The following is a 68,803-nucleotide window of genomic DNA, read 5'->3' on the forward strand; positions in this document are numbered from 1 at the left end:
AATGTTTCAGTTAGTACTGATTAATTCACTTTTTTTCTTTTCAACATGCTTGTGCTTAAAGGAAGGGTGTGGTATGCATTTGCCAACTCTTTTTTTTAATTGTAGAAATTGCATATGGTGCCATTTAAACTCTTTATAAACACTGTAATGAAAAAAAAAAAAAAGGGCTTTAACTATGCACTTTCCTTGATTATAAATAAAAATGAATAACACATTTTCTGACTGCTGTATTTGTCAATTTATTTCCAGAAGACTACTCAAAACCTGTTAGCAGATTGAGATGTATTGAATTTAAAACATTTTAACTTTGGTGTTGCATAATGGTTTTATTAATTGTCTTACAAAATCATGACTGAATTAAATATAACACAAAGAGAACAGAACTGGGCAGATCTAAAAAATAATATCCATATTTAATACTTATTACGGCTGGATGGATGAAAAACTTAATCCCAGAGGGATATTCTACTGGACTGGAGCAGCATACGTAATGCAACATACGCTTACACACAAATGATGTACAGTATGTATGTACATACAGTGATGAAACATAAATAGGCAGGAAAGTTAATAAGTATATAAATAAGCATGCATATCTATACAAAGCGAGGGCAGGGTAAAGTAATGTTTTTTTCAAGATGTAGTCAGATGGCACGGTCCAGAGGTCACTCCCTGGGCAGCGTGAGGACTCATTGACCCTGTTGGCTGCTAGTAGAAAAACCTTCGAAAGCGCTCCTTGGAACACCACAACTGGACCAGCCTGTTCTTGAAAGTGCCGCTGTGTTTGACTAAAGTGGAGCGCAGAAGATGGGGATCATTCCTGATGTATCAATATTTGTTATATGTGCTTTTCTGTCTGACTTCCGCCAGGGAGTTGAGTCTCGCTCCTAGGACGGAGCCAGCTTGCCAGTACCCAACTGCAGAGAAGACTGCACCGGCAACAACCGACTGGTAGGACATCCGTGAACGTGAGCCATGTATTCCAAAGGAGCTGAGCCTATGCAGGAAGCGAAGGCCACGTCATCTCTCCTTGTAGAAGGTCCGCTCCAGCCCGTTGTCCAGGTGCACCCTCAGGTACTGGTTATGTCCCAGTACCACCACTCCACTCCATCAATTCTCACTTAGTACAAAACTCCTGAACCTCTTGTTGAAATTCAATCAATGATGGAACAATTATGAATTAGTTGCTTGTGATATAATAAACTGATAAAGTTTAGAGCAACCCATCAAAAAATTTGATTGTAAAATAATGCTAAACATCTGAATGAAATAATACTATAAAACAAAATAATACCAAAAATACTACTATAAAATAAAATAAAATAAATTACCAAACATTTATTACATATTAAATACTCTGCACTGACTGACCTTAAGCGGCTCATTATTCAAAGTTTTTCTTTAATTATACAAAACACTGAGTAAAATAATATGTAATAATTGTAAATTTAATTCTCGGAGAGCTTTCACGAATTATATACTGTACTGTATGATACAGCGACAATTCAACGGGGCACATCGCTCACACACCGCCGAGGCCTTTTTCTGCTTCCTGTTTCGTCACACCGGTGTGGTCAGCGTAAGGCTGCCGTGATTGGTTGATGTCACAGGTCGCTGTGACGTAAACGGAAGTGTTCGCGCAGTTCTGCTTTCCAACGTGTTCACTCGACGTGAAAAAAAATATTAACCCCTGTTAGTGGTGCGAAAGGCAGTTTTCGACCACATTAAAACGGTTAAACAGCCAAGCACACGGATATCTGGTCATCCTCTTAAGAAGGGCGCATTTCAGGAGCAGCGCTTCCCAGCTACCGTTACTGAAGGTACTAGTAGTAGTGACTTAAGTTGGAGGGCTTGGTTACTCACTTATTAAACTTATGGTTATCATGCTAATCTGGTTAGCAAGCTGCTAGCTGGCATTGATTTATTTTCGACTTTTGTGAGATAACACGATGGCTTTTGCTACAGAAAATTAGTTTAGCTGTCATACATGTTTGTGATAGTTTGGCTTTGACCATTTTTGTTAAAGCTTTAGATTTTGATGGTGACAACCGCCTGGCTCAACCACGTCACAATGAAAGCTGCTGATGGTTATTCCATACTAGTCTGTGTGGGGTGTATTTATCTACGTTTACCCCATGTCATGTGTATGCATCATTTAGTATTAGTTTGTGCCTCTGAAACCAAAGTGCTGTAACCTTCTGACATAACAGTTTAGCTGTAAGCCAGTTAAACTCATGATTGAAGCTGTCAAAACTTTTGAGTGACATTGATTGATTTCTTTTCATGTTCCAGTTCCAGATGTTTCAGATCAAGAAAATTTGCTGCATAGGTGCTGGCTATGTGGGAGGTCCAACGTGCAGCGTTATTGCGCACATGTGTCCGGAGATCAGAGTCACTGTGGTCGATGTCAATGAGTCTAGAATAAAGGCGTGGAACTCAGATACACTACCCATTTATGAGGTACTTTTCTCTTTCTTGTGCAACTTGAATTCCCCATTCTTCTATGAAGATCCATGTGTATACAAGTGATAAGCGGAAAAATGTGGAGAAAACAATGGTGACAACAGGCCGAATTATGGATTTTAAAATCTTCTTTCGCAAGGAAATCTTCGTTTCTATACAATGCCTTTTTTTTGGACCAGATATAAACCATTGTTCTTCATTTGATTTTTCCCATTAAACTTTTCTGAAGTCTTTGAAGGAGATTGTCGGACATTTTCTATGTTTTAATGGCACTTTGTGTTTTCTCTACCAGCCAGGTCTGAAGGAGGTTGTTGAGTCTTGTCGAGGGAAGAATCTTTTTTTCTCCACAGATATAGACTCAGCAATTAAAGAGGCTGACCTTGTGTTTATTTCTGTGAGTATATTGTTAATCAGTACATGAGTAAATGTATGAAATAAGTAGACAGTACATTGCCGTTCATTCCTTGTTCCGCCCCGTGTGTTCAGGTAAACACCCCTACAAAGACATATGGTATGGGGAAGGGGCGTGCCGCCGACCTGAAGTTCATTGAGGCATGTGCCCGGCGGATCGTGGAGGTGTCTGACGGTTACAAAATTGTGACAGAGAAAAGCACAGTGCCAGTCAGGGCTGCTGAGAGCATCCGTCGGATTTTTGATGCCAACACAAAGCCCAGTCTCAACCTCCAGGTATGCTGCGAGGCGGTGATATTATTCCAGGAGTAAGAATAGGTGGGATTGGTTATTTCATGTTTTTTTTTTTTGTTTTGGTCATTTTTCAGCAGTTCTGCATCAATGTGACATTACCATTACAAAGGCCAGATGAGGTCCAGCTGTAAGTGAAATAAGAAGTTTGCACTTCTGTAAACATGTCAGGTCAGAAGGTTGGCAAGAAGCTGGTCTGTTGGCAAATGTCCGTACAGGGATGTGACTACACCATGTACCTACTTGCATTAATGTATCTCATCCTTCCCACACCAGGAGGGCATGTCAAAATGAGTCATTTACTTTGTGAAAACAAAAAGGAGCACAGAAAAGACACCATAGGATCAAAAAATTTAACAGAGTACCATCAGAGGTTCTGGTTCTGCCTGCTTTTTTAGGTGCTGTCCAACCCAGAGTTCCTGGCGGAGGGCACAGCGGTACGCGACCTGAAGCAGCCTGATCGCGTTCTGATTGGAGGGGATGAGACGCCTGAGGGTCAGCGTGCAATCCAGTCTCTGTGTGCAGTGTACGAGCACTGGGTCCCCAAGTCTCGCATCATCACTACTAACACATGGTCCTCTGAGCTCTCCAAACTGGTCAGTTTGACTTTGTTGTTCTCTGTGGTTTCAGCTGGTCCTCCCATTAGGTGCCTCGTCCGATTTCCTGGTTCACTCAAGCTTGGTGTTGTCTGTTGCCCAACAATTCCTCCAGGCGGCCAATGCATTCCTGGCCCAGCGGATCAGCAGTATTAACTCCATCAGTGCCTTGTGTGAGGCCACAGGGGCTGATGTAGAAGAGGTTGCCCGAGCCATTGGCATGGACCAGCGCATCGGCAGCAAATTCCTCAAGGCTAGCGTGGGTGAGTGCTTGCTGGGTTTTCATGGCTACTTTAGGCTTTCGTATATCATTTTGTGGTCCTTGGTTTGCTCATGAGATTCATCTGTGTTTCAGGTTTTGGAGGAAGCTGCTTCCAGAAAGATGTTCTGAACCTGGTGTACCTCTGCGAGGCCCTCAACCTTCCAGAGGTGGCCTCTTACTGGCAGCAGGTACCACGGATGTTCTCGTTAATCTCTTGTCGTTGTCATAATGGCCATTCTACAAATTATTTGCAACTAAACTCTTTTCACCAGCAAATCTATTATATTTTTACAAATGGGATGTTACTGCTGTGTTTTAGAGGCGTGTTTCCTGCCACGATTTTCCATGTCCCTCCCAGGTGATTGATATGAACGAGTACCAAAGACGCCGGTTTGCCTGCCGCATCATCGACTGCCTGTTCAACACAGTAACGGGGAAGAAGATCGCTCTCCTGGGCTTTTCCTTCAAGAAGGACACAGGTGACACCCGGTATGCCCAACCTGGCCGCCTTACCTACGTTCACTCCCCGTCACACTCCTGCCGTTTTATTTCATTCATCCTTGTGCCAGTTGATTCTGCCACACAAACACAAGTGTACAGCTCTTAGTGTTAAAGGTTGCGCGCCTGTTAATCAGAAACTTTTTAGATTGATGATAGTGGATGACTTTGCTCTCCTGTGGACTATTTGTGTTTGCTCACCTTTCCTCCACACCGTATTTCAGTAGCTCTTTTTTTTTTCTTGCTGCCAGCATGACATTGCTGGGTGGTGTATACAAAAAAAAAAAAGTCCAATACTGAACACACTGCCTGCTAACACAGGGACTAAATACAAAGGTCAAGCTGGTAGTTTCACAAACAAAAAGTAGTCAAATGTCCAGCCTTTTGAAATATTATAGCGGGAATAATAATATAGAGCCAGCAGGCGGCATACTGGTTGGAGCTGCTACTTTCAGATCTGAAGGTTGCTGGTGCCAATCCCATCTACTGCTGAAATGCCCTTAAGCAAGGTATTTTCCCTACATTACTTCAGTAAAAATTACCCAGCTGTAGAAATGGGGTAACTTTGTAGGGGGGCAGCTGGTAATGCAGTGGTTAGAGGTGCTGCCTTTGGACCCAAAGGTTGTATGTTCAAGTCTCCTGTCCAGCCGTAATACCCTTGAACAAGGTAATTACCCTAAAATTGCTCCAGTAAAAAAAAAAAAAAAAAAAGCTATGTAAATAATTGTAAGTAGCTTAACACTGTAAGTTGCCTTAGAGAAAAGTTAAATGAATATAAATACAATGAACACAAAAAAGTCTGGATTTCAGCCCACTTTTCTGATGTTACATTTGGAACCATTATACTTATGAAATGAACAAATCCCCTCTTTACCGATGCAGTAGCAGTACTCAGAAAAATGCCTTCTGATAAACATAATCAGCAGAGTACACGTGCTTTGTGGAACTCTGCTCCAGGGAATCATCCAGCATCTACATCTCCAAGTACCTGATGGACGAGGGGGCCAAACTGTACATCTACGATCCCAAGGTGCTGAAGGAGCAAATCATCCAGGACTTGTCACAGCCCAGCATATCTGAGAATGACCCAGAAAGAGGTCTGTGGTCAGGGCAACACTACCAGTTGGGCAGCCAGGGAAACTTCTTTTTCTAGTGATTCTGGGACAGAATTGGGTTTATTGTGATCTCTGTAGTTGTTTGTGTGGAGTTTTGTAGTTTGTAAGGTTGAAACTGGCCTCCTAATGGTCCCTTGTCCGGTGCAGTGTCAGACTTGGTGACGGTCACCAATGACCCGTATGAGACTTGCAAAGGAGCCCATGCTCTGGTCATCTGCACAGAATGGGACATGTTTAAGGTACTGGTTGTCCTAGAAATAAAATTGTTTAAAAAATATATCTATTTCTTACATGTCTCTGCCTTCTGCCATTTTAGTAACACTTTGGTTTTGAATTTTTAATCTGTGAAGAATCTGAACTATGAAAAGATCTACTGCGAAATGCTGAAGCCAGCCTTCATCTTTGACGGTAGGCGCGTCCTGGACCATCTCCATCCCAAACTTCAGAACATAGGTTTCCAGGTATGTGTTCCTGTAGTGAAACATACTTCTGAGGAAGTGTACAGTAATAGTCCAAAGTAAATAATGTCAACAGAGGGACTCGTTTTACTGGTTATAAGTTGCCTTTGCAATCTGTAAACCCAAGAATGCCTGTGTGTAGGAGCCCTAAAAATGAATGGACATGTTTGAAAGTGTAGGTAGGGGTGGACAAGGTTTGGAATTCCACTGAAGTGTTTGTCATCGGTGTTGTTTCACTCCCCCCTCAGATTGAGACTATTGGCAAGAAGGTGACCACTCCACGAATTCCCTTCACACCTGCAGCTGGAGTTCCCAAAATCATCCTCACAGAACCACCAGCTAAGAAGGCCAAAGTCTGAGTGACCCCATCAATGGGCAGAACCTGCATCCATCTTATTTCACTCTCCAGTACTGATGAGACTGTGTGTCTCGCTCGCTCTTAAGTCTCCGTATCACGTCTGTCTGGTTTCCAACATGGGGGATGGAGCCCTCAAGAGCATCTCAGGGTGTTCACGTCTGTCCTCCTCTTCCTCATGTTGGCTCCGATCGTCCTCCCAGACAAGCTTCCTCACCACCTCCTCCCTCCAAACAGCTCCTTCTGGAGCCTGGAAGTGGGCCATCGTGTGGGAGCGCTTACGTCCACATACGTTCCTCGTAATTTTCTGTATCTCTACGCATCATCGCCTTCCTTGAATTGCAGACCTTGAACTGAGAATCAAGTACGATTTTTGTTTAGACAAACGATAGACTGTGCATGACCAGTATCGCTTTGTGACGTCCAGTACGAATTATATTTAAATTAATTTTATAGCCAATTAGGGTAGTTTTAAAAGTATCCTACTCCTGTTGTACAGGATTTGAGAATTTGAATACAAGACCACTGATTTCAGTTTCTTGTAAGGTAAATAAACTGGGCCAAACCAATTGAAAACATTTGCAATTTGTTCAGTTTTAACCTCAGAAACCTTTTTTTTTTTCCAGAACATGAGTAAATTAGTTGCTTCTTTGTTTTGCATCTTTCATTAGTGCATCTTCATGTCAGAAGTACTGTGTACTAACAGTTAAAACAATTTACTTATATCCTTATCTATGGTTTTAATACTCAAGTTCATGAAAGGTGGGGAAAGAATTTGTAATTTTTTTTTTTTAATTATTAAACATGAACCATTGGTTACTAGCTTTGTCCAGAACAATTTACAATTGGAATCAATTCTACACTAACTCAAGTTTACATAATGGGATATTTTAACTATCAATTCAGGGTGAGTACAGTGATCGGGGGTACTATGGCAGAAGTGATGATTCAAATTGGTGATATTCAGTTTGCCCTACCCACTCTTACCTGTTGCCACATTCCATTGTGCAGCTTCACTTTAAACTATTATATTCTGCAGATGGAAGAAGGCAGCACAGTGGTGCAGCAGGTAGTGCTACTCCCTCACAGCACTTGGGCTGTATAGCTGTAGATTTGAGTCCAGCTCAGTGTATGTGGAGTTTGCGTGTTCTCCCAGTGTCTATATGTATGGATCCCACCCTTCACAGATGTGTTTCTGATTAACTGGGGACTAACCTCCCTGTAGTGTGTGGGTCCTATGCAGTAGACTGGTGTCCTATCCTGGCTGTACCCATAGCCTTGAACCCAGTGATTCCAGAGTAGGATCTGCTACAATTCCAGCTCTAATACCCTTGAGTAAGGTACTCACCTTGTTTCAGTTGTTCAGGAAAAAAAAAAAAAAAAAAAAAACCTAGCTGTATAAAGGGATGAATAGGTTGAATAACTAAGCTATTTTGGATTTAAGTATCAGCTAAATACACAGATGTACAATCTGTATAATGTAAATTATGGTTTGTGCAGCATTTAATAACAGCACATGAAAGAAGGTGGAGCAGGCTCCCCGAAATACACAGGAGAGTCTATGCCTTGAGGTTTCAGCAGGAAAAGCAGGACAAGACAGTAAAGGAAGGGTCCGCACTAATCTGACGTGGTCTTCCTTTCCCTAATCAGATTCTTCAAGAAGAACTCGCCTGGGGGTGGGGGTGGGGGTGAGGAAGCACAGTAAGAGTCAGAGCAACACTCTCGGCAGCCCACCAGCAATTAGTTTCCTAACTGTTAGCACACTTTTAGAAAACCATCTGTGCTGCTCTTCACCGTCCCATCCTCATCTGAGGAGTGCAGCATGACGGTCAGAGGACACCCACCTGCTTTGTAGGATGACCGCACCAATGGGCCGCTGGCTGTGTATACAAATCCCATCTCAGTGCCCACCTTCTCCCAGTGTGCAAACTTCTCTGGGGTCACGTACTCCTCCACCTGGGCCACACAGTCAACGACACAGACTTGCTAAGCAAACGGTAATGTTCTTCTAGTTTTCCAAAGACAAAAGTATCCTTTGAGGCTTGTTTATAGTGTTACACCCTATTAGTTACAGTAGATCTTTGGGGGGGAGAGTCTCTCAAGACCCCCCCATAACCCTTGTGGCGAGAAAAGGAGAACCTCACCTTGAGGTGGCGTTTGGTAGGCTGCATGTACTGCCCCAGGGTCAGACAGTCGACACCTGACTCTCTCAGCTCTGATCAGACAAAGCAATGACAAACAGAGATAAGAACATCAGGGAGAGCTGGTAACGTAGTGGTTAGAGCTGCTGCCTTTGGACCTGAAGGTCATAGGTTTGAATCTCACCTCCAGCTATAGTACCTTTGAGCAAGGTACTTAACCTAAATTGCTCCAGATAAAAATTAGCTAGCTGTATAAAAGGGTAAATAATTTTAAATAGATTAATGTTTTAAGTCACTTGGGTGGGGGCAGGGTGGTGCAGTGGGTTTGGCCAGGTCCTGCTCTCTGGCAGGTCTGGAGTTTGAGTCCTGCTTGAGGTGCCTTGCGATGGACTGGAGTCTCGTCCTAGGTGTGTCCCCTCCCCCTCCAGCCTTGCACCCTGTGTTGCCCGGTTAGGCTCCTGTTCGCCGCGACCCGCTGGGGACAAGCGGTTTCATACAGTGCGTAAGTCGCTTTGGAGAAAAGTGTCAGCTAAATGAATAAATGTAAATGAGAAGTGGGCAAAGTCAGGTAAAATGATCTTACTGAGCACAGTAAGGACATAAGAATTGTACACAGAATTTCTATTAAAACAGCAAGACACTTGAGTGCAGGACACATGGAAGCCCCCCAGAGCACGAGTACCAGTCATGGCGGTGTAAATCTGAGCATCCGTCTCCCCCAGCCCTAGCATGATGGACGTCTTGGTGAGGACCGAGGGCTTCGCAACCTTGGCGTGGCGCAGGACGCGTAGAGACTGGTCAAAGTTGGCCCGAGGGTCACGTACGTGCCTGCGGTCAGCCAGAAATCACCACAAATGGGCGCTGAATTCATCAAAGTTCACCCGTGAAGGGATCTGCTGTCATTAGACACTCACAGCACTACATAAATACAGCAGCAAAGTGGCTCCTTCCTCCATCTGCTGGACGGGTCTGGTACTACAGCCAACAGACAAAGGCAATATTTTGGAGCCCCTCCCCTTCATTTTTTCTGGAAGTTTCACTTTTCCCTTCTGTTTCACATTCTCCCCGCAGAGTCGTGCGCTAGCGCCCCCTACCGGGTACCTCTCCAAAGTGAACGTGTTCAAAAATAAGTGACCTCAATTTTGGATCTACTACAGTACATTGAGGAGGGGGTGCGGTGGCGCAGTGGGTTGGACCACAGTCCTGCTCTCCAGTGGGTCTGGGGTTCGAGTCCCGCTTGGGTGCCTTGTGACGGACTGGCGTCCCGTCCTGGGTGTGTCCCCTCCCCCTCCGGCCTTATGCCCTGTGTTGCCGGGTAGGCTCCGGTTCCCCGTGACCCTGTATGGGACAAGCGGTTCTGAAAGTGTGTGTGTGTATGTACAGTACATTGTACATATATTATATATATACACTCTTTGTTCTGCTGGAGTCTCTTTGAGGGGGACAAAAAAGTAATTCTCTCCATTACATAACAGGGGGGTACAGTGCCACTCTAGTGAGTCTGGGGTTCGAGTCCTTCTTGGGGTGCTTTGCAATGGAGTGGTGTCCCATCCTGGGTGTTTCCCTTCCCCCTCCGGCCTTGCACCCTGTGTTGCCGGGTTAGGCTCCGGTTCACTGCAACCCTGCTTGGGACAAGCGGTTTCAGTGAGTGTGTGTGTGTGTATATTATATATATATAATGGGGGAAGTTAGACTTTTTTTGACCCCCTCAAAGAGCAAAGAAAGGAATGGATGAGCTGTAAAAGTCTCAAGAAAGTGGCTTACATTTGGAATAAAAAATGTTGTGGAAAAACACATGCTCCTTGCTCTACAAAATGTCTGACATGAACATTAGATATAATTATGTGTTTTTCTTTATGGGGCATTAGGGGAAGGAAAAAAAAAAAAAAAAGACTTGATTTAAAATATGTTTGAAAAGGAAACCTACAATCTGTAAACATATCAGTGAATTTGCTCCCTTCTGGCACTGTTGTCTTTGATGCTTCTGTGACATCTTTTGAAAACACCGTAAAGTATATATAGTTTATGTACTAAAAAAAAAACAAGGCTCAATATTTATTGAAGCTTCCCCCCCCCTCCCCGCATAGACATCAAATTTATCAGGGATAAATTTTTACCTCTTCCAACTATGCTCATAGAAGATCTCATTAATAACTACTGCTCAACAAGACCACAACTGAAAAATGGGAGGGAGAAAAAAAAATTCTTCACAAACAGCTGAATACTGTACAGCTTTCTCAGCCATGATACAAATACAAAGGCCAGCTATTGTCTAAAGAAAGGTCCAGAAGGTGAGGGAAGGCGGGGTACCTCTGTAACTCCCGCACCGTCTCCACATTGTGAGCGTACACATCCAGCCCTGAGAGCGCGAGCTTCTCCACCGCATCCAAGTCTCCCCGGAAGTCTGGTGTCAAGCACTCGACCAGGATCTTGGGGTTCCTGATCAGCAGGAACATCGTCCATATTTTAACAGCAGTGCTCTAATCTAGTCACATCAACCCGAGCACATGAGCATCTCTCTCTCTCTCACACACACACACACACACACACACACACACACACACACCTCACTTAAACCCTCGGACCCTGACACCTTCCTTGAAATGTTTACAACACCCACACACCTCGTTGGCCAGCAGACCACACCCAAGCACCTCACCTTTCCTTGAGGTAGGACACTGTCTTGGCAAAGTGCTCCGCTCCTCCATCGGCAAGATCTGTCCCAGCAACCCAAAGGGATCACATTATAATAGAACACCTGAATGTCCAGGCCTAGTCCATAACACTAAAACTACAGAGAAGTTTGTTGTTTTTAGCATTCAGATGATATTAATCTACACTCAAGTGTTTTATTTTCATCATCTCACACACCGTCTCTGTCCACAGATGTGAGCACCACGTAATCCAGTCCCCACTGTGCGATGGCCTTGGCTGTGTTGTAGGGCTCATCGGGGTCGAGGGGGGGTGGCTTGCGCGCAGTCTTCACCGAGCAGAAGCGACACCCCCTGGTACATGTGTCTCCCATCAGCTGGAACAGAGAAGGGAGGTGTTGTCACGGTAACTGTTCAGAAGGCCCAGGCAAGATGACCATGAAAATTTAAGGATTCCTTCAGTAATACCTAATAATTTCTTCAATAAATTTAAGGATTCCTTCAATAATACGCTTAAAACTCACATTGTATTTTTACTTGTCTATTCAATACTTTCCACAACTCAAGAGTTACCAAAATTACCATCAGCTTTTTTTTTTTTTTTTTTTAATGAGTTCATGTTTTGTTTACATGGCAGAAACTTTACTTTTTTAATGTAGTTTCTCCCAATCCAAGTGTGCCTGGCTTCATTAGGCTAACAGATGTGCACCACCCACTTTCTCAAGCCCGTCCATAAAACATCCTGGACCCACCCCTGCCTCAGAGTCCATTCAAGCATTGAAAAGTCAAGAACAATGACACAAACCATGATGGTGGCGGTGGCAGTGGCAAACTCCCCACCTCCCCAGCACTCTCCGATGTTGGGACACCTGGCCTCTTCACACACCTGCAGAGCACGAATGAGGACATTTACCAAACCAAATGCAATAATTTAGTTTTCAATATCTATATTATGTCATTATCTCCAGACTCCTTTCACCCTCCCATCCCCGCATGAAACCCGTTCCACCTCTGGCTGCCTACTCTCAGTACCTTCTCCCGAGACACACCACAGAGGGTTACTCGGTCTCTCTCCTTGGGGATCCTCCTCAGATCATTGTGAAATTTGCTCCTCTCAACATCACACCTTCTCATCTCCAGGCCCCTGCTGATGACCCAACTCTTCTCCCAAACATCTTGGGATTATTGATGATGTGTTCCTCAGCAACCTTTACCCAGCATTGATTTCACTGCAACCTTCTCCATAGTTCAGCATTATAATAACTGGATTTTGTTACTCTGGTCTTTTTAATTTTGTTTGTTTGTAGGCTGCTTGTACTGACTCTAAGATCAAACTTCATCTAGATCAGAGGTTCTTGAACTTTTCTGGACCCCAGATCCCTTTATGAGTCTGGAAGAGGCTAAGGATGACCTCCTAGAAAAATATCTTTCAAACACATTCAGAATAAATGATTCCGCACGCAAATTTTGTCACAGATTTAAAAAAAAAATATATATATATATCTCTGCTTCTTCTATTTCTAACGTACTTCATTAGACGGTGTTATTTTCAAGAGACACCTACACTTCACAGACCCATGACATAACACCTGATCTAGAAGATGTCATTAGAAGTCATTCTATAATAGCTACCCTGTGCTGTACTCTTAAAAACAACTGTGACATTGTAAAGTACCTTGAACAAAGACGTTAAGAAAATAAATAAAAAGAATGATATATACATGAAGATATAAAATATTAGGGGGGCACGATGGCACAGTGGGTTGGACCAGGTCCTGCTCTCTGCTGGGTCTGGGGTTCGAGTCCCGCTTCAGGTGCCTTGCGACGGACTGGCATCCCGTCCTGGGTGTGTCTCCTTCCCCTCCGGCCTTACGCCCTGTGTTGCCGGGTTAGGCTCTGGCTCCCCGCGACCCCATATGGGACAAGCGGTTCAGACGATATAAAATATTTCAATAGTAACTTTTTAATTCTATAGCCTGTGGGTGGAGCACTTGACTCACTGTATGCAGGTTAAGGTCACGCAGAGTGTTCTTCAGCTTGTTGTAGTTCTTCCCTATGGGAATCTCTGTCTTCAGCCACGGAGGCAGCCTGAGTCTGGGACAAGAAAAGGCACAGGCATTGCTACAGATTTTGGTGTTCGCAGTAAGACTTCTACATTCACAAAAACCTTCACATAGTTCCACACATAGCACTTGTGTCTGAGGGCACTAAAAAAAATTTTCAGTTTACATATAGTGATTTAGCTGACACTTTTCTAGAAAAGCAACATAAAATGGCAGTGGTTTACCCATTTATAAAGCTGGATACTTTTTACAAATTAGGGCAAGTACCTTGATCAATGAAACTGCAGCAGGAGATGACATTGGAAACTGAGTCCTTCAAGCGCAAGGCAGCTGCTCAAACCTCTTTAAGGACCAGCAGGTACGCTGTGTCATCAGGAAACTATGTTTAGTAGTTAAAGTCAGTCATCAATGTATTTATATAAGGGATTTAACTCTAGTCTGAAGGAGGCTTTACACTTACTACACCTGGAAACACAAAGTAAGGGTGTATCATTTCCAAAAAATAGCTTGGAAGCAAAAATTCAGAAAGTGAGGTACAATAAAGAACTGAACATTGTGTAGCTTTTTAAAAATAGCCACTCTGGGCCAAACTTTATACTAAACAGTTGCAACTATTCAACTTATCATCAAGCATCAACCTTGCAAACGTAATGGTCTAAAGGCATTTTAAAAAGTATCTGGACATTGGTTTTACGTACATTTGGTAGTGCAGTAGTTAGAGCTACTGCCTTTGGACCCAAAGGTCGCTGGTTTGATCCCCACATCTGGTTGGAGTACCCTTGAGCAAGATACTTATAAAACTGACTGAAATCGCGTGTCCCAAACGGGGTTGTGACGAGCCGGAGCCTAACCCAGCAACACAAGGCGCAAGGCTGGAGGGGGAGGGGACACACCTAGGACGGGGCGCCAGTCCGTCGCAAGGCACCCCAAGTGGGACTCGAACCCCAGACCCACCAGAGAGTAGGCACAGGCCAAACCCGCTACACCACCGCGCCCCCCTATAGAAAAGCATCAGCTAACTGAAAAAATGTAATATATATTAACCTCAAACAATTATAGGTAGATGCGTTCCATTGCAATTTGTACCTATAAGCATATTTTAAGGAACTTTAAGTTTACTCAGTGAAAACACTAAACCTAACCAGTTAGACAGTGTAAGTCCAACATAGTTATGTACTGAAACACAAACCCTATTTCAACACCAAAGCCAATACACTCACTCATATCTATAGCCAACAAAGCGATTCAGCTAAAACAGCTGAAATCATGTTATGACAGAAGATAATCCAAAGTTGATCTGTTAAAAGAAAAAAAAAACCTCATACTGTTAACCTATAAACAGACTGGGGTCACAGATAACAGCTGATCAGCTCAAGGCAGTTCTGTGAAGCAGAGACTTTACCTCTCTCCTTTCTGTCGCTTCAGATTTCCCCTGTACTCCTCCCACTGGCTTTTCTCTGACAATTCCCCAGAGATGAAGTCCTGTAAATCAGGTCCATCCTGAGACAACAGTTCCCTCTTCTTCTTCCCCACAGTTGATGCTGGTGATGGTGGTGATAATGTGGATACAGAGGTCACGCCATTCATACAAACCTGAAGTCACAGAGGATAGAGCCAACATACATGGCATGATCATTTACAATTAATTGCCAGTGGGTATTGTGTTCCTTGTTGATTTATAAATATTACAAAATATATGAGGCACAGGTGGTGAACCGACAGTGTGACTGACAGCCAGGCCTCAATCCATGGCATGAGCGCCTAAAACACTAGTTATGTACAAAACCGATCTAAAAAGCATGGAAATCAGTACACAGAAGCACTTACATACAATCTGTCGCACAACCTGTGTTGCAACAACAAGTTACTGTTGGAGAAACGACCAACAAGGCCACAACTGCGTTTCACCAGCGCCATGACGAGACGCCACCTCGTCTTTGACAACTATCACACTTTCCGTTATCGACTACTTTTGACTCTCTGCTTGCAGCTCCTCCAGGTGTAGCGTAGTATCAGCGGCTAAGGTGATATATGTGTTCCTTGTCTAATAACACAATTTATGTTAACCTTTAAATTGTTATTTTGTCTTCAATACATTCCATAGCAATGCTTTTAATTATCAATTATATTAGCTGGTTTATCGTTCATCGTTTAGTCGCGCCTGAAACTTAGGTGGCAAGAATTGATGACGTAAGATACCAGCGGCCTAGAATTGCGGAATTACGTAGTTTGTTCTTCCTTTCCTCTACAACAAGCGAGGTAGGGAGATTCAGCTCCTTGATCTGGAAGAGTTCATCTAATGTAATCCGCATTGTTAAATATTCCAGTGCCTTTAAACGAAAAAACATGTGATTAAATAAATTCCCTTGGTCACAAAACTGTGTGTATTAGGGAGGAAAATTTCCGATTAAATGTGAATGTTTATCTTGGTCCCAGCGTTGGGCCTTGTTCCACGCAGAGCCAGTTTGTGCCCTTCGCTTGTTTCGGTAACCAGTTCTTGAAGTCATTAGTCAGAAAGGAACACATAACTTTTTTTTATTGATATAGATGAAATTTTGACAGGTAATTGCTGTAGCTCGTTGTTAAAATTATGCAAAGCCATGCTAAGCGAGCTAATGTAATGGTCTAATAGCGCACATTAGCTTGATGCTAATAGTGTTTGTTTAAATAGTTTTTAATCTGGGAGAAACCTAGCTGTAACAATTTTTAGAGCAGTTTTCCTACTGCTTTCGTTGATACTTTGCTACCAGCCATTGCAAGGTATTCTAAGGTAGACTTTTTATTAGTTTTGTAACCATGATGATTGTCGTTCATTGATTCTTGTCAGAATGAAGACCATTCTCAGCAACCAGACCGTCGACATCCCCAACAACGGTGAGTCCCCAGTTAAATGGCAGTCCAACAACTTCACGGGCATAAACTTGCTCGTGTGGACACTGTAGTGTTTAATTTTGAACATATTTGACTCAAGAAGTTATGACGTCCCAGGCTTTTCAATTGAGTTTTAACTTTTTAAGTTGTTAAAATATGTTTTGGTTAATGTTTGTTTGGAAATTGTGGCACGGGCAACTTAACTTAAGTTGCTTACTTTTGACTGTGTTGCATATTTAGGACTCGCCATCTATTTATTTTTTGGCTTGGTTTATGTGCAGTCGACGTGAAGTTGAAGGGGCGAACTGTCGTCGTCAAGGGACCTCGGGGTACACTATGCAGAGAGTTCAACCACATCAACCTGGAGCTCAGCTTGCTGGGCAAGAAAAAAAGAAAAGTGGGTTTCCGCTTCCTTGAGTTTGTAATGCCCAAGTCTGGGAAAGGGGCATATCTGATACTATATGCATTTGATTTGTTCTTCAGCTACGTGTTGACAAATGGTGGGGTAACAGAAAGGAGCTGGCAACTGTGCGCACAATCTGCAGCCATGTGCAGAACATGATCAAGGGTGTCACTGTGGTGAGTGAGGCCCATCTATACCGAACTGCATGAGCCCTGAGAGCCCCCTGTCCAGTGTTTCAGCTGGTGGTTGCTATGTTTTCTGAAACCTGGAGGGTGTGAGAGAGATGGGTAAACCTGCTGATTTTTTTCAGGGCTTCCGGTACAAGATGCGGTCTGTGTATGCCCACTTTCCAATAAACGTGGTGATACAGGAGAGTGGAACCCTGGTGGAGATCAGGAACTTCCTTGGAGAGAAGTACATCCGCAGAGTTCGCATGAGGCCTGGTAAGATTTTTTTTTAAAAAAAAAGAAAAAAAATGTATTCATTTGTCTGATGCTTTTCTCAAAAGTGACGTACAATGTTTATCTACTTACAACTACTTACCCATAACTGAGCACTTTTTAAAAAAAAAAAAAAAAACTGGCGCAATTTAGGCTAAGTATCATACTCAAGGGTACTACAGCCTGAAGTGAGAGTCAAACCTTCAACCTTTTGGTCCCAGGGCAGCAGCTCTAACACTACGCTAACAGCTATCCGTTTTTGATAGAGGATGTACCTTGTGTGTGTTGCAGTTCCTAAAGTGATCTGACTGTATTGTATAAGCCGCATGTTGAGGCTCTCTTTAATTTGCTTCCACAGGTGTCTCCTGTACAGTGTCTGCAGCCCAGAAAGATGAGCTGGTTCTGGAGGGTAATGACATTGAGCTGGTGTCAAACTCAGGTGCGTGTCATCCTATTCTACGGGATGCATTGTGGTCTTAGAATTTTTTTAAACAAGATTTATGCCTAGGTCATTGTCATTCATGTAATTTAATGATGTAATGCAGTTAAGCAGCAGTGAAATGTGGCTGTTTGACATGAATTGTAAATCTGGAGATTATAAAATATTTAAATAGAGTACATTGAAGTGGATAAATGAAAGATTTAATTAACTGATGTAAAATGCAAAACCTTTTTTGCACCTGGTGTACTAGCAGTCTTGTGTTTTGGAGAGCAGCACATGACAGGGAATTTGAATCTAATATGACCTTGTTTGCAGATTATATTTATTCAGCTGTCTTAATGTAGGTACATTTCCACAGCTATTCTGCAAAGGTTGAAATCAAAAATATTTACAAATCAGATAATATCCTTCAGATTTAATACTTATTTTTTCTAATATATTATTTTGGGATCTTTAATTGTGACATATTGCATGTATGCTTGGTGTGGAGAGTTAAGAATTTTATAAACTAAGGTTTTGTTTGCACATTCTTTACGAGGTAGTTTGAACAGTTTGCTGGTGTTTCCTTGATCTCACATGAAAATTTTAAGTTAAAGCAGTAAAAAATATGTAATACTGCTCTAGGAGAAAATTCAGATATTTCCTTTACAAGTTTGCATGAGTAAATTCTTAAGGCTGTTAATCTTGCTGTTTACTTCTGTATAGCTTATATTCATTGTTATTGAAATGTTTAGTGAGTTTTTATCATGAAGTCAACTTCAATGCCCATATGATCCCTGTTAATAAAGGGATGCTGTTTTGTGATCCTGCTCTCAATATTTGGGTCTAATTTTTAAAACATAAGATGCCTTTGCATGCTTTTTGGTTGTACCCCTGAAAAATTAGCCATTGCTGAATGCTAAAATTGCCATTCAACTTCCAACCTACCTTCCTCTCCCTAAGAAGCGTTTGTGTACACCGGTTAGTTGTAATAAGAACGAACTTGATGCACCAAAGGTTGCACAGCATCCCTCTACCCTGTACTGTACCCATGACCCACTGTTATAGTCAGTGTCCTGCAGTCTGAATGCAGAAGTTTTGAGCTTTTCCAGTCACACCTGATGTATCCAGATTGCTCTAATGCTGTGTCCCCTTTCTGGTCTCCCGTTGTGCTCTTTGAAATTTATTCTGTTTTTAAATCCTTTGTGTATGCAGTTCCTTACCACCCCAGCCTCTCTTTTCCAGCTGCCTTGATCCAGCAGGCAACCACAGTGAAAAATAAGGATATCAGAAAATTCTTGGATGGTATTTACGTGTCCGAGAAGGGAACTGTAGTGGAGCCGGATGAATAAGCACTGTAGAGGTTAGAATGCCTTACTGCTTGAAAGTAGTGCTTGACTGTTTCCCTCATGTTGGGGATACTTCCTCAACCTCATACTTGTTTTTCTTGTGATTTACATCAAACTGCAAGGTGGCTTTATTTTATTGATTGTCATATGCCAGTAAGGATTTTTGAAACCCAGTGAGCTTGCTCCTTTTAAGGAGATATTTCAGATAAAGACTGGACTTTGGATGTCTTGTCTACAAAATGTTGAGCTGCTAAAATGTAAATATGGTAAGAAGCATGCATGATGTGTTAAAATTTGCTTCATTTAAATTGATTGGTTCTGTTAGATTTTTATGCTTTGGAAAACTCTTATGTCTAAATTGTCGATGTTTTGCAAAATGTTAGTGTTGGGCATTTGAAGTTAAGGCCTATAGTGTACAGATAATGGTAACGATTTTTATTGTCACCTTGCAGTTGCATGGAACCTGTTCATCTGTCTCAATCGTTTTCGTCATCTTTCCATTACAGCTGCCCTTATCTAGCAAGCCACAACAGTGAAGAAGGATATCCGGAAGTTCTTGGATGGTATTTGTCAGCGAGAAAACCACTGTGGTGGATCAGCAAGAGCCCTAAAGATCGCTGTAAACTGTCAATAAAATCATTTTTCAAAGTCAAGAGTCAGTCATGGCATCCCCTTATGTCTGTTACAATATGCTATTAGCTTTTCTATAAACTGTAGAAACCTAAAGGAAATACACTGCATATGGGCCTTGTGTACAGCCGTTGATGTAACATCTTGTCCTGTGTATGTTTAAGCCCTTCAGGATGTATTCTGTAGTTATGGCAACTGGTGGCTTGCCCAGTCAGTGAATTTTGTCTCAGCAAGGAAAGTGTTGTCAGTAGTTGGCTGGACAAGTTGTGTAGTTTTAATCTTTTAACATGCAACAATGCATGTTATGAATGTAACAGAACATTTATTGTTGGCACATGTGCTGGCATAGAATAACTATTTGCTAATAATATGAAAGCTGTATGATTGTAAAGTGAATCACTAGAATTTAGTGATGTAAAATTTACTTAGAGATGAACAAATGACCTAAACATTTTTCTTTTAGTGTGGTTACTGCAGCCTTTAGTCTTTGTTCAGTAAAGGAGGGGGTGTTTTTTTGAAGTTGAGGCAAATCAGGTCCACCGCATCTGTTAGAGGAAATAGATTCAACTTTGTCATTGCATAGTACAGGTACACAGCAATGAAATGCAGTTTAGCATCTACTGGAAGTGCAAATAGTAGAATTGTGCAAATAAGTGCAGTTAAAAATATGTACAACAAGTAATTAGTATATGGCAGACAGTATGTACATAAGATGTTGAGCAGGTAGCAGTAGTAATGTATGTGTGTGTGTGTGTGTGTATATATATATATATAAATATAGAGTAGGTAATTTACAACATTCCTAAATTAAAATGTAGTTGACAGATGTGAGGCTCCTAGTTTCTACATGTAAGCATGAAGGAAAACAAGCTGCACACAGGATTAAACTTAATATATGTAATATATATTATGTATTACCATAATATAAATTAAAGCATTTACATTATTTAGAAGGAACTTCTCCAAAATGGCATACATCTCACAGAAATCCAAAATATATTATGTAAAGCACTGTAGTGGGTAATTGAGACTGTTGTGTTAGTGCTAATGTTAAGTATTGATGTAATTGCCCCTTTTAAAGGGATTTGGTTATTTTAGCATATAAGTTTTTGGGCTCAGGAACACAAAACTTACAATTGAAACGAAAGGTAATCATACCTTTTGAGTTATGAGAGTTGGGTTTTTCAGGAACACATTGATTATTTGCTAATGTGGGGGAGGGAGTCAAGGTAACAGTCCTAAACTCTTATATAACACAAGTTCATTACACCAACTGCTTTATAGAGCCTGACTTGATTTGTGTTTGGTTTCAAACAACTGGAGTTCTAACCATTTTTTGTATCAATTTTCTTGTACATTCTTTGTAGTCAACACTTTCTGAAGTGCACACAACGCTTTGAAAGAATCCTTGGGTTGCAAACGTCATTTAATTTTTCCCCGTTTCCTTTTTCGAACATTTATCTCTGTTGCTGAGCAAACGCAAACCATGTTTACTAGCTCTGCTCACACCAAAGAGAACAGGAGTGCGGTACCACCTAAATTCAAACGACTCCCACAGGCTTTAAAGCGCGTACCTGGAGCGCTGATTATGCTAATAGCGGCAGAAAGAAAATGCGTCCTATTGCCATGGAAACCAAATTGCCAGAAAGGCCGGACATTGCACATCAGCAAAAGTTGGGACTGGAGTTTGTAGAGACATATTTATTTTCAATAATCTTGAATCAGTCGTGATTTTAATGCACCCCGCCATGTTTTTAGTTATTGTAGCTAGTATATCCGATCCATGTTTTTAAAGTTATTGTAGATATCCGAGCCTTTTTTTTACAGAATTAGCACCCGAAAATAAAAAAAGTGAGTGTTGGTGCATATTATTAACTTGAGCTGTTACTGATTGTAGCCTACTGTGACGAAACTAGCTGCAAACTGTTCAAGCCACGATTCGTCTGTGGTCCTGAACTGATGAGCCAGCAGTGTACAGAATGACAGCGCTGTACTGTACACTGAAACACACGCGCTCGCTCAACTGGACGCCCTGCGACAAAGTGCACGCTTGGAGCAGCGCGCGCGCTCCCCCTTCCTTGCGTCATCACTCGGCGTCGCGCTGCTGCTCCTTCGGACTTGGCGCCAATCGAGCTGCGCTGCAGCTCTTTCTTCGTACCTCCTGCTCAGTTTGGTAACCAAGCAAAGTCCTCGGTCAATATCGGTTTATTATGGTAAGTGAGCAATGGCCAGGTGGCCGCAGCTCGGCCCTCTTTGTGTGTTGCGTTGTGTGCAGTAACTTGTACTCGGTGTGTGACGAACCAACGCGAACGCCATGCTCAGCTGCTGCTGCTCGGTAGCTTCAGCCCGGACGCGGAACCCCCCCTCCCGTCGGGCTTGTTTACTGCTGCAAAGGGGAGTCCGAGCGGGGCTGGAGGCCTGGACCGCGATGATGGCCGTGCGCTCGAGGAATGATTTCTGTGTTTTCCCACTTTTTTTGATGCTCCTTTCGTTCCCACGAGTCAGTTGCGCGCCGCTGCGCTGGTGCGTGACCTAGCGCGCGCGCGCGCGCACACACACACACACACACACACACACACACACACACACACACACACAGCTTCTTGTGACACAAGTTGTGTGACTCCAAACTGATCTTACTTAGTTCCAGAGCAGGCGGATCCCTTCCTTCCTACTGTGAAAACTCCAGCGAGAAGATCATGGCCACGTTTCCACACATGCCATGTTTTTTGGAGTAATTTTTATGATCGTCGTGCACTAGTGCACTTCGCAGCTTCCTGTCCTCTCATCTCCAGGGGTGTGTGTGTGTGTGTGTGTGTGTTTCCTGACAGTGTTATATATAGTGTTCCTGTACGGTTATAAAATCAGTGAAGGGATGCCCTGTGAGGAATGCCACAGTCCGTAATTAAAAACTTTGCAGCTTTTCATAAAGCTTTCATGTGAGCACTTAGGTCTGCTGTGTAAATGTAACACGTTGCTGTATGTAACATGTAATGTCGGTATGATTAGGAGGTACGGAACCAGAACTGCAAAGATGAGATGGTGTCCTGGTTCGGGAAAGTCGTTTTTGTTGTGATCTGGAACACTGGTACCGTCCGATAGGTAAATGGCAGCTGTTACCGAGGATGACTTGTCATGATGGCCTGGTGTGCCGTTCAGGGTGTACTCCACCTTGCCCTTCATTCTGTCTTGGACGAGCACAACCCTGAACCCCAAAAGCAGTTTCAGGCAATTATGGATGCGTTGAAGATGCTCTGTATGAGGTTCGAGGGAGCGCCTCTGGGAAACTTCAGGGGTTCCACGGGTTTGACCTGACTCCACCCTGTTTGTGTTCTGTCCAGGACATCCGGAGGTTCTTTGCTCCTAGTAAACCGGCAGCACAGAAACCTCCCCAGAACAGCATCACAAGTAAAAATGAAGACGTAAAGAAGAAACCCAAATCAGACTCGAAGGCAAGTCCATATGAGTGGACAGTGTTCCTGTGCTCCCTGGTGTCCAGAACGTACTGCAGGTTTTCATGCATTGATATAGAGAATTGGCATAGAGAATTACTGATACGCATATGTAAATAATGGAAGGGGCAGCTAATAGCGTTGGGTTTAGAGCTGCTGCCTTCGGATCTGAAGGTTTCTCATTCAAATCTCACCTGCTCCTGTACTACCTTGAGCGAGGCATTCACCCTCAATGGGTCCAGTAAAATTTCCTTCTGCTGTATAAATGAGTAAATAATTCTAAGTCACTTTGGAGAAATGTATCACCTAAATGAATAAATGTAACTGAAAACATGACTGCTTCTCATGCTGTTCTTACTAAATAAACAGAATAAATATGAACTGTCAGGTTCATTTTGTCATGAGGCTTGTGTGAAGATTTGTAAACCAAATGTTTCTGTGCTTTTTGGAATTAACTTGTATTATTTTCATTGAAGAAATTCCAGTAGTGTTTTGTACATGTTAGACGGTATGTTGTTTGTTCAGTTGGTTGAGGAATGATCATTCATGTGACCCCTAGGCAAGTAGGAAAGGTTTCTAAGCTTGTGTTTCTGTTGTGCTTTTTAGGTTAAAAGCCCTAAGGTGGAGGAGAAGCCATCAGCGAAAAGGAAGAAGCGAGCTGTCATAGACTCCGGTGTGACAAAACATTCTCTATATATTTCTTGTTCTTTCCCTGTCCAGTAATGATTTTGATTATAATTATTACAGTTTCAGCAATATTCCTGTAGCTGCTCACTAGGTCTTTGCAGTGGTTTTGGTCACTGAGTTCTACAGAAGGAATTTTCATCTATGACATATACTGTACACATGTATACTGTGAGTGGTGTGAGAAATTGCTCCTTAATGTCCCCCCCCTCCATTCTTCTCTAGACTCAGAGGAGGAAAAGCCTAATGAGAAGTCTCGGAAGGTTCCCAAGGGGAGCCAGAAGGCCCACAAAACTACAACTCCTCCAAAAAAAGAATCAATTCAATATGTATCAGAGACAGGTGAGGTTTTCAGTGAAAATCAGCATTAACACCAGTGTCACTGTGGGTTGTCAGAATTACAGGAAGTCGTTCACCCCCCTCCCCGCCTTTTTGGTCTGTGGGGTCTTGATGGTGCTGCTTAGAGGTCTGCAGTTGTGGCTCAGACAGAATTTCACGGTAGGCAAGATTGTGTCATGTGCTTTTAGTTTTTTTTCTTTTTCTTTTTCTTCTTTTTGTAAGTCACATTGTGGCAGCAACTCACATTACTTTCCTGTTTACTTGCTAGAAAAGGTGTTCCTGGGAGGCAGAAAAAGAGAGACACTCAACACAGGGCTTACAACTTTTTTATTTATTTATGTGTCACCTTTGTCCCAGGCAACATTTCCTCCCGTGTGTGCGGTTTGGGAGGTACTAGGCTTGAATTTGTTGGCTGCTATGGCTGTCACTTTAGGACAATGGCTGTTCATACGCTTTGAACTTAACGTGACTATTGAGTTCAGTTTGCAGCCGGTGAATAAAACCCTGAAAAACCATTTGTCCGTTTCCAGATTCAGACAGTGACACATTTGTGTCCCTGAAAAAGCCCAAATCCAGGGAAAATGGGGTGACCAAAGCAGGGGGCACAAGGCTGACCAAAGGCCTCCAGGGAAGCAAGGAGAAGCAAGCATCGGCCGTTGGGTCCCCAAAGAAAACATCCACATCAGCAGGGAAGGTCTCTACGAAGTCACCCTCTACTTCCAAAGAGACCCCTCCTCAGCCCAAGCTGACCCCCACATCGGCACTGGACTACTTTGGCAGCCAGAGCATCCAGAGGTCAGAAAAGAAGTTGGTGGCCAGCACCAAGAGAAAAGATGTGAGTATACATCACTTACTTACTGTCAGCATCACTTGAATGAAGTTATTGTAAATGTATTGAGAATTAATCAGTTTAATCAAGCTTTCCTGTATTAATTGTACCTGTGCAATGGTTAAAACCGGGGGGGAGGACAGGGTAGTCTCGTAGCTCTGCAGGTGACAGCTCTCTTCTCTTGTGGTCAAAACAGGACCCGGAGGATTCACTGAGTGATGAGGCCATTGCCAGACAGCTGCAGATGGACGAGGACATGGATGTCTGTACCCATGTTTGGTTAAAAGTTGTATATGTATATTTGTAATGCAGAGTCTTGAATAGTTGAAATATGTATTCTTGTGAAAATTCAAGAGAGGGTCTTGATTTTATTGCGTTGATTTTATTTCAAAATTTAACATGATCCTTCTGTTCTGTTGTTTCTGTGTGCATCTGTCCCTTCATGTCTGTGCCCTGTTCTCCAGCTGGAGAAACAGCTGCATGAAGATGAAGCGTTTGCAAGAACGCTGGCCATGTTGGATGAAGAACCGCTGCCCAAAAAGGTGTGTGAGTCGGTGGATGTGTGTGCCTGTGTGCATGCATGAACATATTTATCTGGAAGTGATGTGACACTGTGGCTTCACACTATCAACTCAGGCTCGTAGGGACTTGCTCAGCTCACCCAGCAAGATGGGAGCAGGCCAGGAGCAGAACAGTCAGACTCCCCCAGGTGAACCCATACTCATCACATCATTTTATATCGTATTCATGTACCATGTGTAATTCTGCAGTGTCGTCTTCCTGTTTATATATATATATTTACAGGTATATACTGCTTTTATTTTGTTTTTAACAAAAACTGCAAGATAAATATTGTTACCTTATTCTGTAGTGGTCATCCTGGTACCTGAATTTGGTCCTCAACACTTACAAAGCTGTTCTCTCACCTGCATCTCCAGCCTCTAGTTCACAGTCTCGGACCAATGGGAAGGCTGGTAAGAGTCCCTCTCCAAAGAAGAAACCCTCCCTTGTCAAGGCAAGCTCCAAGCTGGCCATGATGAAGAGAAAGGAGGAGAAAGAGGGTGCAAAAAAGAGAGAAGTGACTATCAAGATGGTCATTTCACCAAAGAAAAACCCAGAAGCTCCAACAGTCTCAGAGAGGGTAAACACGCCCAAATCGGGAAAAGTGTTGACACCTAAAAGTGAGACTGTGACCACACCTGTGACCAGTAAAATCTCCCCCAAGAAGTTAGAGGTATATTTTTTTTAATCCGTTCTTAAAAAAAAAAACATCTTGCATAAAGACAAGGATGAATATATTTTGCTCAGTTTTATGTTCATGTATTTCTGCAGAACGCTAGTCCTGAGGACTCGGAGAAGAAGCGGGGGAATTCTCTGGCCTATCGTAACTACCTAAACAGGGAAGGCCCCCGAGCCCTGGGTTCCAAAGAGATCCCTCAGGTAGGCAGCAGAACCCTCACCTGCTGGGTGTAGTACCAGTGTATGTAGAAGAGTCACTTAAGGATTCAACTGATTATTGTTCTGACTGGACCCAATCAGCCTTTCAATGTTCATAGGAAGAGAACAGCAGATATATCAATTCACTTATTTTTTTTCCCCCCACTAAGTGCTCTTTTCAGCAGTAATAAATAGCCCATTAGAACACATACAGTGACACATAAGTCAGAATTTAAAAAGTAACAAAAGAATTAACATAGAAGGCAGTTTGGGCTCAGATTCAGGGTTTTCTGAAAGATCTATGTCCATGTGATGGACAATGAGGTGTCCTGTGTGTGGGTGGTGCCCAGGGGGCCGAGAACTGCTTGGAGGGTCTGACCTTTGTGCTCACGGGCGTGCTGGAGTCTATGGAGAGAGAAGATGCCAAGTCACTGATTGAGCGGTATGGGGGCAAGGTTACCGGAAACATCAGCAGGAAAACCAGCTACCTGGTACTTGGCAGGGATGGTGGTGCTTCCAAAACAGAGAAGGTTAGTATTCATGTGTAGATGGTGGGCTCACTGAGGGTCTGCCACAACTGATTTAATAAGACTGATATAAATATTCTTTAATGTCATCTTTCAGGCCGAAAGCCTTGGCACAAAAATCATCGATGAGGATGGATTGCTCAATCTTATACGGACAAAACCAGGCAAGAAGTCAAAGTACGAGATTGCAGCCGAAGCAGAGGTGAGGAGTCGACAGCTGAGGTCTGCAATGTCAAGAATGCAGCCAAGCATGTTGTAATAGGCCTCCATCTTTCTGACAGCAGAGTATACCTGAGCATGTGAGGACCAGAAGCACCCCTCAAAAGATGACACCCAAAAAGGGAACGCCCACCAAGAAGACGCCCACTAAGATTACCTCTACGCAGAAGACCCCATCCTCTGGGAAACGAGGCAAGAGTGCCGCATCCAACTCATCTACACCCCCAGGAAGGCCATTTTCAAGCAGCAGAGCAGGAGGCAACCAGGAGGTGAAGAAAGGCCTGTCTTTTGACAAGGGGTCGGAGGGAGACGGGGGCAGTCTGCTGTGGGTGGACAAGTACCGACCCCGCAGCCTGAAGGGGGTCATCGGGCAGCAGGGGGAGCAGAGCTGCGCTAATAAACTGCTGCGATGGCTGCAGAACTGGCACCGCTGGCACTCCAGGGATAAGAAGCCTGCTGGTAAATCAACGTAACGTCTTGTGTCTCCCAGCATCACATCTCTCCGTCCGTGCATCTTGTGATATGGAACAGCGGCGTAGTGTGTGAGTGTGTGTTTGTGTTCAGCAGCAAGATTTGGAAAGTTTGCGGGTAAGGATGATGGCTCCGGGTTCAAGGCGGCACTACTCTCTGGACCTCCAGGGGTGGGAAAGACCACCACTGCTGTCCTTGTGTGTGAGGTCAGCACTCCATTGCATTTGTCGATATTGCCGGACTCAAGTCAAGGCCAATAAATGTATGTAATTTTTACATTTCATGTGATGTAACTTGAGCCCTGGACTGAAAGGGTGTTTTTGATGCAGGACCTGGGCTACAGTTATGTGGAGATGAACGCCAGCTGTACTCGCAGCAAGAACAGCCTTAAAGAGGTCATTGCTGAGTCTCTCAACAACACTAGCATCAAGAACTTCTACACAGGTGTTTCCCAGCAATGCCCCATTCCCCTCTCTGTCCAGGACACTTGATGAGTGGAACTAGTGAGTGGTAATGTTGAGAACGTAGTTTTAGATGGCACATACATTCTCATTGAGTTCTGCGACTCCCCCTGTAGGCGCCTCTCAGACAGTCAGCAGCAAACACGTGCTCATCATGGACGAAGTGGACGGGATGGCTGGAAACGAGGACAGGGGTGGCATCCAGGTAGCCTCAGGGTTGCCACTGTTTATTGAAAAGCTGCTGAAGGGGTTTCCGGTGTTTGCTGTGAGGTGTGGTTTGTCTACCTCTATTTGTTCTGTCTTTCTCATGATGGGTTTTCCTTGGGAACACGATTCCACGTGCAGGAGATGATCGGTCTCATCAAGCAGACAAAGATTCCAATCATCTGCATGTGCAATGACCGCAACCATCAGAAGATCCGTTCCCTGGCCAACTACTGCTTTGACCTGCGCTTCCAGAGACCGCGTGTTGAGCAAATCAAGGTGGGAGCCCCAAAAAGACCCCGTTGTCCTCAGGAGCACGTCTCCACTTTGAGATCCTGACCTCATTTACATCTTCCACCTGCTGCTCTCCACTTAATAGTCTGATCTTAATATCAGGTTAATAATTTTGCTTAGTTTACAGTGGGTTTGAACCATTGGGCTAGAGGCATCTTTTCTTATACATCAGTGGATATGGACACTGTTTGAGAGTCGACAAGTTGCCCTCTTGCCTCCATAGGGCGCCATGATGTCCATTGCATTCAAAGAAGGCTTGAAGATTCCCCCACCTGCTCTCAATGAAATCATCTTAGCTTCCAACCAAGACATCCGACAGGTAGGTCCCTAGATCATTTCCGTCTTGTACTACTATTCCTGTAAAAAGGTCCTTATGCAAAGTTTTTGCTCCTCCTTAGGTGCTGCACAACCTTAGTATGTGGTCAGCGAAGGACAAAGTCATGACATACGACCAGGCTAAAGCAGATGCCAGCAATGCCAGGAAGGACTTTAAATTGGTATGATTTAATTTATTTATTCATTAATTCATTTCAGGGCTGAAAGAGACATGCTTTGAGACTGTTCTTCAATATTCAGCTGTTCTGTGAGAGGGAGGGGGAGCTCATTTATCCATAATGCAGCCAGATATGAGAACCTATGGGCTTTTGATTTTGGACCTCTCGTGCATGGGATCAAATAGCCAGAGGTGGAGGAGCATAGCAGTCTGGCTAGGGTGTAGTGATCGGATCCTTTAGGTATTGGAGAGCAGATCTAATATATTCAGACAGCAGCCCAAGCCAGTGCAATGAGACCTGGAGCAGTGAAAGCAGCATCTACTGTACCTTAGTTACACCTCCTACTGAACTGTAGCTCCTTAGCTGGTCAAGATGTTCTGTCACAAACCCGAGTTTTTTCCAGGGTCCATTTGACGTATGTCGGAAGGTCTTCGCTGCTGGAGAAGAGACGGCACGCATGTCTTTGATTGACAAGTCGGACCTGTTCTTCCATGACTACACGCTTGCACCCCTGTTTGTCCAGGAGAACTACCTGCATGTGCGTCCAGCTGCAGCAGGGTGAGTACAGGAGGAAGAGGAGCTTCACTTGGACTAGAAAAGTGTTGCATGTTTGTGGACTGTTTTAAAGCACGTCTCTTTTTTTTTTCCTCTCCTTCCCCCCCCCTCTTTTTTTGCCTAGAGGAAACCTGAAGAGCCACCTGACGTTATTGAGTAAGACGGCAGACAGCATTTGTGATGGAGATCTGGTGGACCGACGGATCCGATCCAGCCAGACCTGGTCCCTGCTTCCTACGCAGGTCAGACACAGAAGCAGCTCTTGACCACAGCATGGCAATGGATGACTTGATCTTACATACCAAAGGGGATCAACTAGTGTACATGAGAGCTGTGTGTTCACACATGCCTAGGATAACACGTGTATGTGTGTTGTAGGCCATCTATGCCAGCGTGCTCCCTGGGGAATTGATGAGGGGCTACATGAGCCAGTTCCCCACCTTCCCTAGCTGGCTGGGCAAGTTCTCCTCCACGGGAAAGCATAGCCGTATCATCCAGGAGCTGGCAACACACATGAGCCTGAGGTTAGCAGTCTTTCCATGTCACTTTACACACACAAACCTGCTCACTGCCATGGCTGGGGTATGTTCAAGACTCAAAAGCTCCACACATCTGTCTCCAGGTTCCTCGATATAGTTGTACTGATGGTTGGACTTGTGCTCTCGTGTTTCCTGGCAGGATCCAGAGCAGCAAGCAGGCTGTCAATCTAGACTACCTTCCTTACCTGCGCTCCGCCCTACTGGAGCCCCTGCAGCGCTTTGGGGCTGAGGGGGCCACCCAGGCTGTGCAGCTGATGGACAACTACAACCTTGTCAAGGAGGATGTGGACAACATCATGGAGATCAGCACCTGGGCTGGGCAGCCAGAACCTTACGCCAAGCTGGACCCCAAGGTGAGTTGTGAAACCCAGCTTGGGTTTGAAGTTGTATGAGTTGTATGAACCACAGAAGGACCCTAGTGGACCCCCCTGCACGTGGTGATTTTTTGTAAACAATTTCTTGATTTGCCATAAAAGCTTCTGCAATTCATTTGAGAATTTTTGGAGGTGTACCAATATAACATTTAAGGGAATACGTTAGTATTGAACCCATTTAACCTTTATTTATTACAAAGTGATAAAGATCAAGATGGCAGTATAGTCATTATTAATAAATTTTTGAAAAAAATCACCACTAATATTAAAGACACATTTTTGCTGATCTCCTCCCTATTATGGATATTCATGGAAAACCACAGATGTGACAAATAATGGTGTAGCTCATTCAGTCGGCAGTTACAGTGGAAAATTGAGCTCGGCCGCAGTGGTAGTATGGGTTCGTTCCTAACAAGCAATTCTGTTACATATGCTCTTTCAGGTCAAGGCGGCCTTCACTCGGGCGTACAACAAGGAGTCCCACCTGACGCCGTACTCCCTGCAGACGGTGAAGAAGACCCGCAGGGGCACCGTGGACCTCGGTGGTGGGGAACTAGATCTGGAGTCACAGGAACTGGCAGAGGAAGAGGAGGAGGAGGAGGGAGGCATGGCCACCGACGCCATGATTAAGGTGAGAAGACTAATTCATACTGACATATTTCACTGCTTCTATTGAGCTGATTCACTGCAGAACTGAGTGGATCATAAAACTGGACATATTTAAAAATGATTTTTTCCAGTATATAGAATACACTCTCTTACTGTTTGAAGTGCTGTCTCATAACTGTCCTCTTGTTGTGGCATGTCTTTCACAGCAAAAGAAAGCAAAGTCAAGAAAGGACACAAAGCAGGAGCAAGCAGAGGATTCTGGGAAAGGAAAGGGGAAAGGAAAGGGGAAGGGCAAGAAGTGAGCATACAAGGCTCTGCAAAAGCCTGAGGCGTATGGACTGATGTGCTCTTCACCTGCTCCATCACGGGCCACCGAGGAACATCACACACACCGGTGCCAGCCGGAGGAGCAAACTTTGGAGGGTCTTGATTTTACAGAGACCATGATAAGCGTGTTGGACATCCAACAGCCACAAAAATCCTTTTAACCATCACCTGTACAGTAAGTAAACCTAACTGAAGAGAAATCACCAAATTGTAAACAATAAGCACTTTGTTGCCTAGTGACATATAACCATGCATCTCTCAGAAGGCAGTATTTCTTTCTTTCTCCTGGAGCTGTATCTGTGGCTACAGTGGATTCTGGGATACAATGATAATGTTTATTACGTCTGCTCTTAGTAGCTTACTGCCCAGCAGCAGTGTTGGTACTAGGGTAAAGAAATGATAAACTTCCTTTCCACTGGATGACTGTACATAATGTATTTGTAGTGTATCATTTCCTTTGTACAAATTTTCATACATTCTCATACTGAAGAACTGAGCTTTGGTTACTAACCAGTTGAGTGAACCTTTTTTGCTGGGCAGGACTTATTTTGGCTTAAACCCACAAATTGAGGATGTGGCATATTTTCTTATGAATGTCCTTTTGTATATTCTTTAATACAGAGAATAATAAATGCAATAGCTTGCCATCCTGTGTGATAATTTAATAGTCAGTGTCTTAATTTTTTTCCACCTGCTATAGTACATATAATTTTATTTGCACCTTTGTCTAGAGTTTTATAATGTTAATGTACATAAAACTCCTTAAAATGATTTAGCCACAGTTGGGTCATTTTAAGTGGAGTAAATATATCTGAAGGCCTAGAGCAAAGGACCAGTAGTCTGACAGTACATAAATTCCAGTTTTCATGCTTTTATTTTGGTTACGCTTCGATATTTTGTTTTACAAAGACTTGTTTAGAAAATGTAAATATTTTTACTGAAATGTTTTAAAAATACAATACCAACTAGTATTTACATTCAGAATGATTTCACAAAAATATGTACTACACCAGCTCCTATCATTTGATACCAGAAGTCATTCTCTAGCTCACATTTTTTTGTGGTTCAATAATTCAAGAATCCCTGTTCTGTAAAAAATTTCTGCACATTAAAAGCTTTGATACTGATAGTCTCTGTTCACTCTAGAACTGATGGCTAGTACTCGGTCTATTATTAGGTAAATATAGTAGATACAGTACTTGCTGTCAGTTTACTATATACCACAATGATGTGCATATTTCAGTCACAGCAACAGAGAAAACACTGGCAACATATAAATGTACCAGTTTGCCGCCACCACGTACAAAAGGCTATATTACAGAGCATTTACACAGCAGCTGTACACCACAGAATACACTGCTGGCGTCGGGACCAGGCACTTTTCCTGTGACATTCAGTGCTCCAGCTCATCCAGACGGAGGTAGCCGGAGCAGTCTGGGATCCTCTTCACTTGGACAGCACTCAGTGGCTCTGAGCACATGGGACAGGTTGACTCAGTCTCCAGCAGACTAAGACAGGAAACATAAGGCATTTGACACGCACATGGAACAGCAGCACTGACCTTTCAGTGGAAGTTTCTACCAGTGGCTACATGTGTGATAGACATAAATGTGCCCACCAGGAGCAGGTCCCTGGCTACTCACGCAAGGAACTGGGAGTGAAGGGCAGGGAAGTCACAATGGGGACACACAGACCAGTCATCTTTCACCATGTGGCGGCCCTAGGGGGGTTGTCATGACAACAGTGTCACTGGGAGAGATCCAGATGCAGACTTCCATAACCCCTTAATATACAGCATACCAGCTAGCTGTAGCTAATAAAGTAGCTGGAGAGTGTCTGATCCTCTCACCTACAGAACAGCATGAATGGAGCAACAAAGTTCTCAAAACTCCACAGGGTTTGTGGTCCACGCTGGACTTACAGCTTCACAAATTTCTACAGATCTTTTCATGCCACTTTCATTCTGCAAACACCATGTTCCACCTCATCCCATAGATGCACTGCTGTTTTGAGAGGCGGTGGCTGCGGGCCAATGGAGTAAAGGTATTGTCATATTTGTGGAAGCATCCTGAAGTCATGTGTCCCTTTTACATGGCACATTATCCTGGTGGAAATGTCAGTTTGTGCTAAGCTAAGACTGGCCATGAAGGGATGCACCTGGTCAGGAACAACATTTTGGTTCTTTGCCCAGTTGGTACTTAATAACCTAATATGTGCCAAGAAAACACTCCCTACACCCCATCACACCACCACCACCAATCTACTGGCCATGTGAGAATATCAGTGAATGTGACATCCCCACAGTGACAGGAAAATCCACGTGGGCACTGTTGGTGCAGACTCACAGTAGCGATGCAGTAGGGCAGGTTGTTCTTGCACTCAGGACACAGCAGCTCACACTCAGGCAGACTGAAGCCACAGTAGGGGCAGGGTGCAGTGTCTTCTTCCAACTCGGAGGTATCCGGTCGCCTGTGCCAAGGGAACAGAATGTGAGCGACGGTGAGGTGAAAGAACGTGTATCGATCGACCACACCATTCCACTCACCTGACCATGGCTTCAATCTTCTTCTTGTACTTGATGTCAATCTTGTTCCTGTACTCTGGCCGCATGAGCATGGCTGCAAAGCTGAAGGAGGAGTTCTTCAGGCCAGCCCTGTGACACTCGATCACCGCCGATGTCAGGATGGGCACAATGTCTGCACACACGGGTTGAAAGCCCTTCTCAGTTCCCACAAACCGTCACCCTTCTGTTGTGCTGCACTGAACTGGGCATCGGGGGCAGAGAAAGGGGGAGGAACTCACGAGAGGGGAACTTGCTGATGTTGTTGGAGACACGGATGAGCATGCGAGCACCCTTCAGATGGTCTCCCCTCTTCACATGGATCTGCAGCACAGGTGGGGGAGAGAACATGAAACCTAACCCATTAACACTGTCAAAAACAGTGATCACTCCATTTACGTTATTAACGTGACGCACGTAACGAGCCCCCTTTAATACGCTCCATACTTTTGATCAACTTATAAATACAGTGCAATTCTGGCTATGATTAAAATGTTGAAAAACGTTACTACGCAGAGATGAAATGACAAATGTCTCAAGCAAAATGCAGACGAAAGGCGTGTTGGTGGACGTGTTGCCTTTGTGACCTTGACCAGGAGGTAGCTGTGCAGGATCATCAGGTTGGTGGCCATCTCTGCTGGGATCTTGATATTCTGTGCTTGGAGTTCCATGTACATGCTGAAGAGCACATCATGGGCATTTCTGTAGTTCCCTACGAAACACAGTGAGTATTGATTTCTTCAGTCCTTTTTAGTGCAATACTGTTCTTACATTACACATATCTAATTAGCTAACGCTTCTCCCCAAAGAAACAATGTTCACCTACTTAGAATAATGTACCCATTTATACAGCTGAGAATTTTTTTTTTTTTTTTTTTTTTTTAATTTCCTCAAACCCTATACTTTCACAAAATCTGGCAGATGCAACGTAAAAAATGCACAGTGGATCCAGGAGTGCGATATGGAAAGCAGCGTGTGAACCTGCGGATTGCTCCTCCCTGGAGATGATGATGGCAGTACGGGCCGCTTCCCGATACTGCTTTAGCGCCATGTAGAGTCTGAACAAGTACTTGGCATCCTGGAAGGGAGAATGCAATACAGCCAAAGTTGGTAAAGGAGCAGGTTGGGTAACAGGACAGGTGCAAAAGAGACTCTCCCTCACAGGTGTAAGTGTCATAACCACCCATGACATCCCCACTGCAGTCACACACACACACACACACACACACACACACACACACACACACACACACACACACACTTGCTGGGTCTCTGGGCATATGAAATCATATCCAACGGACCACAGCAGCAAAGCAGTCTACTGCACTTACTCCTAAAAAGCAACACTACAGCACAACGATTGATCGGTCTGCAGATTGGAGTCCATTGGCCCTTGGGGGGCATTAGAGGAATAGGGGCAGTTTCAGGTAGCTACTCACTGTGAGAGACTATGCAAATGCCAGGATGCAATGAGAGAAGAGAGCAGCAGGCACGAGAGATGGGAAAACAAAGTCATGGCTGATGCAGGCAAACAAGAAAACCAGAACTCTCAGAATGTGGTGTGAAGCAAAAGATCTGGACAAAATGCTTTGGTGAAAGTGATTCGGCGAGAAGGATGCTGCTGTGGCGGACGTGCGCTCAGCGATACCTTGGGCATTCCGTCGCTCTCTCCCATGAGGTAATCGATCAGCTGGTTTGTGAGAGAGTCGTCTTTGGCCTGTCCCACCTAAAGGCAAACAGAAGAACAGGATTCGCTCGCAGAGCCGGTCCAGCGATGACAAAACCCCAAACACAGCAAATTAATTCTGACGAACGTTTAAGGAAAACTGAAAGGCCTCCTTTATCCCAACGCATCATCACACACATCTCACACACAATTCAAATGCAGATCAAGAAAGCAAAGTTTACTAATAACTCAGTCCCAAGAGGTGCTGGAAATCCTTACGGTCTCTATGGCCATTTCGATCGCCAGGCTGTCATCCGTGTTGGGACACTTCAGGAAGTGCTTCAGGGCCTGTGACAAGAGCGAGACTGAGGATTCAGAACCGCCAGATTCACACTGAACGACAAACAGCTCCAGAGGCACCACAGATGCTGTTATGTGCTGGGTAATGGTACGAGCTATGACTGGTAGTGTAACAGATCTCACGGACCACGGCTGCGGATGACCCACCCTGCTATACTGGCCGCACTTCTGGAAGAACTTGCCCGCTTGGAGATGTTTCTTCTCTCCCTCAAAGTACAGTGCGATGCTCTGGTAATCCTCCACGGTGGCTTCCGAGCCTGGCGACATCATTGAGACCTTTACTCAGAGCAAGGCTGTCAAGTGCTGGAGTGTCACTGCCTTTGTGAGATGCTGACTCAGTGGTAAAGGGGACCTCACCAATGATGTCAGCGTAGACCTCCATCTGGCTGTGCTGCTGGGCGAGCTGGAAGGCCTCGTCGTTGCACTTGGACAGCACCAGGAACTGGATGGCCGACGCGTAATCACTGAGGCGCAGGAAAAACCTAGACACCACAACATCACCATGTACAGCCTTCCACCAAGGAAAGTACTTTTTAAAAGGCACAGAGAGCAACAGTGGGGAGAGGCTTCCAGACCTAGCCACCATCTTGGCTCCGTCAATGGACTGCGTGTGGCGGACCACGCGAACCGCCTCCTCCGGGTTGTTCAGGTGGTCTAGCTGAATGCGGATCACGTTGTCCCAGTCCTTAGCGTTGGAATAAGCAGCGGCTGCCTCCTTGAACCTGTAACGTTTGAACCCAGGGCATCAGGGGGGCAGCAGCACCATACCCGCACAGGGCAATAAGGATGTGGCTGGGCGCCCACCTCCCATCAGCCTCCTTGGCCTTGGCGTACTGCAGGTGGATCTTGGGGGAGGTCACGTGAGGCAGGAGCTCGCCCACTTTCGCCCTGTGAGAGAGACAGGTTCAAACACCGAGAAGCCCATCCATAATCTCCTGGGTCACCGCCTAATAATAGCCCAAGGGGTCCACACAAAAAGCCTCAACCTGAACCCAAACTCATCCAGCTGTACAGATGTTCAACGGTGCAGACAAGACAAACCCTCCATCAGCGCCACTTTCAATACCACAGAGGATGCGGGTGGGAGATTGAAAGAAAAAAAAAAAGCAGAAAACATAAATGTGTTTAAGGCCCCCTGGGCTGGCCTCATGAAACCATTACCAGTGAGCCATTTCCCATCCTGATGCCTAACAACGCATAAATATTTCAGGATGCTGTTACTTCAGCCCTGCCACCCGAGGCACTCATGACGCACTTAACACCAGAGTTTTACGAGCATTTAATGTTATCGCAGGCAAAGACCTTCTGCACTTGTATCAGTGATCAGAATTCATCAGATTTTCTTTTTAGAGATACTTACACCTACATTTTATTCACAAAGGCAGTCAGTTACGCAGCGCGACATGCGTGGGAACTGTAGCAAAAAGGGAAGGCGCTAAGTGAAGGGGAAATAAGGGGAAGCTGACGGAAAGCCCTAACGGTAATGAGAGAGGAGCGCTTGAGCTTTGCTGAAATAAATGGATCTGAAGTCATAAAATCCAGAGTTCAGTCTACATTTGCGACTGTTACACCACAGAACCCATCAGTGCTAATGACATGTTCTCAGCTCTGGGGTGGCATAACACCTTTGAACTCATGGTTGGACGTATTTTATGTTGATGGGATTTGATTCTGCCTCGGTAGCTCACTGATTTTAATCATGAACGTGACCGGGGGGCCCAGTGGTGCAGCACGTTCAGCCGGTACCCGCTGTGTGCTGGGTCTGGGGTTCAAGTGCTGCTTGTGGTGGTTTGTGGCAGAATGGCATCCCACCCTGGGCGTGTCTCTTCCTCCCCCAGCCCTGCACCCTGCGCTGCTGGGCTAGGCTCCAGTTCACCACGACCTCACTTGGGACAGGCAGTCTCTGACTCTGTGCGTGTGTGTGTGCGTGCATTACACATGACCAGAAGTAAATGGTGGTGGGGACGCTCACCAGTTCTTGCAGCGGATGTAGACGGAAGCTGCTTTGTCGTAGTACTGCCCCTTCTCATAAAGCTGAGCTGCCTCAGAGAATTGCTGTGAATGAGATTATGAGAGGGCGAAAATAAGGGTTCTTCCGCAGCTGACATGGTCAATCCCCTGCATGGAGGGCCAGGACCCTCACACCCACAAACAGGCACCTTCATGCTCTCCAGGATGGCACCACAGTCCTTTTTCAGCAGTCTGCTGGGATGCTTGATAGCCTGGTTGGCACCCCGGCGGATGTCTCCCATCCGGATGGACATACGTGCCACCCCAGCGAAGCAGGCCTCGTCGTGCTCCTGGAACTGCGACACAGCGAAGAAAAGGGAGCGCAGCCTCGCAAACACATTGCATGTACACACATAACAAAAGCACACCCACACACAAATAGCATTTACCTTGTTGTCACCAGTAATGCCCTTCTCATAGTGAGCCAGTGCATTCACGTAGTCTCCGCTAGGGGGCAGAAACATTATCTTATTTATGTATTTAGCAAACGCTTTTCTCCAAAGTAATGCACAATTACACTGAAGTACTTAGCGGACACCTCTATCCAAAGTGAAGTACGGTGCTAGATATACCGCGGCAAACTCCCTGCAATAATTCACCCGTCTATACTATTTTTTTTTTTTTAAATATAATTCAGGTTAATCTACAAAACAGACTAACTAGTACACTTTTAAATAAACAGCTGTGTAAAAGAAAGGTTTAAAGCAATGAATCTACAGTAGTAACCCTGTACTTTTACAGTAAGGTGGCAGTTGAAGGCATGGATGTGTGAGTAGTGGGTTCTTGGAGCACTCACGTGAACTCCAGCTGCATGGCGTACTCCTTGGAGATGAAGGGGATCTGGGCAGGTGCCAGTCTCTTAGCCAACTGCAAGGCGCTGTCCCAGTGCTGGAGGTCCCTCCTCATCTGGTGAGGCACAGATACAAGGACACAAGCAGGGTTACTAACCCTCACCAAAGCTACTCACAGCAGAGACCTGCATTGGGATAATCTCACAAAGCCTTGCCTTAAAACAGCTGGTACAACTGAGTAGTAGACATGCTCACCTCCAAAGCAGCAATGGGGCAAGAGGAGGCCAGGTACCTGTCCTGAGCCTGGTTGAAGTCATTGGTGAACATAGCCAGGTGACCAGCAAGCAGGTTCTGATCTTCTATGCCCTGGTAGAGGAGTGGATTTGCCAAGACGTCACTTAAGAGTCCAGCTGTCCAAGTTTACTTAACTGTTACAGAATCCACAAGGGCTGCTGAGGGTTCTGCACCTTGATTTCTTCTAGGGACATGACCATGCCCACGTCACGAACCATGCGGTACACATGGATGGCCAACTCCACCTCCATGTGGTGAATGCAGGCCCGGCCCAGCTCCCTCCAAGAGTCGGCATCATTCTGGGCTCTGCACAGCTCCCAGGCCTCCGAGAACCTGCCACACACACAGAGCAGAGCAACTCCTGGGACACAGACGTGGGGGGAAAAAAACTGCTGGAAGGTTATATTTTAAAAGACGCAAGTCAACAGACTTGCACACACACAGTGAAGGGTGCAGCAGATCCTCCCAGATGGGCTGAGTGATACCTTCTGAGCACGAGGGCCTGTGTGAGCAGGTGGCCCAGCTGAGTAGACCCGCTGTCCTTGCTGCTGCGTTCCAAGAAGGTGTGTGTGCTCAGCATGACATTGCTGGTCTTCCCACTTTGGGTCTGACATGTCAGCTCACCATTGTACAGCAGCAAGGGCTTGTGGGAGAATGGCAGCTTGGTGCCCCCTGCCAGGATGACCTTGGAACCTAAAGATGAGGAGGGTCTTTAACATGGGCTTCAACACTATTCACATGATTATAAGATCAAGGCTGCACTTTAGCTTTTACTTTTAGTTTCAGAAATTTGGTTTTACCGTGGTATCTAAACAAACCGTCACACCTACCTTGGATGGTGTCCTTGTGGAACGCGTAGGTATAGACCTTGTCATCATCATAGGCCACAAACACATTTTTGTCCGTGGCCCAGTTGTCCCAAAGAACTCCTTTTATGGTTGGAGAGAAACTGGGGATTTCAAACACTGAGTCGTTCACCTGCACGAGGAGCAACACAAGCAAAGACTCGGTATGCAGGCAGCATCAACACGACACGATAAAACTCAACAGCTTTACATTTACATTTATTCCCTTAGCAGACGCTTTTCTTCAAAGTGACTTACAACAGATACTATGTAGTGTTATCAGCCCACACACCTTATTCACCGTGGTGACTTACACTGCTAGATACACTACTTACACTTGGTCACTCATCCATACACCAGTGCAACACACCCTCTCCGTCACTCACACACTATGGGGGAACCTGAACAGCCTATCTTTGGACTGTGGGAGGAAACCAGAGCACCCGGAAGAAACCCACGCAGACACGGGGAGAACATGCAAACTCCACACAGACTAAGCGGGGATCAAAGCCACGTTCTCTCGCACCACCCAGGCAGCCAGGCAGTACTGTGCCACCATGCCGCCCATAAATGCAGCCACATGATCCTTAAGTACAGTTAGTTTCCTTGACCAAATACACTAATGCTAATCACACAAGTAGCTGCATGAAACTTTATCCGAATATCAATGATTCCTAGTAATCTTTTTTTTTTTGAGATACATATAAACACTTACATTACTTACATACATTGACCCATTTAGACAACCAGGTGACTTTTAATGGAGTAATTCAGGGTAAATGCTCAAGAATACCACGGCTAGAAGTGAGACATGAACCTGCAACCTCTGGGTCCACAAGCACCAGCTCTAACCGCTACACTACCTGCTTTAAAAACTAAATGGGAAGTAGGAGCTTCAGACCGGACAGTAGAGGAAGCCGTCACTCTTGTCATCGATGAAGACCAGCCTCGTGCCATTTGGGTCAGGGAAGAGCTTCCGGACGCCCACCGCATGGCGATACTCGTTGATGTACTGCCAGTCCTCGATGTAGAAGCACTGGATCACACCCGTCTGACCGGCAGAAATCAAGAGGAGAAACACGAGGCTTTCGGGTGACGCTTAAAAAGAAGGTAAGGCATGTTTTAAAACAAGACGTTCAGAGGATAGGGAGCTCACGTCAGTGCTGTAGAACAGGAAGTCGGCTGTGACAGCGTGGGCTGTGATGCGGCACTTGTCATCTCGACCTGGGAACAGACGAGTCTGCCGGTCCTCCTGAACCTCCTGATCCTCTCCCTCAATCTGAAACACACATATACACACCTGACACTTCCAATCCTGTACCATCACACACTGTGGGAGGACTGGTTTTGTTGGACGCTTCAACCAGGCAAACTGGCAGGCCACGCTCACCATGTGCAGTTGCAGCTTTCCCTCAAACAGAGCGGCAGCGTAATCCGAGTTGAGACACATGCAGGCCACTGTACCCAGGTATTCTGTGTCTTTCAGCTTCTCCACCCCTGTGGAGGACACAGTACATGCAGGACATGAGGCTCACAGACCGAGTCACTTGCAAACCCAGAAACAATACCAGCTGGGGCATTTACCATTATCACCCAGACCATAGAACCACGCGCGGTTGTTCATCCCAACCGCAACATGGTAGGGCCCCACAGCGATGAAATTTGGCTCCACTTCTACTGAGACGGCAACGGGCGCCTCCTGTTTGGGGAAGGTGGGTGAAAGTGCATATGAGTGATGGAGCTGACAAATCCAGATGGTCACTCTGGACACGTTCCACTGTGAAGGCTGTGTCCTGTAAGGTCGTGTGCTGGAAACACACCCCCTCCACATGGTTTTCCACTGTGACTTCCAGCAGGGAGGTGAGGTAGGCGATTCTGGTGCCACACGCATCCCCCAGTATGGGCAGCTTGGTGAGGAACACATGTAGGGTCCCCCGCTGGGTGGAGATGGCCAGCAGCTGCCCATCGTCTGTCCATGACAGCTGATCCAAACCTGGCACCCACACACGACACACAAAGAGGGGGAAGAAAAAAAAAAAAAAAAAAAAAATTACCCTACATTTCTTCAGCAAAAAAGGAAAAAAAAAAAAAAAAAAAAAAAAAAAAAAAAAACTTAAGGTGTAGAATTTACCTTCCTCTCCATTAAGTATCTGCCAAGCAAAATAAATAAATAGCCTGCATCTGAAAACATCAATTTACTCCCTCCACAGTTCCACACCTCTGCAAGGCCTCATAAATAATGACCGACACGAGATTTGGAAAATGCCACGTAGCAAAGCTGACTGGTCGTTTTTCTTGTCGAGAAGTCGGAGCCTGGCTCGGTGCACTGCGCGCTCTGTCATCACTTATATTCAGAAGTGACCCCATTCCACTCTTCAAGTGGGGGGGCGGGGGACCCAAGACAGCACAAGAGAACACATATCAAACACTGCAGTATATACAGTCATGGAGAAATTAACACTCTTCAACATCACAATGGCTTCTGTGACATCCCGATGAGAACACACACAACCATTAGAATTTCACCGCTAAGATTCATTCAAATGCTGTGTTATTTTAAGTAATGTGGATCTGTTCCCATCTGAAATACTGCCGTGGATGTTAGTTAGTTAGAAAAATGGAGCCACTGTTGAGTAAGAAAAAAAAACCCGCCTACCCTTGGTCTCATCATCGAGGTTCACAATAGCATACATCTCCTTCAGTTCCGTCAGGTCGTGGATCTTGATGCTGCAGTGGGAAGGAACAATCAGTGTCAGGAAGCATTTGGGCAGAGTGATAAAGAAAAGCAGCCGTGTAGAAAGAGTAAATCAAACTCCGGATGGTGCTCTGGCTCTAAGCAACAGTGCTGTCATTCACCTTCTGATCCAGCTCACACTGACCCATAAAATTTACTGAATTATATCCAAAACCAGGCTTATTGCCGATTTAGCTCTGATTCTAGTAAAACTGTAACTTGTACATGATGCTTTGTTATTTGTTGTTTATTATTACTTTTTTATTTTGTTAGCATTTGTTATGTCAGTGGGGGGCGTGGTGGTGCAGCGGGTTTTTGCCAGGTCCTGCTTTCTGGCAGGTCTGGGGTTCGGGTCCCGTTTGGGGTGCCTTGTGATGGACTGGCGTCCTGTCCTGGGTGTGTCCCCTCCCCCCCCGAGCCCTACTCCCTGTGTTGGCGGGTTCGGCTACGGCTCGCCCCGCTTGGGACAAGCAGCTTCAGCTGTGTGTGTGTGTGTGTGTGTGTGTGTGTGTGTGTGTGTGTGTGTGTGTGTTTTGTCAGTGTAACTACGCACCTTGGTATTATGTGTGATGATGAGATGCCATGTGTATATTTCTCTGATACGATTAATAAAGCTTCGTCCTGTCCAATCACATCCTACCCTATTTAAATTAAGCAGTTCTGCTCTCCAGCATTCTTACTTTCTTGATTCAATCAGTGGTTGTGGTACTGACAGCAATCCAAGCATCCTTTCTCTCGGTGGTCAGGTTCTGTGGTTCTTACCAGTTGTCCCCGCAGGAGGCTGCCTTGTTGAGCGACTGAGAGATGGCAATGCTATTCAGGCTGTCCTTGTGGTTGTGCGCTTGGAACAGCTCCTGTCCAATCTCCCTGATGTGGGTGGATATCACCACGAAGTAGCCCTGAGAGAAGCCAATCATGATGTAGCCATCCCCGTACCTGCCAGAAGGAAGGGATGGAAGGGATGAAATGCGTTATATGGAGGTTTGGAAGTATCCCTCAGTGGCCCTGTTGATGACAGTGCTCATGTAAGACTGAGAAGAGAAAGTGTAACGGAAGGAGGTCTTACCAGCGGTAGGCAATGATGGTGCCATATCGTTGCTGAAAGGCCAGTTCAATAGGATTGTCTGGATCATTCAGGTTGAACAGGAACAGGGTCTTCTTCCCAACCATCACGCTGACCTGAATTCAGATAAAATCACACCGACAACAGTACTAACTGCCCCTATTAGCCCCAATCAATAATGATGTGTGTCTTATAAGCAGAGCGCTACTGGACTTTGATGAATTCTTGGACTCTACCATGTTCATTCCCTCCTTCTAATCAGCCAAGAACCACTTCAGTAAGCATGGTCTTAGCAGTCTGGCTCACTCCTAGATGGGGAGGCAGGCCACACTTACTGTGCTCTCCCCTGGCGAGGCTCTCTCATCGGTCTTCATCACAGAGAACTGGATATCCCCTGGGTCAGAGCGCACAGACGTCTGCAGAAAAAGGACAGATGGAGTTTAGAGAAGTGAGGAGTTCAGAGGAGTTTAGAGGGAGAAAGATGCCAGCCACACCAACCTGGCGGACTGTGTCCCCCTCGTGATTGCTGATGGTCACCACTTTGTCCTCGCCACCCAGCGCCAACAAATTCTGAGAGCTCCAACAGCCACAGGTGATCTTTTTGCTGTGTTTCCCTGCACAGTACGATCCATGGATATCAACGAGAACATTCAAGGTCCCTGCATCACATGTGAGTTTCATCACAATCTTCAGCAGCCCTTCCAGACACAACATCCTGCCCCCATTCCACTCTAAGCCCTGAAGTCTAAAGCTCAGAGGAGTTTATTTCCTCAGGTCTCAGTTTTTACGTAATGTAATTTTTATGCAAAACCACAATTGAAACACTGCCGGCTACTCTGTCAATACTCTAGAACCTTTCAGTGGAACAGAATTCCTCCTATCTACAAACATAGTGCACAGAACAAGTACAGCCTGGACAGCTTTACTACAAACACAGGAACGATCACACGCTGTACAGAAGACGAAGGCATTCAGGTTTGTTACCAAGAACAGGTATTTTTCTTGACGTTTGCTGGTTGTAAATGAGCAGGTTTCCCTTCGATGTTCCTACCGCCAGCAGAGATCCAATCTTTGACCACAGGATGAAGGACATCTGATCCCTGAACAGTCCATACAGCAGAGCCTGAAAGTTCTGCCAGTTTCATCCAACTCACTGACATAATCACCACACTATCACCTCAGAAGCAGTTTCTCCATAATGCAGAAACAGAATTTTGGCCAACAGCGCAACTCTAAAATGAAAGTGTTAAATTAGGTAATTAACAAGATTTATGACAGATTTAAGATTACTGTGTAGGAAAACAACTAAGAGCTTATCAACCACAGCGACTAAAACATTCCTTTTTTATTCAGCAGAAACGCCCACTGCATTCATACATTTGTTTTCCTAAACGTTACCTTTAGACAAATTCTGACTGTCCAGTTTCACCCCACAGCAAAATAGTTTACTTTCCTCTCAATTTTACAGCTCTTGGACGACTTAAAATCTTTTTTAAACCGGTGTTGTATTTGCTAACTCTGAAGATAACAGAATTTATGTAAAAAAAAAAAAAAAAAAAAAAAACTTTTAATAGCCACCCTGGTTGCATGATGACCCATACAGTAAGAATTTCCCTGTATGCTCTTCCTCTACACTCTAACCTCATGCCACTGTCCAGCTGGGAGCTCTTGTTGACATTAGCATCCCACAGGTAGATTCCGCTGGATCTGTCCGCAATGACAGCCAGCATATCTCCATCCTTGTCCCAGTCCATTGCCAGACATCGTCTACGACAAAGCAAGAACAAAATAAAACAAACATGACTTTAACTTGGTTTAAACAATAAATATCTCTTCTGTGTGTCATTTCCGTAATAGACTTGTTAAGAAAATATATCCGATACCTATTTCTACTGAAAAAGGCACATAAAATGGTAGGTAAAGGCAGAACTATCTGTTTGCAAGCAGTAAATATAAAAGAACCGGAGTAAAGTTGCTGTGAATATGCAGTCATAATTTCTTCGTACTCACCCTGGGAGGTTAAGTTCATTCTTCTTTTGTCCATGCCGGTCAAAGATTTTCACTGAATTATCAGGTCTGAGAGACAAAAAACAGGTAAACAGTTCTGAAAAAAACCTAATGAAATGTTTACATGTGATGCCCAATAAACATATACGTGAAGACTCAACTGCGAGTTAAGGCTAAGTAAAGCTCTTTTCTTTCTGAGAAGCTTTACTAAACATCTGGCTGGATAAATCATGAAAAGTGAATCATGCAATGCAGTTATAAGTGAAGTAGACTGCTAGGATAGGCACATTGAAAGATATCCTCTATTAATTTTGTGTTTGCTGTCAGGTAACCCACCCAGCCACAGCCAGGTAATTCCCCAGAGACTTCTGCCACTTGTAGAGCAGACAGGAGCCAAGCCAGGACTTCTCAGATAGAGTGAAAACACGCTGAGGAGGAGAGAGAAGTTGAGCCACAAGTTACACACAGACACAGAGACAGTAGTGACACTTTCCAAACTAGCATACTGGCTAACAAGAAAAAAAAAACACTCCAAGTGAACTTTACTAGCTACTGATTTACACACTGCATTGAAAGGTAAGAAAAATCTGACCAATCATGCAGTATAACGGTTATAAAAAAAAAAAACATTTCTTCATAAAGGCGTTCGTTTTTAATTCCATACCTTCATTTTTTGGGTAGGCTGAGCCAAGGTTTAACATAGCATCATTAAGTCTGTTTACAATATCCCAGAATGCAACGCTTTAGAGCGTTCGAGTCACCCATGGCGACCTCACTACAGACAGCCAATCCCATTCGGTGTTTTAGAACGTTCGCTTTACCCGCAGCGAATTCACTTCAAACAGCCAATCATTTCTACGCTTTAGGGCGTACACGTACCGCACAGTGACGTCACTTCAAGAGCCAATCATTTTTCACTAGTTGGAATTCTGGGATTTGGGGTTTTGTGTCGTTCCTAAAGTCCATGTAAATTTGCTTTGACAGTATTACACACACACACACACACACACACACACACACACACACACACACACACACACACACACACACACACACACACACACACACACACATTTTCAGAACCGCTTGTCCCATACGGGGTCGCGGGGAACCGGAGCCTACCCGGCAACACAGGGCATAAGGCCGGAGGGGGAGGGGACACACCCAGGACGGGACGCCAGTCCGTCGCAAGGCACCCCAAGCGGGACTCGAACCCCAGACCCACTGGAGAGCAGGGCCTGGTCCAACCCACTGCACCACCGCGCCCCCTGACAGTATTACCAAAGCATATATTTTTACGTGAGCTTCAGATAGGTCTACTTAATTCCCGACTTCTTGCTTGGATGTTGGGATCGATCATCGAGTGCGTAAAACTGGGTTTCCAGTTCTTGGAACCCGGCGTCTCCCGCAAGCGATCCGATCCATTTTTTTATTCACATTAGATTAGCCTAATAGCTGACGCTTTTCTTCAAAGCGACTTACACTGTTAAGGTTACAATTTCTGCAAGCATAGAATTACCATTTATACAGCATGGTATTTTTTTAACTGCAGCGACTGAGGGTACTACCGCCGGAGGTGGCGATCGAACCCGCGACCCAAAGACAGAACCAGCAGCACTACGCTACCACCTGTAGCCAGCATTGAGTAAATGAACCACCAGTATGAAAAGTAAAAGAAACTTAGAAATTTATTTTAGGTCAGCAACAGGATGCTCAGAATTCCTAAAATAAAAGGATGGAGTTTCATTGATTTACTTCACTTGCGATGCTGGTTTTCTGTAATGTAGCATTTTCTTCATTCTTCGTCAGATACCAAAGTTTTAGTAGTCAGAACTGGTCCCACACATAAACAGAACTCACCCATAGTCATAACATATATTTTGTGAAAACCTCTAAACATTTAAATCAGTGTCCCGCCTTTTGATTAGCTGCTTCGTGCATGTCAGGTGTTCACCGATAGGTGGCGCAATTGTTCACTGCTGCAAAACACGTGTTTTTCCTTTTGGAATTAATAAGGGCGCTTTAATGATCCACAAAACTGTAAATTTACCAAGCTAAACTGAAACCTTTTCAGAAACTTTAAATATTATACAGCTGTTGCAGAGGTCATTAACCCTTTCTAGCCCACGGAGTCCTTAAAGAATGTGACTGAAACCGGAGAACCGCTACTGCAAAAATGTCTATAAATTTGGAGGGAAAAATGCACTTATTGCACTGAAAAATGATTACCTAACCATATGTAAAACTATTCTCAGGTAGTAATATTTGTGTTTTATTCTTGCATATTTAGTTAAACAGTTATTTTCAAAGGAAGCCTGCACTTCATGGACCCCTCAAAAAAAATCATGATAGCCTACCTGAACATCTGTAGAAGCTTCTGGGATTTCTATATCTTGTATTCTGATTCACAGGCAACTCTATTTTCACCCTCTGAAAACATTTAAACAACTATATGCAATGGTCTAAGGCATCTCTAACACTATCAGTCAGCGTCCACCTTTTATAATACTTCTTAACAGCATAGTTAATCAGAGTGACTTACATCAGTCCAGTTTCCATGGAGAAAATGCCCATCTCTCACAGTGCTTTTTGGTTTAATGATGGACAGGCATTCGGTTTGTTTCACAGTGATTAACAACAATGACAAGTTAACAGCCAAAAGCTAAACACTGCTCAACAAAACTGTTTGTCCACAGGTTATTTATAAACATTATCAAACAAGTGTCTGTGAAACTGTGTAAAAATCTTATAAACACAATGCAGTGTTATACTGATGTAGGGTTTAAAAGCCATATTTAGCACTTTTATCATACCTGGGGAAAAAACCCTTTCTTCTTGTTGCTAAAAGTGCAGTATAAACAAACAGCTTTTTTTAATTAAGGACTATATAACAGTTATGAACTCATTGAACTGACACCTGTGCCCATGGGAATTTACAGCGTTTGATCTGTTTACCCATTTATACTGGAGCAATTCAAGGTAAATACCTTTTTGAATTGTACTATTGCAGCAAGGGGATTGAAACGCAGGTTTTTCGAGTGCAGCCTTTCTAACCTGCTGCCATATAATGGAACAACCTCCAAAATACAATTGCTTTTTCTTTCATACGGATTACCTCCACTGTAGAACAGAACAGAACCGAGTGCCTGAATTCAGACAGGCCAAAATTGTTACGCTGGTAAAGTTACATAACTGCATGTTTTTGGATAATTTTACTAATTTTTTTCTCTTAATTGTAGCTCTGTGCCCATTGCCATTTTATCCAAAACCTTAATTTATTCCACGGGGCATAGTACAAAGTTTAACAGCCATTATACAGTCCAGTACCATTATGTCACACACACTGACAATCTCCAGTTCCAAGTGTCACCTAGCCTGTGTCGGAAGCATCGGGAGAGCATTAAGATTGATGAGGAAAGGACAGGAACGTGGTGTGTGAATGTATACATTGCATATATTCAGAAACCAGTGAGTCGGAGGGGGATGCGAATCTCTGCTTGCTTTGCTTTTTCTTGTTAAAACTGTACTGTTGGAATGGAATAGCCCAGCTGATAAAGGCAGTGCAATAATCCCGATAAACCGCTGTAAAAATTCTATACACAAGTATTTAACTTTAGAAGTGAAAAAGGCCTTGAGGAAAAAGAAATTACTTTCCTTGACAAGAAACTTCCGTGCAGAGAACTTGTAAGAATTTACTGGTGATTTTATCTGTTTGAAACAGTGGACTCAGTTTTATAAATGATTAAATTACATTTTTAAAAACCATGCATGTTACAGCATATTAATAAAGACAAGTTTCTTGGCTTTCCTTTGCACTTAATGCATTATTCAACACAATTTTTCTAAATTTCAAATTAATTTGTTTCCAAAAAGGTATTATAAAATCAACTAAATATAATTCATTCCCAACACAAAAGTTTTACTCATCAGAAGATCAAAATTTGCAAGTTTTAAGCAAAAGGGGAAAAGCCATGTTTTGCCTGTGAAAAAAATCTAAAATGATGAACACAAAGGCTCTACAGTCGCTGAGGTGTAAATACATTGAAGAAACATCTTTAATAATAGAAATTACATTAGGCTTTTCTCCAAAGCAACTTACCTGATTAAAGTGGAGGTATCTTAACATTGTAAGTAATTTTACTGGAGCAATTGAGGGTATAAACCTCACCCTAGGGTAGTAAAGCTGGGATTTGAACCTGCTGCATTTCATTCCAAAGGCAGCAGCTGTAACCACCACGCTACCAGCTCCCCAAACAATTAAGTTATTGAATCCCTTTTATGAAAAGCAGCAAAATAAACATTTAGACAAGTAGAAGTAAATGTACTGAAACATCTTTCAGAGTTTTTTTTAACCCAAAGCATTTTATTAGATGCCATGTTAATCCTAGACATGGATCCATGACATCAAAGGTCAATAAGAAGGAAAAAGGCATGAGAGGAAAGACACCAAAGTAAGAAAACCCAGTGTCTACCCAATTTCTACATGGATCAAATATATTTGTTTTACTCCCTCTCCTAGGCGACTACCTTTTAACTATGTAGTGCTTAACAGCATCAACTCCCACACCGTGGGCTTAATAATTCACAGTAATTAATAATAGCTAACCGTAATTTGTCCTAACAAGGTCTTTATGTCCTGTAGTTAAACATTTTGACTAATCAGCATGAAGCTCAAGAAGTGAATGCATCTGGGGAAAATTAAGATGTAGATTCACATTGCTAACCAGTGTGAGATGCCCCTGTGCCATGGCAGCGTTAAGGGGCCAGCACACACTCTGCATACAGGAACTGATAAAAAGCAGCAGGCCACAGTCGCTCCAGGCTCCATCATGCCCCAGTGGGACGGTGCTAAACTTGGCATCCACCTCTCTGCTCTTCCCATGAGCGACATCAGAGACCTGAGCAGGCAGGTGGGGTCAAGGAAGAGGACAGAAGAGGGGTGAAAGGGGGTATGAAAAGACATTGTGTGGCTGAGGCATAGTGTAAAAACCCAAACCAAAGCAGTCAAGTAAGAAGTAAAAGGTGAACACATGCACGCACGCATGCACACATTTTAATGAATAGTAAATAGAGTCAAATACTGAGCCTTTTGCACATTTAATGTAAAATATCACAAGGAAATTAAAATGAAACAGAATGTAGGTACATTTATCCAGACATGCAAAGTGTATGCATGTGTTTGGTAAAAGAAATACATCATAAATAACAGAAAAACCCAGTCAACAAGAGACAGATGGCTTAACTGACACAACGTTAAGTCTCAAAAATGACTTGTGGGTCCAGCCTGGGTGGAGCCTGACCCTGGTTGGTTGGTGGGTGGAGGGGCCACCCTGCTCTGCAATCACTCTGCTGTCATCCCAACTCATCGCTTGGTCCATACTTCTGCTCTGAGGGCTCTTCCCAAAGGTTGCAGTGAAACTGACTTGAGAGGCCTTTATGATGAAGATGCCTTTTTGAAGCTTTCCACCATAACTTGGGTAATTTAAAAAAACAAAAAAAACACACATTCACAATAAGACCTGGATAAATGTTTAAAAACTGGATTTAACCTATTGTTGTGGTTTGTTTTACAAAATCCAAAAAAAAAAAAAACAAAAACAAAAAACCCCAAACTCGATGGTATATCAGGTGGTTCAACAAAAACGAGAAAGCAGAGAGACAGTTTTTCTGCGTGATGCTTTCTAGTAACTGTACCCAGTGAAAGCGAGCACAAGCAGAGCGGAACGCAGTACTGGCACAAGGCACCCGGCCGTGCAGCAGCGTTCCTGTCAGTCCCACTACTTGATTTCATCACAAGACATTTCAGAGGACCACCACAAGTCCGCATGCCAACACAGCGGTCTGCCTGACTGTCACATCAGCAGTTTCGACAAAACCATACAGACAGTCCCCCCCAGCCCATCAGCTCCCAGGAGAGACAAACTCTGTGTGCCCATTTAAAACAAGGCAGAAACACATGGTTGCCTCTGCAATACACAAGTAAGAACTCGGTTTATTAACCGAGTGGTCTATTAACATTCAGAACAAAAGTTCCACCAGTTCTTTAAAATGAAATGCAGTAACCAAGTAAAATTATGCCTCCCAGTGTTTAAGTCTCTGACACAAGGGAGACGACATTTGCTGGGACCAGAGTGATGTGAAAAGAAAAGGCAAGTTTCATTTACACATCATTTGATTTCCCTTCCTGTGCTGTATGCTGCCTCCAGGGGCTGTCTCAGTGCACCGGACACAGCATCAAAGTGAAGCCAGGGACCAGGAGAAGGCGCGTGAATCAGGCAAATACAAGTATGGATTCATAAACAGAACAAAAACAAATATGGGTTTCTGGGTAAAGGGAATTAAAAAAATAAAAATAAACCAAAATCACGGGCTGATGAGTATGCCCATACAATCAAGGGTAATTTGTAGTTACAGTCAAACAAAGACTGATTCAGATTTGCTACAATGGTATTCTATAGATGACAGTGAAAGGAACTACACAGACTTTACTGCTTTTCCAAGTCTTACTAAAAAAATGCTACGTGGAGACAGGAAGAAAAATGAATCCACTGAATGCAATCATCAAATATGACCTTCCCCAAATAACTGGGTACAGTTACTTAATACACAAGTTCCAAAATACATGAGTTTCTATATGAAAATGCTTAGTCTCTGCTTGTCCATAAAAAGGATAAATGTGTAACAGTAAGTGGATTTCTTCCCCTCTGTTTCCACAGCACTCTCCTGCTGTGCCTGTTGTGCTTCACTAGAAACAAATATTTTGTTCAGGTGGACACACTGACACTCAATGGGATACATTTTGTTTGAGGTTCATGTCTGAATCCATCTGAACAATAAATACACCACCATGTCCAGTTTCACCTTCCCCACCCCCACCCATCTGGTTCAATAAAGTATTTAACTTTGGTCCAGTTTCCACAGTTTCCATCTGATATGTGTATATCAAACACTAATTAGCTCTTCACATTACCTCCATGGTCCCAAACTTAATCCAACTCAAAATAGTGTTGCAGCAGTATTGACAGTATTGTCATTTTTCCCTTGATTTAAGGTCCAGGTCTTGTGCTATCTTGCCAACAGAACAAATCACTTCAATCCAACATACGGGAAGAAAATTATAAAAACAAAATACATGAACATAAACCCCACAGTAAAAATGAGGCATAAAACACCAACAAACTTTAAACCATTTAAGCCACCAATACATAATTGATACCAATATCTTTCAAATTTGGGAGCAAAGCAGTTTCAATAGTTCTGAAATCAAACAGCAGCATGTCTATACCCCTCTTTGCTGGTATAAATGACATGTGATTGTGATCTCCAGCAGCATTAAAAATACACATCTGCTATGCGTATAGATTATAAATGCCATATTCCAACCAGTGGCTGCTATCAATCCCATTAAAAATAATCATCACACTGTAGCACCTGAGCTAATAAATGCTTTAATAACAAGTAATGAACATAATGTTGTAATGTGTGGTTTTATTGCTTTGTGGGTTTACTGCAGCAGGTAATCCTTGTTTTCCAAATTGGACTTCAATTGACTAGGACTTCAACCTCTTTATGGAACAGGGTCTATTAGTTGTATCGCCAGCTTTGGTATATATGTGTGCCGAACCCTCTCTGTGAAGTAGTTTCAATCCTGAAGTTAACTGTTTATATATGGCTTCTTTATTCTATTGTATAAATGTGCTCTATGAGAGAACTCAGCCTTTTGGCTTAGAGGGTAGTATGTGGTAGCATGGTGTAGTAAGTGGCATATAGTGGTATGTGACAAACTGCCAGGTTAATTTGAAAAGTGTCTTGACCATACTGACTATAGGAGGAATAGAGGACAAGACGGGCCCAATGGCACCAGATCAGAGTGGTTTTGCTTTGGGGGCTTTTTTGAACTGGGTCACATCACACACACACACATCGCAGTTTACTTCAACCATTTATAAACTGCATATCATGAATAAGGAATTTCAGCATGTGCTCTTAACAAAACCAAAAAAAAACAAACTCAAAAAAGGGGAAAAATAATTGGTAGTTCTATGAACAAATAAATGATAACCCCTCCCTACCCCTCTGAGGCCCCACCCACTTATCCCAAGCTCTAAAAGAGCCTTTTGTCCAGCGAGACATGGTTTACTCCTCGAATTACTTCCACCTCTAAAAATGTACTTGTCATGGCTTAAAGGAAAAGTCAATTCCTGTAGCACATTTCAAAATGCGTTTTGCAACCTGGAACCGACAGTCGGATTTCTTTTTGCTTCACCTCTGTTACCCTTTTACTGTTGGCATAGGACTGCGTAAGTTGCAAGCTGAAAGTGTGCAGAAATAAATGGACATATATATTAAAAGAAAAATACTCCAACCCCCCAACCCTAGAAGGCACAAGGCCAGCCCCAACAGACTCCATGCAGTGCAGTCACCACTCAGCAAAACTATTAAGCCTTATCTCTTGCCCCTGGCAAGTGTCAATCCAATTACAGGGTGAAAAGGCAAGGTGGAAATTAATTCCTGGAAAGCAGATTACATTTAGGAGGACCTGGAGGTGGTGAGAATGTGCTCCTTAAAGAAGAAGAAAAAAAAATAATCAAATTTCTCCCCAGCTAATTAAAGTACTGTCGAGAGGAAACGCAGACATCTTATAACAGACATTTATACAGCGAGTCAATGCCCCCATTTTTTTGTGAGGTGCAGGTTTATGGAACTCCCTTGTCAATGCAGCTCAAAGCGACAGTCCTGTCCTCTGAGCCTCTGCCAACTCGTACAGCTGGAAAGTCAGAGAGGAGATGTTGGTGATGTCACTTTATCTCAGTATGGAGGGCTCTGGGGCAGAGGTTCACGGGCTGCTATAACTTCACAACCACCACACACGTGCCTGCCCTGCCTAGACACAATGGTGCCACCTGAAGGAGGAAACAAAAGCAAATAAGATCGTGCAACAGTATGTGGAAGATGATGTTATCAGTGTAAAACAGCTGTCACATGAACTACAGCCTACAGTGAACAGAATACAGCATGCCTCCAGTGCCCAGCTGTATGATACATTCATGCTTCTCAAATATACATGCTGCCTCAGTGACTGCTACCCAGACATATAATGACATGGTCCAAAGTCAACAGAGTGACAGAGCTTGTGATATGCCCATTTGTCAAATGTTTAGGGCATCAGTAATCAGCGAAGCTTCTTCCTGCAGTGCTCATGCAGGGTGCAAGTTTTTTTTTTTTTAATGATAAATGATATAGAAGCATCTGGTGAAAATTTCTCACTAGGCACCAAAGAAAAGCAAAGCTGAGGCTAAGCAGATAGAAAGCGGGGCTAAGGACATTATTGCGGCACATATAAAGTGGGAAAGATGGCAAGAGAGAAAGAGAGATGAGGATAAACGTTTAACAAAGCAAAGACAGAAATCTAAAGAACAGTTAAACAGAGACTCACCTGCTTCCACTCGTTGGTCTGTGGGTCATAAGCCTCCACAGTGTTGAGATAACTCTGTCCATCATAACCCCCGACGGCATAGAGCTGGTCCCCTAGCAAGCAAACCCCCACCGCGTCCCTACTGATGCTCATAGGTGCAACTGTGGTCCAGGTATCTGTTTTGGGGTCGTACCTGTGAGGAAACCATCATTATAAGTGCATCACCCAGTGCTCCATGATTGGTTCACAATGAGTCACAGGTTGCTTTGCTCTACTGCAATACCCTCCAATATTAAAAAAAATGACTGCAATGGAAAAATAATCTTTTTGGAATGAGCAGAATGCACTGGGAGGTACTTTGACTTATGACAAATTGCCAATAACTTCTAGCAGCCCTAGTGTAAACAAAGGAAACCAGTGTGACAATGACTTCAACTGCCATAGGGCCCTTCCATCAGCCATACCATGTCTGATTCATGTCTCCCCACCCGCAGATCATAGCACATCATTAATAATTACTTGCTTAGGTGACTTACAGTATTTGATCAATTTATGCAGTTGGCTATTTTTACTGGCAGCATTCAGGTTATACAATGTTAATGATTATAACATATTACACAAGACAAACTGTACTAGCCCCTCCCAGGAGGCAAACCCCCCTCACCTCTCAACGCAGTCTGACAGACGAGAAGCAAGACTAGAAGCGGGTGCGTCGTGGCCCCCAATGGCATACAGAAAACCGTTCCAGGTGGCCACTCCCACTCCACCCCGCCGCTTGGCCATGGGGGCACAGCTGCTCCACTTATTGGTGTGTGGGTCGAAGCACTCTACTGATTTAAGGCAGGAGCTGCCATCACGCCCACCCACTGCATACAGCCTAGAAAGGGGCACAACAATGCAGTATTATACATAGTGGCTTGGCAGGGATTGTCTTTAAACAGGCCAAGACACCAGTTCAAAAAAGAATCCCAAGAGCAAAGTCATAACAGAATGGGTTTAGATATCTCAGAAGAAGCTCCAACTGGCTTCCCTGCTCTCAGGACCACTCCAGGGCCATATGCTGTTCATCAAAACACAGGCACACTCAAAGGATAGGTGGGGGGTTATGGTGCACCAGTTCAATTTCCAGCAAGATAAGGAGATGCGGGAATTGGGGGATGTGACGGAGTTTTAAAAAAAAAAAGTTGAGAAAATTGGATATGCAGAGGAGGAAGAGTGCTGCTGTAAGAGCAAGGAGTAACCCATGCAACTACCCCTTTCTGGGATAGGGTGCTCAACTGAGCTACTAATGAGCTTAATGATGCAATTAGGGAGATGACCCTGGTACTGATCATCTTCTCCCCATCTCACATAGGGGGCTCCAGCTCTGTCTGGAAGGTTAAACAACCATTACCTAAAGAGCTTATGTCCTCCCCCCGAATCCCTGAAGGACATGATCCTTATTACAAAAAAAACCATAATCGCAGTATCTGGTACATTTATTTGAGAGGATACACTCCTGCATGCAGCAGTGTTCACAGCAAGTGTTTCAACAGCTGTCTTGAGAAAGAAAGCAGAGTAGCACCTGAGACTTGTGTGTTGCAGGGCACTGATGACAAGGTCAACAACTTGGGACGTCAGTGTTCTTCTACGCAAACTAATACATGACATGACCCCTGGAGAAGGGAAACTGACTCACTTGCTGCCAAGGACAGCCACACCCACTGTGCTGCGTGGGGTTGCCATGCTGGCTACGAAGCTCCACTGTCGGGCCTGAGGGTCCCAGCGCTCCACCGTGCTCAAGTAGCTCCAGCCATCATGGCCCCCCACTGCATACATGGGGCCCTCCAGGACTGCAACACCTGTGTATGTACACACACAGAGTTGATTGACAAAACATCTGGAGTCTTGACAGTTCTGTACAATGCTGGTGGCCTTGGCAGAGTTAAGGGCCCTACTGCAGAAACATCTTTATACGTGTATGTTTGTCTGTGTACACAAACGGATTATTTGATAAATCATCTTTCTCTGGCAGGGTGAGCCTCCCCAGCAGATTTGATATCAGAGCTCTAATCCCCTTTGTGGGAAGGCAGCTGGGAACTCATACCAACAGCTGTGGCATGCAGGGAGGAGGGCTCACCTAGGCCATGTCTGTGGGTGGACATAGGAGGCATGACACTCCAGGTCCGGCTGCGAGGGTTGTAACATTCCACTGTGTTGAGGGTCTTGAGGCCGTCACGGCCACCCACCACATACAGTCTGTCCTCAAGTACCGCAACCCCAAACTGCAGCCTCCGGCCACTCATTACAGCCACCTGCTTCCAGGAGTCCTTGCGCAGGCAGTACTGCTCGATGCTGGTGGCCCCTGCCAGGGAGAGAGAGGGGCCTGTTAGGATAAGAGGTGAGGCAACAGAAACCAGGGACCACTGTAAAAACAAGGACAAGAGGGTCCCCTGAATAAACCCTTAGCATGGAGAAGAGATTCTCGGTATTAACACACCATGGTAGGTATAGCAGGTTGCCTAAGGACATAAACCTATAAGCTGAATGTAACTGATTCAGGTCCTACAAGGGGCCCTTTAGTTTTGTACCCTGAATCAATTTAAACTTTTTGTATCAGTAAAAATTATACCGCCATATAAATGGATATAACTGATCACTTTACACAAAGCATGTAAATGCTATTGGTCATAACAACAGCAGGTAACCGATATGCTGGCAATGCCTGTGTGCTACTATTGCTGACTAGAATGTAAGAAAACAATAGTGACCCAGACCTTTGGTTGCGTCCATTCCACCAACGGCAAACAGCATGCCCACAGTGGCCTTACGGGGTCGTGTTCGCGGGCTCTGTAGCAGTGGCCGCCGTTCAGGCAGGAGGTGGTACTTCATAGCCTCCATGAGCAGCCGCTGACACTCCACGCTGTCCTGCAGCAGGGGGTTGGACTCTGCATCCGCAAGGAACTGGCCAAGGCACAAGGGAGGAAAGGGAAAAGCTAGGTAATCACTTTCCTGGATTCCTAAAGCTTATGGCATGCTTAATTCTTTTGCCGCAGCTTACAAATTCACTTAGCTGATGCTCTTCTCCAAAGAAAATCACAATGTTAAGTTACCTTCAATGATTTACCCATTATGCAATTGGATCATTTTTACTGGAGCAATTCAGATTAAGTACCAGGGTACTCTAGGGTACCCATTGCCCCAGATACACTTATTTATGGATCCATATCCATTGGTTCCACAACACAAAGTAACTGAAGTTGAATTTTATAGAAATGCATCAGCAGCACTAAGATATACATGCAGACTCTAGGTGTGAAGAGCAGCAGAGGCCAGGACATTATTCATCATCACAGGGGTCCAAACCACTTCCAACTGTCATAACTTATAACAAAGTGGAAGTATAAAATGCAGATAAGATACCATGGAAAAATCATGGCTCAATTAGCATTGAAAAAAAATCCTTTACTGCACAAGAGTTATTCATAAATATAAAATCTAGCCTTTGCCCCTCACAAAAAGACATGTACTACTGAAACATTTCATCTTCTGCTCATTACACCGTCCACTAGTGGTTACAGCAAGCTGTTGCTCATCTGCTCCTCCAGACGGCTGTTCCAGTGCTGCAGTGATTTTTAATTGGAGATGGGGGCTGGGCAGAGTCATGCAGTTTGTCCTAATTATACTTTAATGAATCCAGGTTTTCTAAGCAGATTCTCCAGTGCTAGTTAAGTGACAAATCCCCTCCACTGATCTGAGCAGTCAAGTTTCCCTGTGTAAATGGCAAAGGCACTTATGAGAAATGGATAGTTTCTGCTTATGTCCCCCTCTCCCCACTTTGCACTTTCTGTTCAGTGTGACCCAAAGAACAGTGAAGATCACTTATAGCCAGAGCACAAAAGATACCATTTACAAGTATTAATTCAACTGACACTTTTCTCAGATGCATCTTATAATAATTTACCTGTTTAAACAGCTGTGTAATTTTTGCTGGAGCAATTCAGGGTAAGTACTTTGATCAAGGATTCTACAGCAAGAAGTGAGGCTCAAACCTACTGTAGGTCTTTCAAGTGTAAAGCCACAGCTCTATTCCGTAAGCTACTTGCTGTCTGATCAAAATAGCTTCCACAAATACACTACTTACTATGCGCCGTATCACAGAAATACATCAGGTGGAAATTAAATGGTCCCTGTCACTGAGGAGGAATTTACTGGGAGCTTTGTTTTATGGGAGATTCAGCTCTGCATGAGTGCAAGGCCATAAAGGGCAGTAATGTTCCCCGTTATATTGATCGTAATCCTACACACCTGCTTTCCTCTTCCCATTAAAAATGACAAAATCAGTAACAAAACAATATGGGGTTAAAAAGGAAAAAAAAGCCACGAGGCAGTCAGAGTTTGCATGACAATCCCAATCACACAATATGCACTTGCAGAGTGACAGAACAGTCTGGAGAAAAGGAGACATGCCTGGAGGGTTCCTGCCTCTGAGGATTTAGAACAATATCATTTACATTTAGATAGGAGTGGTCTCTGCTGTCGTGGGTGTCTGTGCATTTCTATTTCAAAACCTTTCAGGAACTGTAATACATGTATACAGATTTTTCCTCTTTAAGACATTGAAATTTCAAATTATCATCTACCCCCCCCCATACTCCATGACAGGATATTGTGAAGGAGACCCTTGGAAATATCAGAGGCTCATTCTGAACATATCAAGTGGTTTATAACCAACAGTTTACAACACATTCTAGCAGAAATGAAGTAATCCACTTCAACATAAGGCAACATGCAGCATTAAAATGAGGAGTATGTTACATTTAATGAGCTCAAACCATAACACCTTCAATGTGCAAATGTTCTGAGATGTGAGGTGTCTTAAGCAGCGTAGGAATTATATCTTTGCTTGATGTCTGGGGTTCTCAAGCCCAAGGAGTAACACAAATGGGAAGTGTACTCCCAATTCGGGCTCACCGGCAGCCGGGTAGAGGAGTCTCAGCAGGGACCCCTGGAGACTAAAGGCTGCATCCGCCACAGCTGTTATCTCCCCCTCCAGGCTTAGCACACGGAGATAATCCCACAGCAGGAAAGCACATTAAATCATCCTGCGTTTTCCATGCCCCCCCACAAAGAGCTCACCCCCAAAATAATTCAATTACTCAGTGCCCATGTCAGTGGACTGCAGTCAGAGCGAGTCATGACTGCAATTTGCGGTGTGGTGCTGGAATGACTAATTCTCAAGTCCCCACTAGCGTGTGGCCCTCACAGACACTCTTGTGAAGGACAAAGTCATAGCTCTCATCAGAACATCTGCTTTTTGCTCACAAGTACCCTTTCCTCCACCCTTCCTCTAATCCATGCCTATACACAGCTTGCAATCGGGCTCCTTTTTCCACAACTCAGTCTAATCTGAGTTGCTATCCGTTGGCTTATGGGAAACTTCCCTGCGTGAGTCCCGACCACAGGCTGTTAGCAAAAGAAAAGGCCCGTGTGAGTCATAATCATAGCTCTCAAACCTCAGCCTGGCAGGACTGTGGCTGTCAACATCAGCATAGCAGGGATTAAGGACTCATTCAGGAGCCATCCCTCAGGTATTCATAAACTTTGTGAGGCATGTTGATGTATTGATTTGAAGGCCTGACCCTAAAATGTCAGTCTCAATGTCAATGTAGTGATGAGAGTGAGCCAGAAATATTTCAGCACATCACCTTGGACCGTGAGTGGGATTATACTTGAGGATAGATGGAAAGTGCTCACCGGTGGTGCCAGTAAGGGTAGCCGGATATGGGCCAAGAGGCGAGGCAGGTAATGCTGGCGTCCCGCACAGTCTTGTTGCACCCAGCTCATCAGTGCCCCCATCACCGTCTCCTCATCCGGCACATTCATATCATCTGAAGACAGCAGCTTCTCGATTTCGCTGGGTGGCAACAGAAGGAACTCCTGGTTTCGCATCACCTCCAGGAAGTGCTCCTATGGGAGAAGGGACAAGAGGATGAGCATTTGCTCCAGCTTTGTTGGAAGTGGTCATGAACTTCCAGAGTTACAGATCTTCCTCAATCCACCGCAGCAGAGTGTTGGCAAAGCAATGGAAACACATTCACAGTTTCTCATTTTCATGCCAATGAAGCTCATTAGAAACTGGACCCTGAGAGAGATAAAGTGAGTGACAGAGTGGAGGAGGCATTAGGAAGATGAATGCAAGCAGCAGCAAAAATAGACCGACGGGGCACTGTCAGCTACATGTATAAATTAGCAGCATTGCAGTAATTAATCCAACCATTATTCACCTGTAGAAATAGAAACCAATATGATTTGTTTTCACGTCCATGCTGAAACTACGTTTTCACAACAAACACGGTACACAGATGCCAGGCACTGTCATCTTAAACAAGTGAAAGGCTGAAATGTGTGTCTTGAGTGCGCGGTCCTTCAGTGGAATACATCTGAAGTAGATACAAAAAGTGAACAAGGAAAAAATTTAACAGATAAAGCAAAATAAACAACCAGTAAAGACAAAATTTTAAAAATAAAGAATTTACATTTATTCATTTAGGAGACACTTTGTCCAAAGCGACTTAAAACATGAAACTAGTTGGCTACTTATTTACACAATTATATAGCTGGGTAATCTTTACGGGACGAGCAAAAGACATGCTCAGTTTATGGTGAAATAAAGAATAAAGTGCTAGGGTGCATGAAATCCCCTGGTGTGCATGAGTTTTTAAGCAACAACGGAAGAGCACACTCAAGCCTTCCAAAAAACCTAAGCTCAGTGACAAACCACAAAAAGCTTCGTGCTGAAATGCATCCATCCCAAAAAATAAAGTAAGATCGAGTGTGTTCTCCCGTCATTGTTCCATAATCTTTACTGGAGCAATTCAGGCCAAGTACCTTGCTCAAGGTTCCTAAAGGCAGTAAAGGCAGTGTCTCAAAACCCAGAATTTAACCAGAAATTGCAGAGCTTCAAAAAAGAAATGAGAAATAGAAGTAGCTGGAGTATTGATGGGAATAATCCCCCAGATATCCATTATCAAACACATACTGATCACAGATCACTGTTAAGACCATTTACACTATAGATGGACATAAAATGTGCTTGCCCCAAGATATATTTGTGTCATGTTAACTTCCTCCTATATCCACAGCTCATATACACTACCACCATTACGTTCATGATATCAAAATAGAAAGGTAACCTCCCAGGCTAGGGTGCGAGGACCACCGTTTACAAGCTCTGGTACTTTGCCGTCAAGCACCTGTCACAGGATCTCACCTGAAAATCCATTAGATTTAATTTCCAGTTACTGAAGGAGGCAAATCAGGACAGAGAGAGGAGAATAACCTTGCTGTGCTGCCTTTGCTGCTCTGAGTATGTCTGTGTGGGGGGGCAGATTCATCTTATGGAATTTAGCTCAGCTGCTGAGAAGAACACGACATGTCATAATCTGATTTTTTAAATTAAAAAGCACACATGCAGAACTGGCCTGTGGAGTCTTTTCTAACAGGTAAATTGGACTGCTTTCTCACACAGGAGGCACTTCAGTGACCATACCCATGACAAGAATATGGCTTGTGCACACTGGTAGTAGGGGAGGCTCTTTTGTGAGTTTGTTTGCAACTCCAAAGGAGAAACACTGCACCACCTGTATACAGGCTGTGTCCACCTGTCATTACCGCCACACAAACATCTTAAACAACAAGGGAACTCTTCATCCCACTTCCAATGCCCCTGAAGGCAAAGAACATCAGATCTGAGCAGACAACGGTGTGCGTCAGAGTCTCCTGAGAAGCTCCCGTATTTCATCTGGTTGAGTCTCCTCCACAGTGCAGGTGCTGCAGAGAGTGATGCAGACACGCACAGAGGAGCCAGAGCAGGCTGAGAACAGCCATCCCTGAGACATGGTGCTGTATCCTTAACTCCCACCTCTGGTGCCTCACTGCCTGTCTCTCCCTCTAGAAGGATTCCCTCCTCAAATTCCACAGGTCCAAAACTCGCTCTGGTGTGAGAGAAAATGGCATAAAGAGCAGATATTTCCCGCTTATAATTTAAAGAAATAGCACAGCTATTATCCACTTAGCTCCCCAAAAAACAAGTTAATTACCTCCGGATTATACTGTATTAATAATCCCATTGGAAGTAGGAAGAAATAAAGTGGCTGTGACAGATGGTTTCCATGGGAACCCTAAGCGAAAAACCTTTGAAGGCAGTATATTATTCGCTATTTTCTCAATGAAACCCTGTATCGCTCTGGGGCCGAAAGACATCAAACACACCATAACAAGCCGGAACATCTTATCACGCCACGCAGCCTGACAAATTAATGATGCTGCCTGACTCGCTACATTTCCAAATCCTGCAAACAAACACACACAAACATGCTTGCTTCTGTTTACTTGTATTGGGGTAGATTCCTCATACGCTCACCCATGACCACCTGCTGTTCTGGAATGTAAATCCACAGTTGCTCTGTAACACCAAGCATGTTTACCACTACCCCTAGTGCACCAATCAGGGAGGTATGTGGCACAGGAAGTTTTAACAAGGAGATTATTCTCCCAGGAGAAGCTATGTTGATTTATCCTTGAAAATGGTACTTCATTTGTCCATCCATTTAAGTGACTTCTCCAGCTCTCATTCATTTTCCTCTACACATTTCAATCTCTTATGAAGTGAAGTTTCAGTCCTGAAAGTCTGTACTATGAGATGTTATCCAAGAACTATATGCGCCTATCACTTTTCCTTTCTATCATGGTTTGCAAAACAAAGTGCAAAATTGAGTCATTTTCTAATATTTTCTTCTTTTCCACCACAGTTAAACACATGTGGCTGCCATATGAATAAAGTGATGCACAAGTTATCACCACCACCATCACAGGGCATGCCAGGTTGCAGACCAAACAGATAGTTTCAGGATGAGGTTGTGACTCACCATGGTGTAGTTGTGTGCCACTTTGTGGAGGTCCTGGCAGCCCTGTGCATCAGCGAAGGAACGGATGCCCAAGCAATTGGAGGGGTGTAGCTGCTTGACTAGGAAGGTGCAGCAGGCTTGCACCACAGCAGACAGCTGCAGCAGGCAGGAAGCAGAAAGTAGACTCTCTATGGTGTCTTCTCGCAGCTCCAGTCGTCCTGGGGGAGGAGCGGAAAATAGGGTGGCTCTTGTAAGAACGCAATTCTGAGCAGTAGCAAACAAGGTAAAACACCCACACACCTGTCAGTAAGCCCCAGCGGGTATACCCCACAGTTTTGCTGACACAACACTATTAAAACTATGTCAGTACCATCTGCTGAGTGCTGATGATACCGCTGCATTGCTCAGCTTCTACAATGCAGGGTGTTTGCACTACTCTGATGGTGAACTTCACCAGCCTCTGCTGCTCTTCTCTTAGATAAGACTTACTGTAGGAGTTTCATCTGTTGGATCACACAGAGCATTTTGTAATAAATGCTGGACATGTGGGACAGCTGGTAACATAGTTGTCAGAGCTTCTGCACTGGACCCAAAGGTCGCAGGTTCGATCCCCACCTCTGGCTGTAGTACCCCTGAGCAAGGTACTTACCCTCGATTGCTCCAGTAACATTATCGAGCTGTATAAATGGGAAAATAATTACAGGTACACTAACACTGTAAGTTGCTTTGGAGAAAAGCGTCAGCTAAATGAATAAATATAAAATAAAATTCTCCCCTCAGACATCTACAGAGAGCACAGTCAAAACAGGGAAACTGTTCTCATAACCACACAGTACTCTGCTGTGCAGTACAGTGATTGGCACACGAGTGCTACTCTGGAGGTTTTTGCTCTGATGTAAGCAGCCCACTGCGGCCACACATTGGCACCCCAGGCTGTCGAGTGAATAGGACACTTCTTTCTCAGAGATGCGCTGGGACTAATCTGCACATATTCTGTACTCCATCTAGAGAGTTTAAGCTGCATAACATGCTGAGAGATGCTGTCACTGTATCCTTAGCTAAACTGACCTTGAATGAGGGGAATTCCAGCTCTAAGAAACAAGGTTTCACAGGGACCTAAGAGGGACAAAGGCTATGATAACATGGCCCTGTAGCTCTGACACTGAAATCCTGAAATGCTCCAACTTCCTGGAAGAAAGTTAAATGACATATAGTACCTGTGTAAGCGTACTGTACCAGTGCCCACAACGCATCGGGGTCAACTTCCTCCATTTTCACTTCGTCTTGCGTGGCCTCCCTGACGTTGCTGGTGAACATGGCAGCAAAGTAGTCTGACACGGAGGAGAGGACTAGTCTGAGAGGGGAAAAACAACAGGATGAGAGGGTGACAACAAAAGAAGCATGAGGATGTAGAAAAAGGTGAAACATGGTCTCATTTATAGTGGTTAAAAAGGGACTTAAATCTGTGTCACATTCTAAAATGGGGGACTAGCACTAGCAGTTCAAGACACGATGGTGATTTACGTGACTGTCTCACTTGTAATGACTTGTTTCTCCACGTGCAGATTACACCTTGCCTAAATTAGCATCACAAGAGAATCAATTATGCCCACAACTTGCAATGCTAAAAACAAAGTGTTGCTGTCAGGTTACAAGACAAGTGCTCCAGGATGTCTCTTGATGCCAGACTGGGAATCTCTGCTGACGTACATGTTTATCTCATCCTTCTTCACAGCTGTGGGATGTCTGTCTGAGCCAGTTCTCTAAATGAACATTCCAACTGACTGTTGAATGAACATTCTGGATATCCTGTTAATGCTTTTTTTGTTTGCTATAAGTCAGAACCAGTCTCCAAAGGTGAATTTATTTTAAAAAAAAAAAAAAAAAATTATAATTTTATTAAATTAAGTTTCTCTAGTCATGCACAAAAGAGAAAGGCCTTTAAGCTGCAGCACTGTTCTTCCTTCATCCATTATAAATAATGCAAAAGGAGATAAATAAATAATGAAATAAACAATATTCACAAGTAAACGGCTCAATAACTGCTTTAATCACAAACTACCCCTCCCTTCAACTTGGCTCTTGGGGAAGGAGTTCAGTTTTCCTTTTTCAAGTAAAAAAAAAAAAAAAAAGAAAAAAAAAAGTCCAATGTATTACGGCTATTGCAGCATCTAACCAGCTCACAAAGGAGGATGATTTGCATTTGCACTGAAAACTCCTGGCTTCTCCATCACCTCCACCTGCCAGTGCTGTTCCTCCATCAAAGAGCAAGGACTGCAGTCAGCATTAATGTCAACAGCCGTAAGCAGCATCAACGGCAAACATCTAACCTGATGCTGCACCGTAATGCGGTACACCCTCCCTCTCTAGTTCCACACAGGAGGGCGGTGGCATTGAGTCGTCTAGGGCTGAGTGACAGGAGCTATTTTGAGCCTGCTTGAAGTACAGCAGCACAGTGCCTTATGGGAGCTGTACAATGCTGGGCTTGGCTTAGGATGGAAGGAGTACGGAGCACAACACCAGGGATGAGTAAGGGGCTGCATAAAAGCGTAAAGAAGAGAAAAGCAAAAAGAATGAGAAAAGAACGCAAGACTGATCACATCTCAGTAGAGAAACACAACGCAACATCCTCTTTCATTTTTACGTCAGCAGCATCGTACCTCCTGCCCGCAGTAAAACAAACCCGGGCTATCCTCAGATCTCCACTGCTGTCAGTTTCACAAAAGGAATATGTAATCTAATGAGAAGAGGAGTGATCAGCAGCACCTTCCAAAACATCATTAAAAAAACCAAAACTGAAGTGCAATCAAGGCACAAGGCAAAATGTAAATGAAAAGGAAAATGCAGATCTTTAGCTTTTCTGACCCTTGGGTTATGAAAACCCATATACTACCCATCTTCTCCAGTTACATTTTCAGCTCAAGGTCTCATTTAACATTGAATGCCAAGCTGAACAAAGGTGATTTCCCATGAGTGGCATGGACAAGTTTTTCATAGTTTAGGTGGGCTTCAGGCTTTCTCTTAGCTTATGGCTGGGGTTTTTCAAATGGTCATTATTTAAACAAAACTGACCCTGGGTTTCCGGACCTAATTGTGTCCCATAAATACATAGTAACTAAATGTTTTCGTTATAGTGGTGACACCATCCACAGCCTCAGAAGCACAAATAAAGGGAGTTGCAGCAGGTGTCCACCACATGAAAATGCTACAGTCATTTAGATTAGATCCAGTCTTAACACTGTGGGTGAAGATGAGATTTCTAACATGGATCAAAATGTTGAAACTGGCAAATCACACAACCACAACCATGACCATGACCATGACTCAATAACTACACTCACTATGATTGGACTTTTTTGTTGTTAAATTGTTCAGCTGCTTAATACTTGGGAGCACACTGAAATCAAAGGCTGGAAATGTCAAAATCCACAGCTAACATACACAAACATTTGACAAAGTTGACCCATGGGGGGGACCATTTCCCACTTTTTCTTTCAAAACCCTTAAGCCTCAGGACTGTAGCCTCAAGGTAAATAACTAATATCTAAATATCAGTCTTGACATGCATCTGAGACATCAACCAATAAAGCAGAGGCTCATAATTGGCAGCACCCAGACATCCTCAGCAGCATGGGGCTGTCAGGGTGTGACAGCTGAGCTTTGTTAAGAAAAACAAGAAATCCAAGACATTTTTTTGGGGGGAAGGGCCTGATTTTCTCAGAGTCGGCTCTCTAGGGGGCTCTCACAGTTGCAGACCTGACAGGTAGGAATCAGAAAATTGACCCTTAGATCTGACAGACACACTCACTGGCAAGATGTCTGCAATATCACTTAACCCGCCTGGGAACTTGTACCAATTGTTCTCCAAGGCAGATTCTGGACAGTGAAGGAGATGAATTTCAGAGAAGAAGATCCAGAGGGAGCACATACCATCAAAACACAAGGGAGGATGAGCCCAGTTAAAAAGTGCAATTCTGCATGAGTTTGACAGAAGAGGCAGGTTTATGTTCCACTGCCTAAACAATTTACAGAATCCTTTTACACTGTTGAGACATTACAAGTATAAATTCCAACACAATAAAGCTACACACAATCAAGATATGCAGCTCATAAAGTTGAACAACTACAGAGCCTTTGTTTATGGGTTGTAGCTGCCTAGTTTTGATATGCCTAGGTATGCAAACATGATACTGGAGGTTAACCATTAAGACAGATTATAACCCTTCTGTTAAGGAAATTTGTCATCGTTCACATGTACTGTAAATTTTACATGTAATATATACAAAGCTTGACATATGTGGAAAAAACTAGAATGTGATTTATAGCCAAGGAAATTTAAAGTACAGGCGATTCCAGTGAAAATAAATCTGTTAACATGGAAAGTCAGCAGCCTTCAGTCATGCAGAGTAAACCCCCTGCACCAATCTGTTCAAGGACACAGCAGCGTTTAAAGATAGCCTTTTAAGACTTCAACTGCTCACTCAGTGGGTCAGTGAGCAGGTGTGGATGGGTCCTTTCAACTAGCCCAGTACATGGTCTTCAGATGTTAGAGAACAGTATTGTATCCTGTTCCACCCCTATGAAGTTGGTCAGGGTTAAGTTTAAGTTTCAGTCAAAGGTGAGAAGCCAAGGCAGTGTGCCCCGCCAGTCCAGAGGACCTACAAAACAATGGTTTGTTCTGACCTCTATCCAAGTGAATTCAATGCAAACCTAGAGGGGTCTTTTTTTATGGTGAAATGCACATTATGAATACTGGGAACTAAAGCATAAAAATAAGATTAAACTATTGGTTAAAGTAAATGCTAAAATACACCAGTTCCTCACCTATGAGCAGGGATCCTGCGCTCACCAGCCAGCAGAACCACATCACACAGCTGCTTGTGTCTCAGATAGTTCTCCATCTTGCGGAAGGTGTCCTCTGCATGGCTCAGTGCCTG

General features: G+C 44.0%; 6 protein-coding genes across 8 annotated transcripts in view; 3 read left to right on the forward strand and 3 right to left on the reverse strand.

Moving 5' to 3' along the window:
- Positions 1–1,460: 1,460 nt before the first annotated feature.
- Positions 1,461–7,034, forward strand: ugdh (UDP-glucose 6-dehydrogenase). The gene is made up of 12 exons (XM_018735648.2): positions 1,461–1,820; positions 2,293–2,460; positions 2,756–2,857; positions 2,950–3,150; positions 3,564–3,761; positions 3,877–4,024; positions 4,117–4,211; positions 4,382–4,512; positions 5,479–5,618; positions 5,784–5,875; positions 5,987–6,097; positions 6,343–7,034. The coding sequence occupies exons 2-12, from the start codon at positions 2,299–2,301 to the stop codon at positions 6,451–6,453; spliced, it is 1,491 nt and encodes a 496-aa protein (XP_018591164.1). The 5' UTR covers positions 1,461–1,820; positions 2,293–2,298; the 3' UTR covers positions 6,454–7,034.
- A 186-nt stretch (positions 7,035–7,220) lies between these two features.
- Positions 7,221–15,257, reverse strand: lias (lipoic acid synthetase). The gene is made up of 11 exons (XM_029259052.1): positions 15,132–15,257; positions 14,707–14,897; positions 13,242–13,335; positions 12,047–12,127; positions 11,462–11,618; positions 11,250–11,307; positions 10,901–11,029; positions 9,273–9,418; positions 8,594–8,664; positions 8,294–8,405; positions 7,221–8,119 (listed from the first exon to the last, which is right to left on the reverse strand). Exons 1-11 carry the CDS (start codon positions 15,219–15,221, stop codon positions 8,067–8,069), a joined length of 1,182 nt encoding a protein of 393 aa, XP_029114885.1. The 5' UTR covers positions 15,222–15,257; the 3' UTR covers positions 7,221–8,066.
- Positions 15,258–15,514: 257 nt separating this feature from the next.
- rpl9 (ribosomal protein L9) lies at positions 15,515–19,447 on the forward strand. The gene is made up of 8 exons (XM_018735625.2): positions 15,515–15,563; positions 16,132–16,178; positions 16,457–16,572; positions 16,659–16,754; positions 16,889–17,021; positions 17,377–17,457; positions 18,685–18,802; positions 19,295–19,447. The coding sequence occupies exons 2-7, from the start codon at positions 16,133–16,135 to the stop codon at positions 18,789–18,791; spliced, it is 579 nt and encodes a 192-aa protein (XP_018591141.1). The 5' UTR covers positions 15,515–15,563; position 16,132; the 3' UTR covers positions 18,792–18,802; positions 19,295–19,447.
- Positions 19,448–21,390: 1,943 nt separating this feature from the next.
- On the forward strand, positions 21,391–31,878 carry rfc1 (replication factor C (activator 1) 1). Of its 3 annotated transcripts, none has more exons than XM_018736004.2 (25): positions 21,391–21,631; positions 22,760–22,870; positions 23,477–23,543; positions 23,780–23,896; positions 24,424–24,728; positions 24,919–24,984; positions 25,187–25,264; positions 25,359–25,431; positions 25,661–25,956; positions 26,055–26,162; positions 26,510–26,689; positions 26,784–26,888; positions 26,968–27,364; positions 27,473–27,582; positions 27,706–27,820; positions 27,954–28,042; positions 28,183–28,320; positions 28,559–28,654; positions 28,734–28,832; positions 29,233–29,387; positions 29,509–29,626; positions 29,763–29,908; positions 30,063–30,276; positions 30,740–30,928; positions 31,113–31,878. In XM_018736004.2, exons 1-25 carry the CDS (start codon positions 21,629–21,631, stop codon positions 31,206–31,208), a joined length of 3,471 nt encoding a protein of 1,156 aa, XP_018591520.1. In that variant the 5' UTR covers positions 21,391–21,628; the 3' UTR covers positions 31,209–31,878. The 3 variants fall into 3 exon arrangements, with proteins under 3 accessions (XP_018591520.1, XP_018591518.1, XP_018591519.1); XM_018736002.2 differs by having other exon boundaries at positions 21,392–21,631; positions 27,470–27,582; XM_018736003.2 differs by having other exon boundaries at positions 21,392–21,631; positions 26,971–27,364; positions 27,470–27,582.
- A 249-nt stretch (positions 31,879–32,127) lies between these two features.
- wdr19 (WD repeat domain 19) lies at positions 32,128–46,295 on the reverse strand. Its single transcript, XM_018736001.2, has 36 exons — positions 46,228–46,295; positions 45,900–45,991; positions 45,567–45,632; positions 45,198–45,323; positions 44,541–44,656; positions 44,055–44,170; positions 43,892–43,972; positions 43,560–43,672; positions 43,256–43,429; positions 42,416–42,486; positions 41,580–41,752; positions 41,344–41,458; positions 41,150–41,256; positions 40,916–41,038; positions 40,661–40,810; positions 39,745–39,892; positions 39,400–39,607; positions 39,088–39,247; positions 38,876–38,986; positions 38,626–38,735; positions 38,219–38,276; positions 37,979–38,125; positions 37,792–37,874; positions 36,624–36,707; positions 36,395–36,541; positions 36,177–36,301; positions 35,967–36,076; positions 35,739–35,807; positions 35,442–35,519; positions 34,775–34,871; positions 34,381–34,505; positions 34,036–34,117; positions 33,779–33,929; positions 33,579–33,702; positions 32,877–32,953; positions 32,128–32,741 (listed from the first exon to the last, which is right to left on the reverse strand). The coding sequence occupies exons 1-36, from the start codon at positions 46,231–46,233 to the stop codon at positions 32,627–32,629; spliced, it is 4,038 nt and encodes a 1,345-aa protein (XP_018591517.1). The 5' UTR covers positions 46,234–46,295; the 3' UTR covers positions 32,128–32,626.
- Positions 46,296–51,688: 5,393 nt separating this feature from the next.
- LOC108924322 (kelch-like protein 5) overlaps positions 51,689–68,803 on the reverse strand; it is a 23,860-nt gene continuing 6,745 nt past the window's right edge. Inside the window, exons 2-11 of the mRNA XM_018735630.2 lie at positions 68,691–68,803; positions 65,084–65,220; positions 63,888–64,084; positions 60,715–60,927; positions 57,735–57,921; positions 57,098–57,322; positions 56,657–56,819; positions 55,643–55,855; positions 55,000–55,171; positions 51,689–54,466 (exon numbers count right to left, since the gene is read on the reverse strand). The exon at positions 68,691–68,803 is cut by the window's right edge and continues 70 nt beyond it. Of these exons, the coding sequence (XP_018591146.1) occupies positions 54,410–54,466; positions 55,000–55,171; positions 55,643–55,855; positions 56,657–56,819; positions 57,098–57,322; positions 57,735–57,921; positions 60,715–60,927; positions 63,888–64,084; positions 65,084–65,220; positions 68,691–68,803 (1,677 nt within the window). The 3' untranslated portion in view covers positions 51,689–54,409. The remainder of the gene's footprint in view (positions 54,467–54,999; positions 55,172–55,642; positions 55,856–56,656; positions 56,820–57,097; positions 57,323–57,734; positions 57,922–60,714; positions 60,928–63,887; positions 64,085–65,083; positions 65,221–68,690) is intronic.

Source organism: Scleropages formosus, chromosome 16 (assembly GCF_900964775.1).
Source record: "Scleropages formosus chromosome 16, fSclFor1.1, whole genome shotgun sequence".
NCBI classification, from domain to species: domain Eukaryota; kingdom Metazoa; phylum Chordata; class Actinopteri; order Osteoglossiformes; family Osteoglossidae; genus Scleropages; species Scleropages formosus.

Bases quoted from the DNA above. Each gene is read 5' to 3' on its own strand.
- wdr19 (XM_018736001.2), bottom strand. The intron at 43,430-43,559 runs GTAAGACCTCCT...TCCTTCTGGCAG, and splicing joins ACCATCATTGCCTACCGCTG to GTACGGGGATGGCTACATCA. The intron at 35,808-35,966 runs GTGGGTCATCCG...CTCTTGTCACAG, and splicing joins AGTGCGGCCAGTATAGCAGG to GCCCTGAAGCACTTCCTGAA.
- rpl9 (XM_018735625.2), top strand. From the start codon at position 16,133: ATGAAGACCATTCTCAGCAACCAGACCGTCGACATCCCCAACAACG. The intron at 17,022-17,376 runs GTAAGATTTTTT...TTGCTTCCACAG, and splicing joins CAGAGTTCGCATGAGGCCTG to GTGTCTCCTGTACAGTGTCT. The intron at 17,458-18,684 runs GTGCGTGTCATC...TCTCTTTTCCAG, and splicing joins TGAGCTGGTGTCAAACTCAG to CTGCCTTGATCCAGCAGGCA.
- rfc1 (XM_018736002.2), top strand. The intron at 22,871-23,476 runs GCAAGTCCATAT...TGTGCTTTTTAG, and splicing joins AACCCAAATCAGACTCGAAG to GTTAAAAGCCCTAAGGTGGA. The intron at 24,729-24,918 runs GTGAGTATACAT...TGGTCAAAACAG, and splicing joins CCAGCACCAAGAGAAAAGAT to GACCCGGAGGATTCACTGAG.
- lias (XM_029259052.1), bottom strand. From the start codon at position 15,221: ATGGCGCTGGTGAAACGCAGTTGTGGCCTTGTTGGTCGTTTCTCCAAC. The intron at 11,619-12,046 runs GTTTGTGTCATT...TCTCTGTTCCAG, and splicing joins CTGCCACCGCCACCATCATG to CTGATGGGAGACACATGTAC. The intron at 11,030-11,249 runs GTGAGGTGCTTG...CCTGCTGATCAG, and splicing joins GTGTCCTACCTCAAGGAAAG to GAACCCCAAGATCCTGGTCG.
- ugdh (XM_018735648.2), top strand. From the start codon at position 2,299: ATGTTTCAGATCAAGAAAATTTGCTGCATAGGTGCTGGCTATGTGGGA. The intron at 2,858-2,949 runs GTGAGTATATTG...CCGTGTGTTCAG, and splicing joins CTGACCTTGTGTTTATTTCT to GTAAACACCCCTACAAAGAC. The intron at 3,762-3,876 runs GTCAGTTTGACT...CAATTCCTCCAG, and splicing joins CCTCTGAGCTCTCCAAACTG to GCGGCCAATGCATTCCTGGC.